This window comes from Capricornis sumatraensis, chromosome 21 (genome assembly GCF_032405125.1).
Source record: "Capricornis sumatraensis isolate serow.1 chromosome 21, serow.2, whole genome shotgun sequence".
In the NCBI taxonomy this organism is placed as follows: Eukaryota; Metazoa; Chordata; class Mammalia; order Artiodactyla; family Bovidae; genus Capricornis; species Capricornis sumatraensis.
In genome coordinates this window covers 6,816,433-6,888,155 of record NC_091089.1, presented here as the reverse complement: position 1 = coordinate 6,888,155, position 71,723 = coordinate 6,816,433, and the positions used below count along the sequence as shown (strand labels likewise).

Below are 71,723 nucleotides of genomic sequence, written 5' to 3'. Positions count from 1 at the left end.
GTAAGGATGGGCCCCAGGTGACTCAGGGCAGCTCTTGTCTTCAGGAGGTTTTGTAGTTCTTCCCAGTCATACCTGGAAGTGACAGCAGAGTTCTGAGTATGAGATCTAAGGACCCAGTCATACACCAATGGTCACCTGGTCACAGCAGGATTACACCTGGTTTTGCATCCATTCTAGAGCTCCGTAGAGTCATTTCTTCAAATCAAAGAACAAGGGACCTAGTGTAGTCTAATATGTGATAAGCTCATGTACAGAGCAAACGTCATGACAGCAATCTCATGACAGCAATGTCCTCTTGTTGGGCAATCTATATAAATTTATATCCTCAAACTCAGGTCACAGACACCTCCTCAATCCAGTCATTCTATTTGTTCTGTTCACATCCTTTATTCAGGGTTTCAGGTGTGAGGGATTGGCATGGAAGGGCTGGGGGAGCGGGCTGTCTGAAGGTCAGAAGTCTGTTCTTTCACAGTGTTCAGAATTTCCAGCTGATGCAGTAAATGAGATTACAGATGTATGTATATTTACATCTCCCTGCAGGAGATCCAAGAGGGAGGGGATATATGTACATATATAGCTGATTCACTTCATATATAGCTAATGCAATGTTGTAAAGTAGCTATACTCCAATTAAAAACTAATAAATGCATTTATATATATCTCTTTATAAAAATAAATAAAAATAAAGCATTCAAACTTTATATAAACTACAATCAGGAAATCACTATGTAGTATGTCTATGAAATATGGTATGTCCTTAATAAAAACCAGTAGAGATTTTAAAATCTAACATACATAGGTGGTGGATAATAGATGCATAGATAGATAGATATGGATGGAGATATAATTATATATATTGATGACAGTTTTAACTGACATATGAAATATTTCAAGCATAGTCACTTGGTCACGTCTTACTATTTTGCCATATTGTCTTTATATCACTGTTTTGTGAAGAATTCTCAGTCCCTTAACCCTTTACATCGAAACCTAAATTTAACCACTTATTTGAAGTTTGTTAGTCTTATGCATGTTTTTAATGCCTTAAAGGCATTTTTCTATGAACGCATACTTCATAAAATACATGCAGGTTGGTTTTAAACGTTTCTAAATGTTATATAAATTGTACCATATTCTCATGCTATGTCTACGAGATTTATTCATGTTCATGCATGTAGCTCTGATTCATTCATTTTAACTGGTGTATTGTGTTATATTTTGTTCATTTTCCTATTGATGGACATACAGGATTTTTCTAATTTTTCCAATGGTGCTATCACAAACAGCGCCATTATAAATATTAAGCATCTCTCCTTGTGCACTAGTCTCCCTTCCACACATACTGAGAAATGGAATTGCTAAATGGTTGTTGTTCAGTCACTCAGTCATGTCCAATTCTCTGCAACCCCATGGACCGTAGCACACCAGACCTCCCTGTCCTTCACCATCTCCCGCAGTCCACCCAAAGTCATGTCCAGTGAATTAGTGACACCACCCAACCATCTCATCCTCTGTCGTCCCCTACCCCTCCTGCCCCCAATCTTTCCCAGCATCAGGGTCTTTTCTAAGACCCTTAGCATTGCTAAATTATAAAGTCTGAAATATTTAAAATTATGAGAAATGCAAAATTACTTTCCAAAGTGGTTGTATCAACCACAAGCAGACCATATGCGCTTCTAGTCTCCACGTTCTCACCAAGACTTGGAATTGTCAGATCTTTTCATCTCTGCCAACGGGAAAGTGTGAGCTGGTGCCTCACTCGGGTTTAATTTGAAGTTCCCCGATGATGCAAATCTTTGTTCATGTGTTCAGTGTTGACCTGCAGTCCCTCTCCTCTGACTTTTCCGTCTATAGTGCTTCCCCGGTGGCTCAGTGGTCAAGAATCTGCCTGCCAATGCAGGAGCCTCAGGAGGCACAGGTTCCATCCCTGAGTTAGGAAGATCTCCTGGAGGAGGGAATGGCAACCTACTCCAGTATCCTTGCCTGGGAAATCCCATGGACAGAGGAGCCTGGTGGGCTACGGTCTGTGGATTTGCAAAGAGTCAGACATTCGTCTAGACCCTTTGTTAATTTCTATCAAGTTTCTGGTCTTCAGCTTATTGCTTTGAAGGAGTTTTAATATATTAAATATAATTAAAATATTTAAGTATATTTGCTTAAATATATTTAAACATTTATATTCAATAAATACTTTAATATATTTATCAGTTATATGCTTTACAAACCTCTCACAATCTTTGATTCGTCTTTTCATGTTTTTATGAATGGAAGTTTTGCTTACAGACAATTTAATCTTCATTTTCTCCTATGGCTTGTATTTTTTATGTTTTTCATTTAAAATCCATCCCTACACCGAGGTTAGATATTCTCTGATGTTTTCATTTCAAATTTGAAAGTTTGCTTATCTCTTTGGTCTACCTAGGATATATTTTTGTGCTGATTGTCTAATTTTAATTCTGATTTTTTGCAAGTGAGTGTCCTATAGTCCCAGTACCATTTATTGAATAGTCCATATTCCCCACCTGATTTATATGGCTACCTTGCCAGTAAGTTGTGTCCACTGTGCATTATTTTGCTTCTGTGTTTTCAATTTTGTGTGTTTATAAATCAAGGTTTTGCCCTTGAGCTAGTTCCCACACTGTTTTAATTACTGTAGCTACAAAATAAATCTTCAAAGCATCTCCTGCTACCTGGTTCTTCAGACTTGTCTTCTCCATTCTTAAACTTGCAGCTTTCCACATGGCTTTTTAATTAGCTTATAAAGTAAAACTTTTTTCTTGCAATTAGATTTCAATGGTATTGAATTTATAGATTAATTTATTGGGAACTGACATTATTAAGAGTCAGTGTATCCATGTATAAAAGTGATAACTCTCTATTTATTTACATTTCTGTTGATGTCTTTTCAGAGAGTTGTAAGATTTTTCCAGAAAGGTCTTACATATCCTTGGTTGGGTGTTTTCCCCAAGTACCATATAGTTTGTTTTTATTCAGGTGAATTTGGGGGGCAACTACAATAAAGCATTATTTAATTAAACTTTCTGATTGTTGGTTTTTAAAGGAATTAAATTTTACACATAGATATTTTTCCAGAAGCCTTAATGAAGTTTCTAATTTTAATAACTCCTCAGTGGGTTAGTGTGGGTTTTTGATGTAGAAAGTCATATCATTTACCAATAACAGTTTGATTACTTCTTTCTAGTCCTTATTCATTTTTTTCCCCTTTTTCCAGTCCTACTGGCATGCTTTGGACCTCCACCCAAAGCATTCACACAAAGTTCACAAATGGACAAAAGTAAAGCATTTAGCAATAGATGTTCAGATTATTAAAATATGAGGACAAATAAGAAGGTGATAACCTAAAAGTCAGGACAGTGGTTATCTTTAGGGAAAAGAGAAGGTGTTTGATGGAAAGGCACCGAGGACTCAGGGACTGTGGCAATATTGGGTGAGGGTCAGTCATGATTTTGAATTATAGTAATTATCAATCTGTGCATTTTTCCTTCAAGCAATTTCTATATGTGTGCTATAATTTACAATTTTTAAAATGTTTTTAATTGTTTAAGAATGAATTGGACAGCATTCTCTGTCTTCATATGCTTTAGAACATTCTGTTGACAGCTAGTGGTACTCTCTGGCCCTTGAATATAATGCAAAAAAGCAGATTTAAATAGTTTGAACTTTGCTGTTTTTTAAAAAATATATGGGGTTTTGATTACTGATTGGATTTTTAATGATTACATTCTATTAATATGTTCCATTTCTTATTGGATGAATTTTTGCTATATTTTTCTGAAAAATTCTTTTCTGTTGAACTAGATTAGTTCCTAATTGTCTCATGTTTGTGAGTTTCTGTCATATTTGTACTTCCGTCCACTTTTCCATTCTATTGTTCTCTGTACCTGCCCCTCTGAGAGTGATTTTTATTTTCCTGTTTGTACTTTGTTGTGTACTTTTAAAAGTTCTTACCAAAAGTGTGTATTTCTTTTACAATCCATAACAATCTAAAAAGTCTATTTCAATTTGGGGAGGAAAAACAGTCAAACGGTTGAGAATTCTTTCATAATGTGAAAAACCACCTCACCAGGCAAAAAAAATCGCTCCCTAATGTACCTGCTTCAGTCTAGCATTTCACAAGTCAGGTTTGTTTAAAACCTGTGTACTTCTGTGCAGGAGAGAGGCTTCCCAGGTGGTGCAGTGGTAAAGAACCCGCCTGCAAGGAGACGTAAAAGACAGGGGTGCGATCCCTGGGTTGGGAAGATCCTCTGGAGGCAGGCACCGTAAACCCTTCCAGGGCTCTTGCCTGGAGAATCCCAAGGACAGAGGAGCCTGGCGGGCTACAGTCCATGGCGTTGCACGGAGTCAGACACCACTGAGCACGCCGCACACATGAGCTCAGTTATCTCGTGTGTTGAGCTGCAGAGAAAGATAAGTGAAAGCATCAAACTCATAGGTCAGCATTTAACTGCCAATTTCTTTGTCACACCTCGCACACCCACGGGCAGCCAGGTTCACAATCTCTTCTCCATCTTCCGCACCGTCTGGTATTAACAGACGATAGGACAGTTCTGCGGTGACCAGAGTAGGGATGCATCAGCTGTGAGGTTCCCAAGTGGTGAAAACAGGACTTATCGCAATGTCCCGTAGGAAATTTCATCCCAATTACATACATCTTCCAGAGAACAGCTGTGGCTGAGGAATTTCACAAAAGCCACATTCCCCCAAAACGAAGCCATTAACTCCTCTCGACATACGTGGCCATAAAACTTGCTGGGAGGGCAGTTCTCCAGCATTCATTTGCTTCTAAAAATAACTTGCTTCATCCCATAAACAAAGCACTGCTTTTCTAATGGATATTAGTGGTTTAATTGTTTGAGTCAAGCGGGGTGAGGATGGTAATTGCATTCACTTCTACAAATGCACCTGGACTGGACATTAGTTGACTGCCTGCTCTGTGAGGGATGACATCATCATGTATCTTGCCCTTGGCAAACTTTAAGGAAGACTGGAGGCTTCATCAGCTCCACGTGTCCTGTCTGCGGGCTTTAGGAGGGCACTCTCCTAGTCAGCATCCTCTTCTAGACGCCACCCTCAAGGTCATTCTGAAGGTGAACCGCAGAGTTGGAACCAGGATACAACACCCTCCACGACCGCGCCAGGGCCCAGATGGTTCCCGTGAACACTGCAGCCGCAGTGCCATCACGATGCTCTCAACTTCCTAAAACGGGCCCTTCTCAGCTGCCTTCTGCCTCCCTCGTCCACACGGCTGATGCCTCCCTCTCCAGTTCTCCTGGTTCTATGGCTGAGGAGGAAGGAGAGAATGACGCGGCAGGCTCAGTGCCATCTGCAGCTGCGTGTTATATATATATATCGGATTTCCGATCCCAAGGTGGGCATCACTGACTTCCTCCCAGGGAACAACTTCGCTAAGATTCTAGTTCAACAAGCGGAGAACAGAGCTAGGAGCCTGGCTTTCATTCCTGGGGAGTTTTCGACTCCCTCATTGAAAGCTGTCCGGGAACTCTCATTTGAGGTCTGAGAATTTCAGCCTTATCTTCGAATTAAATAGACGTGGAAAGGTGAAAACAGAGAAATTACTGTTGAATCATAGACACATTTTATTCCAGGCTGCAGTGGAGTAAATGCTGTAAAGAGACAGGTAATAAGTTGCACCCGCTCTGTACTAAGGATTTGTTGTGTTGAACGGAACAACTTGGGCGAGGGGGCAGTTTGAACAGAAGCAGCTCTCTCTCCTCCATCACAGCTGTGGCCTCTGCTATGTTTCTCAGCACTGGACCCTATCGTCCCCGGGACTTTCTAAGGGCACACATCGTTAGGTCCACTGGGATTCCTCCACTCACCACCGGGTGATCTGTCAGACTTTACACTGCAGGTGAATCCCTGGTGGCCTTGATCTACAACTCAGAGCTCTCTGGAAATACTTTCCCAGAAAATTATTCCAGGTGGCGCTAGTGGTAAAGAACCCTCTTGTCCATGCAGGAGACATGTAAGAGGTGAAGGTTCCATTCCTGGGTCGGGAGGATCCCTTGGAGAAGGGGATAGCAACCCACTCCAGTATTCTAGTCTGGAGAATTCCATGGACAGAGAAGCCTGGTGGGCTACAGTCCATGAGGTCGCAAAGAGTCAGACACGACTGAGCAGCTAACACTTCCACTTTTACTAGGTATTCTGTCCGAGGAGCCATACTCAAGTCCTGGCATGGGGCCAGGTTTCAGTCCCAAACAGAACATTCAGGGAATAAATTCCTCTATGGCCCAACCATCCACAGATTGGCGGGGAGACACGCCGCCCACAGAAGTAATGTTCCCTGTTGCGATTAGGTTTTAACATAAATCACAGTGATGGAGATGCATGCTTACACTTCCTAATGTAACAACGCCCTTGGGGAATACATGTGATGGTGACATAAATCCGTGAGATGACATCACGCTGCTCTCTGCCTCCAGGATGAAACTTTTAACCTTTTCCTAATATCAGTGTGGAAGGTTTTCCATTTTTGTTCTACCCTATGAAAGTTTCGCCAGCTGGCAACTTTTTCCTACAGAAAGCTTTGAGAATCTCTTTAAATAGTAGTTATAGGACTCCCCTGGTGGTCTAGTGGTTAAGAATCCGCCCGCCAATGCAGGGACACAGGTTTGATCCCTGGTCCGGGAAGATCCCGCGTGCCACGGAGCAGCTAAGCCCCACCTACCGCAGCCTCTGGCTCTAGAGCCTGCGCGCCACAAGACGAGAAGTCGACACTGCGCAAGCGCGTAGTAGCCCCACCTTTCCGCAACTAGAGAAAGCTTGCCTACAGCAGCGAACACCCAGCACATCCAAAAATAAATAAAACAAAATATTTTTTTAATTGCTAAAGTAGTTATAAATGTACCGTAATCATCTTCTCCTGCAAGAGAAGGGCATGTCCAGCTGACGATCCGGCATCAGGCCGGCCTGTCTGGGCTGCATGGAGAGCATGTCGTGAACTGAAGCATCAGCTCGGCCACCAAGCTGCTATAGAAACAAACCTCTCTCACCTGACCGTTAGCTCCACTTAAGCAGAATGGAAATCATCGGGGCAAATGAGCAATTTAGCAGTGGAACCGTGGCCAACAGAATCTTATCACATAAAGGATCTCGTTCTGGGGAAATGAGTGGATGGCGTTTGTAATTTGTTACAGATACCACTTAGTATCTCGTTCCATGACAACTGCCCTAAACTTCTGCCCTAACCAGAGGCAAGAGGTCAATGTGCATTGGAAAAGCACGAGAACCAGGGGCTACAGAAGACCACTGGGGTGTAGGCTGTACATAAAAGATCAAATAATTTTTATTGCAGGCTCCATAGTCCAGTGACATCAGAATTTAACAGCACGCTGCAGAGAAGAGGTACTCGACACGTTAAATCAATACAGAATGTTTTCACCCCATCATTTTAACCCTGAGGGTGTTTAGACTATTCACCAATAAAAGCATTTCCCTTAGAATTTAGCAACAATAAATGCCATTAAACCGGCATAATCCTTTGATGAGCTTTCTAGAGCACACAAGCAAACTGTGTGTTTTTTCACTTTCATCAGGAGCAATCCCTTTCCATACATATTTCACTGCACAAATTTAATTTCCTGATTTTTTGAGTCCCTATCAAATTTAACAAATTAACTTTTTTTTTTTTGCCACTAAGCATTTTCTTACAAGCTCATTATTTCTTCCAAGTCTAATGTTCTTATGTCAAGATTTAGCTACTATCAGTTGTATTTTGGGTTTTCTATTTCTACCAAGTCTGAATTTTCCTAATAACGTATGCAATCAAAACATCACTGCAGCTGAAATGGTCAAGTCCAGATATTCTGCCTTATTTATGCATCCATTATATAAATAGTCTTCCCTTTTTTCTCACGGGCATAATCATCCCTGAGTGACTGAAATCCCCTTAGTAGCTCAGATTACTCCTCAGCTTTCTTTGGTTGATGCTTTGAGACCTGCCTCGGCTTCCCTGTAAAAGCCACCCCGGGAGGACCCAGTGGGAATCAGGCTGACTCTGGGCATCTCTAGCAGGGAGGGGACTATGGCCAATAAGTGACATTTCTCTTCTCTACAGGTACTCAGAGGCAGGCATTGGCATGATACGGGGAAGGATGCTTAGCAAGACTTATCAGGAAAGGGAACACATTTCCTTGACAATGAGGATTGTGTTTCTAAAAGAGTTCAAAACGGTGCCTAAGTCCAGTGCCTGTCAGTGACCTCAACACATGGAAATACTGCCCAGGCTGTCTTTTTAAAATAGTGGTTGTCATTGATGTTTAGTCACTAAGTTGTGTCTGACCCTTTTGTGACCCCATGAACTATAGCCGGCCAGGTTCCTCTATCCATGGGATTCACCAGGCAAGAATAGTGGAGTGGGTTGCCATTCCCTTCTCCAGGGGATCCTCCCGACCCAGAGATCGAACCTGAGGCCCCTTCCTCTGCAGGTGGATTCTTTACCACTGAGCCAGCAGGGAAGCTCCTCATACTGTCTCCCAGAAGCGTTCTTATTTTGCTGTTCACATTTTCATCTACAGTCTAGCAGGGATGTGTTTCTGGGTGTGGTGTGGTGGGTCCACTTTTCTTTCCTCCAGACAGCCACCTTGTCATCGCAACATCAGCCATTAAAGCCCACTCTTCTCCTCTGCTCTGAGCCACCTGTACCACCAAACTTGTCTCTGAGTTCTGTCTTCTGCTCCGTTTGTCCATTCTTGCCTTGCACCAAAGGGCAGCCTCATACCTCCTGCCTTTATTTATGCTTCCTCATGGTAGAGCAGGCCCTGCTTCCCTGGCTTCTTCACAGTGACTGAGTTGCTCTCAGTCTTTCCATTGGTATATACTGGTTTCACTGATTTAAGACATCAGTTCAGTTCAGTTCACTCAGTCATGTCCAACTCTTTGCGACCCCACGGACTGCAGGTCCAGGCCTCCCTGTCCATCACCATCTCCCAGAGTTCACTCAAACTCATGTCCATTGAGTCGGTGATGCCATCCAACCATCTCATCCCCTGTCATCCCCTTCTCCTCCTGCTCAATGTTTCTCACCATCAGGGTCTTTTCAAATGAGTCAGCACTTTGCATCAGGTGGCCAAAGTACTGGAGCTTCAGCTTCAGCATCAGTCCTTCCAACATTCAGGACTGATCTCCTTTAGGATGGACTGGTTGGATCCCCTTGCATCCAAGGGACTCTCAAGAGTCTTCTCCAACACCTCAGTTCAAAGGGCACAATTCTTCAGCCCTCAGCTTTCTTCAAGGTCCAACTCTCTATCCATACATGACCACTGGAAAAACCATAGCTTTGACTAGACAGACCTTTATTGGCAAAGTAACATCTCTGCTTTTTAATATGCTGTCTAGGTTGGTCATAACTTTTCTTCCAAGGCATGAAATGGGTGTACAAAATACTTTCCATTTTAAATACCTGTTTCAGGAAAGGCATAACTCTTTTAAACAGCTGTATCCTTGGATTAGGCAGAAACTACTTCATTATATGTATTTATTTACATGACGCTAACTACCTACTTGATGACATCTTCTCAGGTCTTACATGTCCCCGATGGTCCTTCTGCCTCCCAGAGCCTCCAGACATGTGGTATAACATAGAACACGCACATGGCACCAGTTAAGGTGCCAGCTTCAGACAGGGGCGAGTCACGGCTGTGTGTACCTGTGGGTATTTTCCCTCTGAGCCTCAGCTCCTTACTCTATGAGGTCATCAGAGTACCATCTGCCCCACAGGTTTATTAAAAAGATACAGGTAAAGCTACAGATGACCATTATATCTACTACTGCGGGCAGGAATCCCTCAGAAGAAATGGAGTAGCCATCATGGTCAACAAAAGAGTCCGAAATGCAGTACTTGAATGCAATCTCAAAAACGACAGAATGATCTCTGTTAGTCTCCAAGGCAAACCATTCAATATCACAGTTATCCAAGTCTATGCCCCAACCAGTAATGCTGAAGAAACTGAAGTTGAACGGTTTAATGAAGACCTACAAGACCTTTTAGAACTAACATCCAAAAAAGATATCCTTTTCATTATAGGGGACTGGAATGCAAAAGGAGGAAGTCAAGAAACACCTGGAGTAACGGGCAAATTTGGCCTTGGAATGCGGAATGAAGCAGGGCAAAGACTAATAGAATTTTGCCAAGAAAATGCACCGGTCATAGCAAACAGCCTCTTCCAACAACACAATACAAGACTCTACACATGGACATCACCAGATGGTGAACACCAAAATCAGATTGATTATATTCTTTGCAGCCAAAGATGGAGAAGCTCTATACAGTCAACAAAAACAAGACCAGGAGCTGACTGTGGCTCAGATCATGAACTCCTTATTCCCAAATTCAGACTTAAATTGAAGAAAGTAGGGAAAACCGCTAGACCATTCAGGTATGACCTAAATCAAATCCCTTATGATTATACAGCAGAAATGAGAAATAGATTTAAGGGCCTAGATCTGACAGATAGAGTGCCTGATGAACTATGGAATGAGGTTCATGACATTGTACAGGAGACAGGGATCAAGACCATATCCATGGAAAAGAAATGCAAAAAAGCAAAATGGTCTGGGGAGGCCTTACAAAGAGCTGTGGAAAGAAGACAGGCGAAAAGCAAAGGAGAAAAGGAAAGATATAGGCATCTGAATGCAGAGTTCCACAGAATAGCAAGAAGAGATAAGAAAGCCTTCTTCAGCGATCAGTGCAAAGAAATAGAGGAAAACAACAGAATGGGAAAGACTAGAGATCTCTTCAAGAAAATTAGAGATACCAAGGGAACATTTCATGCAAAGATGGGCTCAATAAAGGACAGAAATGGTCTGGACCTTTAGAAGAGGTGGCAAGAATACACAGAAGCACTGTACAAAAAAGATCTTCACGACCCAGATAATTACAATGCTGTGATCACTAATCTAGAGCCAGACATCCTGGAATGTGAAGTCAAGTTGGCCTTAGAAAGCATCACTATGAACAAAGCTAGTGGAGGTGATGGAATTCCAGTTGAGCTGTTTCAAATCCTGAAAGATGATACTGTGAAAGTGCTGCACTCAATATGCCAGCAAATTTGGAAAACTCAGCAGTGGCCACAGGACTGGAAAAGGTCAGTTTTCATTCCAGTCCCAAAGAAAGGCAATGCCAGCAAACTACCGCACAATTGCACTCATCTCACATGCTAGTAAAGTAATTCTCAAAATTCTCCAAGCCAGCTTCAGCAATACATGAACCGTGAACTTCCAGATGTTCAAGCTGTTTTTAGAAAAGGCAGAGGAACCAGAGATCAAATTGCCAACATCCGCTGGATCATGGAAAAAGCAAGAGAGTTCCAGAAAAAACATCTATTTCTGCTTTATTGACTATGCCAAAGCCTTTGACTGTGCGGATCACAAGAAACTGTGGAAAATTCTGAAAGAGATGGGAATACCAGACCACCTGACCTGCCACTTGAGAAATCTGTATGCAGGTCAGGAAGCAACAGTTAGAACTGTACATGGAACAACAGACTGGTTCCAAATAGGAAAAGGAGTACGTCAAGGCTGTATATTGTCACCCTGCTTATTTAACTTCTATGCAGAGTACCTCATGAGAAACGCTGGACTGGAAGAAACACAAGCTGGAATCAAGATTGCTGGGAGAAATATCAATAACCTCAGATATGCAGATGACTCCACCCTTATGGCAGAAAGTGAAGGGGAACTAAAAAGCCTCTTGATCAAAGTGAAAGAGAAGAGGGAAAAAGTTGGCTTAAAGGTCAACATTCAGAAAACGAAGATCATGGCAACCGGTCCCATCACTTCATGGGAAATAGATGGGGAAACAGTGGAAACAGTGTCAGACTTTATTTTTTTGGGCTCCAAAATCACTGCAGATGGTGACTGCAGCCATGAAATTAAAAGACGCTTACTCCTTGGAAGGAAAGTTATGACCAACCTAGATGGTATATTCAAAAGCAGAGACATAACTTTGCCGACTAAGGTCCGTCTAGTCAAGGCTATGGTTTTTCCTGTGGTCATGTATGGATGTGAGAGTTGGACTGTGAAGAAAGCTGAGCGCCGAAGAATTGATGCTTTTGAACTGTGGTGTTGGAGAAGACTCTTGAGAGTCCCTTGGACTGCAAGGAGATGCAACCAGTCCATTCTGAAGGAGATCAACCCTGGGATTTCTTTGGAAGGAATGATGCTAAAGCTGAAACTCCAGTACTCTGGCCACCTCATGGAAGTGTTGACTCATTGGAAAAGACTCTGATGCTGGGAGGGATTGGGGGCAGGAGGAGGAGGGGACGACCGAGGATGAGATGGCTGGACGGCATCACGGACTCGATGGACATGAGTCTGAGTGAACGCCGGGAGTTGGTGATAGACAGGGAGGCCTGGCGTGCTGCGATTCATGGGGTCGCAAAGAGTCGGACACGACTGAGCGACTGAACTGACTGAAAGCTTGTTGCACAGTGCCTGGCACACAGTAAGCTCCGGTTTTATTGTTATTATTAACCGTGGTGAATGTCTCAGTTTCTCCCTAGGCAGCATTAAGTCAGGGAGCAAGTACAGGTGTTTCATCTTGAGTCCGCAGACACTTTCCTGAGGCAGACATTCACAACAAATGTATTTCATACACCCATTTCACTGTGACATACCTCTATGTCAATCAGCAAACACGCACACTCGCCCTAGGGACAGGTACCGGGGTAGTTCACTGTGTCCCCCTCCAGGCTGGAAAGAGAAGTCAGAGGTTACTCAGGCCAGTGGTCAGGGCTGAGGCCAGGCCAGTTCAGGAAGACTCTAAGATCTGACGTTTGGAGAGCAATTCCAAGTTTCTACACATTCTCGGATCAGGCATGCACCCTGCGCGTCCTTTTCCAGAGCAGAGCATCGTGCTATGTGGACCTAAAATGGAGGATGTGTGAGCCCGAGGCCCCGGAGACCTGGTCCTCAAGGTCCACCGGAGGCAGGGCCCCTCTGTAGCTGCCCCATTAGCCCATCGAGGCTCCAGACCAGCCCGCTCTTCTCTTGACCTCCAGGCTGTGGCAGATGCTCTGCTGAGCTGCCTGGACGGCACCTGTGTTCCACCACCACCCCCCGACCCCGCTCCTCTGGGCTTGCTACGCTCCCTCTTTCAGCCCCAGGGGCGACCGCAGCCCAGGACATGCCTAGCAGGAGCTCATAGAAAATCCAGGTGTTATTCCTTGAAGCCCCAGGAGACCGCAGACGACGTCCTATGCCGAAGCTGGATGCTGTATTATTCCACAGACTAAATGCACCCCGTGTGTAGGACCAACCCGTGCCTGCAGTTTTTAAAGGCACATTTCTTTACAAACATGAAAAACACTTGTACACAGTGATCTTCCCATGTAAGCATTTTCTTTCTGCAGCAATTATAATCATTAGACTCATAAAGAGATGTTAATAAGAACAATAGACAACTATCAAGTCACTATAAAATCCATCTTGGCCAAGGTCAGTAGAAGAATTGATGCTTTCAAACTATAGTGCTGGGGAAGACTCTTGAGAGTCCCTTGGACAGCAAGGACATCAAATTAGTCAGTACTAAAGGAAATCAACCCTGAATATTCATTGGAAGGGCTGCTGCTGAAACGCCAATACTTTGGCCACCTGATGTGAAGAGCTGACTCACTGGGAAAGACCCTGATGCTGGGAAAGATTGAGGGCAGGAGGAGAAGGGGACGACAGAGGATGAGATGGACATGAGTTTGAGCAAGCTCAGGGAGATGGTGAAGGACAGGGAAGCAGGCCTGGTGGGCTGCAGTCCACGGGGTCGCAAAGACTGAGTGACTAAACAAGGTCAGTCAGATCTTCGGTCTGATTTTGAATCGGACAAAATCTTACACATGGAGTACACTTGAAATAAAAGTGTGTCCCTTTGACTGCACACCCGTGGGAGGTCCGTTTCTCTGCATTTAACTCATGCTTGCTTCCTTTGCCAACTGCATAGTGAAGAGTTTGCACCTGTTACTTTACTTGAATTGATTGAGCTCCATGAGCCCTGCTTCTTATTCCACTTTGTATTTAAAATATTCCAGCATAATAGATTCTCCTGCTTTACAGACAAAAAGACTTTCTGACAAGGCAGTATGATTAGTAAATGTTTTTTTTTTTTTTTCATGGCTGTTAATGTAACCTCAGTGCATGTAATACTAAGATGGGCCAGTCCCCAGTAGGGCTAAATTATTTACACTGGGCATATCTGTGGACATTCACAATGTACAGAACTAATACAGGTTTGCACGTTAATTCTTGAGAAATCCGCTGTCCCCCACATCCATTTCTACAGCCGTGATGTAGCGTCCGGCGCAGCAGGCACCTGCAGTGGTGGGGAGGGGGCTCCGAGCGGCCCAGGTGGAGTGAAGAGGCTGCACTCGCAGGAGCAGGGGGCACAGGAGCCCTGGCAGAGTGAAAAGGGTTTCCTCCGGGCAGGGCGCCCAGCCACAGTGCAGCAGACAAGCGGGGAGCAGGGGTGTCTGGTGAGGGGAGGGGGCGGAGGGGCAGGGGGGCGTCAGGAGGCTGGGTCCAGGTGTGGCCTTTCCAGGTTCCTCCACTGTGGACTCATCCTCTCCTCCAAGACTGTGAGTCCCTCATTTCTCATCACACTGTCACCCACAAACTCAGCACCAACGGATGAGTCTTGCTGTGATTTTGCCAAAGAGTGAAGCTGGAAACTGTTTTGAAAACTGAAATTGATAACCCTAGAGACTTGTGTGCAGGCTTGCAGTCTGCAGCCTGGAGATGATTCAGCCTGCACCTGCTCAGGTGAATCAAGGCTCCACAGAACACGGGCCCCTCCCCTGCAGGCGGCCCGGAGCTGACTTCACGCTTGGTCGCACAGCTGAGTCAATGCAGCCGACACCATATGCTCCACAAATGCTGAAGCCACCCGTGGGCCTTTCACAGAGAGTCTGCCAGCCCGTCTTAGAGAAAGACTGCACTTGCAAAGCAGCTACAGAATGTCTTCTATGGAGCTAGAAGAGGAATCTGTATACAGTATAAACCTGGTCATCACAATCAAAAAAGATTAAATAGAAGGGTTGAAAAAGAAAACTGAGACACTGTTACAGAAAGTAGAACAAAGGACTGAGAGACAGGTGGAAAAGATAAGAAACTTCAGAGGATCCACCCAGAAAGGATGACAGTAGATTAACAAAAGGAACGGAAAAATAGGATAGAGAAAATGACTGACATTTTTAACACACAGCTGAAGTGCACAAATTCTTAGATTAAAATGACCCATAATGAAGGATAAAGACCTACTTCAAAACACATTATCTTGAGATTTCAAAACACCAAGCATGAATTCCAAGAGTTTCCAGAGAGAAGAGAAAAACTACAGACCATGCACAAAGCAAGATCCACCCAAACGGCATTAGCTACTCACAGACAACCACAGGATAAATGCTCAAGAAAAGATGTCTTCAAAGCTCCAAGCGAAAATATTCTACCTCCTACAATGTGTCCCCAGTTCAACTATCAGATGGTTTTCAGAACTTCATGGACCTCAAATGCCTCTCCCGTGGCACTTCCTTCGAGACCTACAGGAAAGGCTGTGCCACTGAACAGATGTGCAGCTGACCCCAGAACGTGGGTCTGAACTGTGTGGGTCCCCTGACACTTGGGCTTTTTCCAAGTTACTACTACTGCACAGCTCGATCTGAGGTTGGGTGAATCAGCAGATTCTGAGGAAGCCAGGACAGGGAGGGCCACCTTCACACTCTACTCCAATTTTCAACTACACAGAGGGTCCACACAGGCACTGTTCAAGGGTCAACTTTAAATCGAGAATGAAGACAAGACTCCATGGACAGGATGCACACGGGAGACTTCTCAGGGTGAGGGCTGTCCAAGAGGGCTGGACAGAGAAGTTTCCAAAGCTGAACATTATCTCAGACCCATGAAAGGGCAAGCGGGAGCAAGGGTGAGTCTTCCAGCCTCGCTTGGTGGTGAGCACAGGGCTCTGATGAGACGCCACGACTGTCAATGCCTCACCGGCCCCTCCCTCTAACCTTTCCTTCCATCGTTAGCTCAGATGGGAGGGACTCGCTCATCCACCAATCCCTGCCTCCAGCAAGCTGCCCCCGCTGCTGGTATGCCCCTTAGAGTAGTTTCCACAGATGTGCAAACAGCTGAGAACGCATGGAGCCTGGCGTGCACTCGCTGACCAGCCGGCTGTGATGCAGACAAGCGCTGTAACTGTGAGCCCCCACGTTGCTGCCAGCATCAACCCCCCCGGGCTCCCTGTTCCATCCTGGTGCTGTCCAGCTGCAGAAAGGAGAGTGGCCCTCTTTCTCCAGCTCGACCTACTTCCAACGCCACAGACGGAGAGCTGCCGTCTGAAGAGCATGTGCGCCACACTTCTCTCTTCTAAGGAATGACACTTTCTTTGGATGATTACACACGCATCTTTCCCTCTGAAGCAGGTCATTTGTCTATTTTACTTTCCTTTATTGAATACTAATGTGGCTGCTAAATGCCATGAATACAGCACTTTCTAATCCTAATGAATACCATGAAGTTCAGGTTTAAATGTGTTTCCTTATTTGGGGTTCTAACCTATAAAGAAAAAAATCCTATGTATCCAATACACACACACAGTGATCACATGATCTTTATCCAACATACAGACACACACACACACACACATACAGTGGTCACATGGTCTTTACCCAACACACACCCACCCACACACAGTGCCTTTATAAAGGTCAGGTCGCATGATCTTTATTCTACACAGACACACCCTCCCAAGAGAAAACTTACCAGTTTCCAGTCTCATCCATTTTCTAGTATTTTAAACTGCAAGGGCAGGAGAAGACTAAATATTTTCCTTTTTTATTTTATGTGAATTTCCACTGCGATGTCCTACTTTCATGTTTTTAAAATTTAACTTAATCTTCTATACATTAACTTTAAAATGACCCAGGAATCATAACTTATAATGTGAAATAAGAAGATACTGAACAGACCAGTGCTTTATTTTAACTCACAACAAACACCAGGAACAAAACCAGTTAGTCCAACAAAAACAAACAGCAATAATAATTCGCCACCGATTGCTACTGCTTAGTATTCTGTCCCAAACCAATGGTTCACTTTTGCCAAGCGCAGGTAGAGAGCCAGGCTGACGATAAAGTACTCCTCCGTCTCCTTGATCCACGCCAGCTCCATGTGCAGCCTTCCTTCCGAGTCCGAGTAGTCCACGTAGTATGCCTCCCCCAAGAAATCAGGGCCGTCGGCGGGCCCGGGGCAGCACCGCACGCACACCGGGGAGCTGAAACACCAGAAGGGCTGCCCGTACTCCTCCAAAAGAGTTAAGTCCATTATGGAGCAACTCTACAAGATAAACACAAACGGTCACAAGTGGCAAGGATAGAAGTCCCAGTTAGACCTGACGGAGATATGGAGCCTCGTCAGGAAGGACTAAGTGAAAGAGGAGGGAGAAGAAGAAAGAGAACAGAATTACAGGAGGCGGGAGCAGCACGGGCAGTGTGGACTTCCTGAGCCCTTAAGTCTGCCAGGTCGATATTCTGTCTTTCCCGGTCCTCAAGATCTGCCGTGATTTCAACGTTCGCATACACGTTTCTGTAAGACTCATCTGAACCCATTTTAAAAAGCCAGGCCTGTGCTCCTGAAGAAATGGAACAAAATTCTTTTGTGTACGACAGATCTTTCCCGAAGCTTAAATACCTATTTACACGTACAATTAAAAACATCTCATCACAGCAAAGAGCAAGTGGACCAAGAGAGATAGTGATAATGAGGTGGTCTTCATGCTCGGTGACAACGCGGCTCTTGGCCTCGGTGATCACCCCTCCCCCCTGTGAGGAGGCCTCCATGCTCCTAGGCAGGATAAAGCCTAGCTCACTGGGGGCCTCTGCATCCCCAGCAGAACCATCCCGTGGAACTCCAGTTCATCCCACAACATACAGAAGGAGAGGAGTGAGAACCAGGGCGCCCACAGGCACCGGGGGCACTGGAGGAGCCAGGCTGTGCGAGAACCACCCTCCTCCACCGCCCCAGCCAGCCCCAGCCCCCACAGCAAGCCTCCCCGCCAGGCGGCTGGCTTGTGACAGAGGCAAACTCCGATTTAACTGTTCAAGGAAATATCTGTATGCGGAACAGAACTGCAATATACTTTAGATGGGTGTAGGAGGAAGACGTTTTTGAGTAAATGCGACTTGCCTGGTGCAACCTACGGCTCCACTCTTTGTCCATAAAACAAACAGCCAAAAGGGCTTCGAGGGAACGCGGGGGTGCAGTCAACACCGCTCAGAAACGGTGCTGAGTGCCACCCACCCACCTCGCTCAGTGGAAAAGAAAACGCACGCAGAGCTGGATAAGTCAGTCAACTGACGGTCAGCGCTAAGAAGACGTGCACAGCTCTTCTGACTCCAGAACAATCAGTCAAGGACTTTCAAAGCAGCATCACACATACATGTCACCAGACACGTTAATTATACAGAGACCGTGTACTTTAAGGAAAAAAATTACCTTTATACAGCCATCAAAACTATTAGTTTTCCAAGAAAGGCCAACTTTTCCAATAAGAGGTAGGTGTTCTGTGTTGTTTTTAAAACTTATCACACTGAGCTTCATGTATTCATTTTCAAGGTATCCTGAAAAGATTGAAGATATTTTAAATTACTATAGAGCAACCAATGCAGGACCACAGATCAAGATTCCTTGGGTCAGCCACTACAGGAAGCCTCGTGGATCCAAGAGCTGGGCTTGGGGATGGAAGGAGAGACCGACCCCGGCGTCTGGACGAGGCCAGGGCACCACCACCTGCACCTGCATTCCCGAGACAGAGAAACGAGAGTGCCTCACTGGGGAGACGGGTAGACAGAGAAATGAGCATGTCTCCCTGGGAAGACGGGTAGACAGAGAAACGAGCATGTCTCCCTGGGGAGACAGGGAGACCCCGGGGTGAGCCCAGATAGCACCCTGTCATCATGGGGAGGCCACTGAGAGGCAGGGGCTCCACTGATCTGATAAAACAGAACAGCAAGGAAAGTGAGGAAACAGAGCGTGAAGCTTAGGAAAACAGGGGCCAGAAAGTGCACAGCAAGAGCATTAAGTGTGAGAGAGGAGAGAGACATCCAGAGAAAGGAGCGGGGAGGGCAGGTGACTGTGGACGCGGTCAGGAAAGGAGCCCCCGCAGGGCGTCTCCTCACAAGCGCATAAATGAGCAGAAACCCCAGCCCACGTGGACCGAGGGCTGAGATGAGCCCGGGCCACCCGGACCAGCGCTAAGCGGCCTGCGAGCCGCCTGACCGCCGGGGCCGCCACGGTGGGGCTGCACGCGCGCCTGGGGGCCTGCAGGGCCGCTGAGCCTCTTGCACCCACTGTAACGCGTCCTGCTAAGGCTGCATCAGCCATGACAGGGCCACGGGCCCTCACTCACACGTGAGCTTCCTTCAGGGGCCACAGCTGCCCGAGCGTGCCACGCGAGTCGTGGGCCAGCAGGGGGAGGAGAGCCAGGAAGAGCGCAAGCTCTCTGACCCCATGCCGTTCCATCCCCAGGACAAGAGAAAGCCAAAGCTGGGCTGCCGTGGGAGCCAGAGTCCCGCTCTGGGGACTCGGCACAGTGTCCTCACAGAGGCACAGCAGAAAGATCAGCAGCAGGACAAGGGCTCCGAGCGGAGTCCCATCGGGCGGTGCGGCTCCAGCTCCGCGGGGCAGCCCAGGTCCCTCCTCACCAGCTTCTCCAGCGAGGCCTAGGGGGAGCCGAGGCAACACCATCCTGCCCAGCAGATGTGGCCCTGATCAGACCCGTGTCACCGCACAGCCACGCGGGGGACTGCCGGCCGGTCCGCAGGCCATGGCAGAAAGCGGACTCCAAGGTACCACAGCCAGCGACAGCTCAGTGGCATCCGTACGAGTTGGTGAACATGAAATCTCTCCAGGAAGCGAGGACCGCTGCCATCACCAGACATCCTCGGTGTAGACCAGTAACGACACTGTGGCGTCTTCACGGTCAGCGCTCTCCCCACCGACCCTGGCAACTGCTTCCATCTCTGAGACGGAACAAGGGGAAGCTCTCTCTCCACATAAGCAATCTGCACACAGGACGCAGGTGTGAAGGTGAGTGTACATAAAACGGGTCATGCTTCTGAGTATGTCCTGTACACCAAGCATAAGTTAAGCACTTTGTGCACAGCAGCTTAAAAGAACAGCCTAGAACAGGACTACTAATTAGACACCGTGCTTCTCTGAGCTCAGAGCTGAGAAAGCAGAGAGGCAAACAGCGCCCTCTCTGAGGCCACACAGCAGGGAAGCGGCACAAATGTGACCCAGACCGTGTTCTGTGTCTACGACGTTACAACAGAGTAAAATGGATGCAAAATCAGGGAAACAGGATCACCCACTGGTTTAAATACTAGCTGAGAATGTATAATGTGGGTTTAGATTCTCAGGAGGCTTTGTTTTCATTTTACTACCAGCAGAGTAGAAAGTATGACTGCACAGACCAGACGTGCTGGGGAACCAGCTGCAGCCCCCAACCACGGCTGATCCCTGGGCTCCCTGCCTGCCGCCCCAGCCCTCCTGTGACCGGGGGTGAGTGGCCTGGCTCCTGGCTGGGGCGCGTCCCTGCTCGCCTGGGTCAGTGTGAGCAGCGGGCGGGGGCAGAGAAGGGAAAGCTGCCTTGACGGATGGGGCCAGGGGAACAGGCAGCACTCTGGGGTCAGCTCCTGGGGTGACAGGGTGATGCTCTCACGGGAGAAGCCACAGTCTCCAGGGAGACTGAGCCAACACATCCTCATTAAACTCCTGTGATGCTTAAGCCATTCGGAGTAAACTCTGTTGTTGGATCCCGTCTGACCTTAACCTGCCAACATATACAGGCCACCCCCAAAACGCAGAGAAATACAACACAAGGCTCACTACCCTTGGCTTCCGGGACATGCGCTTACAAGCACGAAATCTGAGAGTCGTAAGGACTTCATTTCAAACCCTGCCCGGGCATTTCCTAGCAGCGTGACCATGGTCAAGCTCCAAGCCAATCACAATGAGAGAGGAACAGAAAGTGCTTTATAAAGCTGTGTGATTAATGGAACTAACAGTAAATAGTAACATTAGGTCATCATAAATCCCACGCTAAACACTTTTATGTATTATCTCAACAATAATAATCCATCTAAAGAGTTAAGTCTACCGCCAGCCAGAAAGATGCACCATGCTCATGGACGGCAAGACTTGAGACGGTTAGGATGTCCATTTACCCAAATTCGACATACAGGCTTAATAATCTCAGTCATAACCCCAGCAGGTATTTTCCTAAACTTTCTATTTTATACTGGGGCACAACTGATTAACAAACACTGTTCTGACAGTCTCGGGTTAACAGCAAAGGAATCCAACCACACATACACCATCCAGCAGGTATTTAATAACTAATTTATCAACAAAGAGTAACATTTGACAAGCTGATTCTAAAATTCACATGGCAATGCTAAGGGCCTAAAATAGCCACGCAATCTTGAAAAAAAGAAAAATAATTGACGTCAAGAATTACTAAAGAGCTAAAGCAATCAAGACAGCGTGGTATTACTATAAAGATCAATAGATGAACAATGTAGAACAGATGGGTCCAGAAATAGACCAATACTTTTACAAGCAACTGATTTTTTTACAAAAACATCAAAATAATTCAATGAGAAAAGAAAGCCTTTTCTCAAATGGTGTAGGAACAACTTTCTATTCATTTGGGAAAATGAAATGAACCTCAACCCTTGCCTCATACTTCATACAAAAATTAATTAAGGATGTTTCACAGACTTAAACCATAATCCAGCTGGAAGAAAGAATATCTCCATAATTTGGTGCAGAAGATTTTTTTTTTTAACAGAAAACAGAAAACAATACCATAAAACAAAAAAATAATAAATGAGATTTCATCAAAGTGAGAAACTTCTGATCACTAAAATGGTATAACCATCAAGAAAATGGGGAGCTTCCCTGGAAGCTTAGTCAGTAAAGAATTCACCTGTGATGCAGGAGACCCGGGTTCGATCCCTGGGTCAGGAAGATCCCCTGGAGAAGGGAATGGCAATCCACTCCAGTATTCTTGCCTGAAGAACCCCATGGACAGAGGAGCCTGGAGGGCTACAGTCCATAGCGTTATAAAGAGTCAGACACGACTGAGCGGCTACACCACCCCCACTGAGAAAATGAATAAGCAAGCCACAGACTGGGAAAAAGACATCTGCAAAACATGTATCTGGTAAAGGACTATTACCCAGAATATATAAAATGCTCTTACAACTGAGGAATAAAGAGACAAACTACACAGACACAAGGTCACTCCAAAACAAGACATACAAACGGATACGAGCACATGAAAAAGTGCTCCCCACTGGCGGCCACTAGGGAGAAACCACCACTGCCACACACCGGACCGGCTAGAATTTAAAAGACAATAACTTCAGTGGTTGCCCAGGATATGGAGCAACCACAACACTCAGACACAGATGATGAGAGTGTAAAATGGCACATAAAAACTGAAGTCTGGTAACTTCTAACACATAAAAATCTCTTATACATAAAATAAAAAAGATTGTCAACTTTCAATCCATAAACCTGCCCTAAGCTTCAACTTTTCAGCCCTAGGTATTTAGCCAAGAGAAAGAAAAATGTATGCCCACAAAAAAGACTTTCATAAAAATTCTATGGTAGCTTTATTCCTAACAGTTCAAACCAGAAAACAACCCAAATTCCTTCTCTAGCAACAGGAAAACAGGTGAGCAAATTCTGGTGTATTTTTTCAATGGAATACAATTCATCAATGAATAGGAATGACGATCACCCCCGCATCTCAAAGACACCATGCTGAAAGAGTCTGAACGCACGCGGACATACCGTATGAGCCCTACTGTATGACGTCCTAGAACAAGCAAGACCCACCTATCGTTAAAGAAGGAAACATGTATATGGGAGCTCTTGAACTAGTCCTGTAATTTCTTCTAAGTTGGAAAGCAGAGGGGAAAGTTACAGAAAATGAAGCACTCAAGGGTTAGCTGTTATCTTGACCAGTGTTCCTCCAGAGGCCCCTCTGCGTGCGCACCAGCCCCACTTTTCCCATCCAACCATAACTCCGGGCAGGGCCCACTTGAGTCCGCAGAGCTTCCTCGTCCCCCAGCGCCTTAGGGAGCTTACCCGTCACCCCTGCGGCTGACAGCACCCTTCTAACTGCGTTCATCTCTTCCTTTTCCTAAACCCCTGGGTGTTAGCCACTCAGTTGTGTCCAGCTCTTTGGACTGGGTTGCCGTCTCCTTTTCCAGGGGATCTTCCCAACCAAGGGACTGAACCCGGGTCTCCAGCATTGAACCTGGCTCTCCAGCACCGCAGGCAGATTCTTTACTGCCTGAGCCTCCAAGAGAGCCCTATACTCTTGAACATTTAAAGATACTGGACCTCTGATCTCTTTCCTGAAATAACCTGGTCTCTGAGGATAAAGGTCATGTCTTCTGTGGCATATTAATGACACTACTGTTAACAGTTCTCATTTCTCAGCTATGATTAGAGTTCATTTTTTGCATCACAAATAGGACATAGAAAAAGTGGGAAGTAAAGACAGTGGGGAGGAGAGACCAGTGATTTTTTTCCTAAAGCAAAGAACACAGGAGGGGGCCAGGGGGTTCAGTTAGATTAGAACTGCCTGAGGCAAGGACAGCAGAGCACAAGTTAACTAAACAGATAAACTGAACAAGACAGAACCCTCGATTACCATCTGGAGACCAGCTCAGGAGCACAAATAAATGGAACAGAAGCAACTCTCAGATGTCTGCGCAAGTTTTGGATAAAGACAGAGGGAGACCCTATAAACCTAGAAATACATGCCACAGAGTATTAAGAATTTACAGCTGCAGAGACCTGATGCTGCAAAGTAGTGATCAGGAACAAGACTCTAACGATCAAACAGAAACGGCACACATTCTTAAGGTGAGAAAATCTCCTGTCGGCTGTCTAAAGTAAATCTCCCCTGGAATACACATGGCTTTGCTATTTTTCTCAGATAATTATCTTGAGATAATCTTCAGACACATCTGTTATTCCAAACCCCTGATATACATAAACTGTAAATAGTTAAATGCAGTTACAGACCAGGTCCCTGAACACGAAGAAAAAAGTCTGACAGACCCAGTGGACATGTATCAGTGATTTTCTCTACGGAACTTCTGGGCATTCACGAAGTCAGAATCTCAAACAGAAGTAAAGAGGCCAGAAATGCAAAAGAGGAGGAAAAGAGCTCCTGTGAAGGCTTCCCAGGTGGCTCAGTGGTAAAGAATCCACTTGCCAGTGCAGGAGAGGTGGGTTCTGTCCCTGGGGTCAGAAAGATCCCCTGGAGGAGGAAATGGCAACCCACTCCAGTATTCTTGCCTGGGAAATTCCACGGACAGAGGAGCCTGGCGGGCTACAGTCCATGGGGTTGCAAAGAGTAGGACACGACTGAGCAACGACACAATAATGAACAGTTTCAGAACCTCAAGGCTCCTCCCCACAGGTCCTGGGTCCCCAGGCTGGGGCAGGTGGGGGGCAGGGGGGCCAGCTTCAGGGGCCACAACCTGTGCGTCTGCAGAGGACCCTCCTGGTTTAATGTCACCACTCTGAACTGAATAATTTTCTCACAAGCAGCCTCGAAGTTCCATTTTATGCTGGGCCCCACAAACCACATCGCCTGTCCCGCTTCAGGGAAAAGACCACTGGCTCCCAAGGAGCCATGATGTGAAATGCATGGAGGTCTGTGTTCTCCTGCTGTGTGGACAGCATTCTATAGTGCCAATTTGTTCATAACGGGCCACCGAATGTGCAAACCAGGGAAAAGGTAAGCACCACCACTGACGAAGATGCTATACAAATTATCTGCTCTAATTTTCAAGATAATCACCACCTAGAAATGACCAAACAATTTCTAATGCCTTCCTGTTACCATAAATGTTGAGAGAGGATAATTTGACCTAGAAACACAGAAAGTAATCAGTATCAAGGAACAGAGGAAACAAAAATCTATCTATTTTTGGAATCACAACCAATAAAAATGGGGTAACATACTATATAAGAAACATATCTCAAACCAACCATAAAAAATTTAATGTAGAATTTCTTAAAAAGAGGTTATCTGGGCTAAACAGTTTCTGCTCCTCAAGAGATGAACAACCCTACTTTTTTGTAGAGTGAAAAGTTTCTCAGGCCCATAACGTCCTTCAGATCGCTCAGTGTTTTCTATTGCACCTTACAGAGTATGGTACTATTTATTATTTAATCAGCATTTTAATGAAAAGCACATCACAAAATCTCCAAAGGATATAAAACAAATCTAGTAATGGAAACATAACCTCGGCATATTCACTCACAATGACACAAAAATGAGTGGAGCAAGGAAAAAGACCTACGTGACCAACATTGCTCCTAAGGACAGGGAAGAAAACTTAAACAGAAGGTCCGGAGCCCTGAATGACACCGCATCAATCCCTTCCAAATTAATGTACACATTCGATACAAATCTGACCAAAATCCAATTAAGACACTTAAAATCTGGCCAAGCGATTATTTTAAATATATCTGAAAGCATAAATGGATGGAAATAACTGACATTTTCAATTAAAGTTTATTGGTAAGAAACGTTACCCTGGGAGAAGGACACATTTTTGTAACAAAATCCACAAGTAAAGCCTGGAGGAACTTCCTGCCTGGTAGAGTCACAGGGAGAGGGGCCCGACCCATAGCAGAGAAGGAGCCCTTGTGGGAAGGCAGGGAACTGCAGGCTGCCTGTGGCCGTGTTCCCAGCCCGGGGATGAGCCCAGGTCTCCCGCATTGCGGGCGGATCCTTTACCAGCTGAGCCACGAGGGAAGCCTGGGTTTACAAAAGGCAGGGAGATCATCAAAAGGGGACAGAGGCGAATGTCCGCCTGGCCTTGCCAAGTGGGTACTCTTTATGTGTGAAAATCTTGGAGGAAACAACAAGAAAAAAAGGACTGATTATATACAATGAACAGTTTTTTAGTGGGACCTTCTCTGGTGGTCCAGTGGCTAAGACTCCACATTCCCAAAGCAGGGAGCCAGGATTTGATCCCTGGTGAGGGATCTAGACCCTACATGCTGCAACTCAAGATTCCTCATGCCGCATTTAAGACCTGCCAAAATAAATAAATATTTAAAAACAACAACACCACCACCACCACTTGGGGCTGGGGGGGAGGGGGGGGTGGGAATCCAAAACAACATGTACAAAATTCAGAAGTCAAAAGAAGACAAAATGTCGAAAATATTTGCAACCAATATAACTCATGTAGGTCTAGCAAACATTTAAAACAGTGGAACCCATCAAACACAAACTGGAAATTCAGTTAGGAAAGAAATATGAAAACCAGCTAGCACTGGCATAGCCCCGTCTCCTGGACACGCCTCACTTCCTTTCTCACCTGACCACTGCAGCTCGAGCGGCTTAGGTGCCCTAAGCAGCCCACCGACAGCTGCTCCAGTAACCGCCAACTCAGCTACAGTCCACAGGCCTTTTAAAACAGTCAATACACATGGCTTTGCTAATTTTCTCAGATAATTATCTTCAGATAATCTTCAGACATGTCTGTTATTCCAAACCCTTGATATACATTCAACGTTCGCAAATTTAAAACAATCAGATGTCATTTTCACCTCTCAAATTACCAAACATTTTTCAAAATAATGCTCGTGATAATAGTGGTATAATCATGGAAAAGGAGACCTAAATGCCCAACAGAAGGAGAAGAGGTCAATAAAGCATGATAAAACCAAACACAGGTTGTCATACAACTTCCCAAAGTCTAATTTTTCAAAGGCTATTTAGTGACAGGGGGAAAAGGCAGGCGCTGCTCCCACAGTGTGGTCTGCAAATATAAACACAGCTCTAGATTTCAAAATGAACCAAAAGAGAACCAAGAGTTGTCCTTGGGTGATTTTTGTTTTTTACAAATGTCGACATATTCAGAATCCTCAAATCCCATAAAAGGAAAAAGCCATTCATTTTTAAATGCATTTCGTAACCACTCAAATAAATGGCACTAGCAGCATACTCTGTTATTTAAGAACTCTTTTCCTCTGCCTCTTCACCATCACTCTCCCTCTCAACACCGATAAAAAGTCTCAACATGCTGTACTGTGCAAAATCTTTTTCCTCCAGCTTCTGAAAATTGATAATAATTAGCTTGATACTAAGATCAAAAAATACACATTCTTTCATACTTTGCACTGCTGAACATGCTCTTTTTCAGGCTCCATTTACACTTCAAAGACACAACTGGACCTCTTCCTGTCTGCTCTTCCACTGGGTGAACTGCACTCGCATCCTGAGACAGCCTACCCTTAGAAAGCTGAAGTCTGGAGACAGGTTTCAGGAGGATTCCTACCTCACCATTCCTCTCTGACTGAACAGTCTGTACCGACAACATGATCCATGCTGAATACTTTTCCTCCTGGGAGTCTGGAATGTGGGTGAGGCTGGCAGAGGGTGCCACGTGGCCAGCCCTAGTAACAGCCCTAGGTGCTGAGGGTCCAACATGCTTCTCAGGCAGACAGCACTCGGCAGGTGGAGTCACGATTCGTGTGTAACTGCACGGCCCTGGGAGGGGTTCCTGGGTTTCCCTGGGCACGTTATGACTTCTGTACTTTTGCAGATGTGGGTAGATGGTTGGCACTGGGTCCCCAAGACCCAGAGGATCTACTGGGAAGACTCATAGGACTCAGGGCATAGCTGTCTTAATGGCTAAGATTTATTACTGCGAGAGGATACAGAGCAAAGTCAGAGAAAAAGAAAAACCGCAAGGGTCTGGAGGAAGGAGGTGTGAGCTGCCAAGGTCTTGCCACTGCCTTCTGCAGACTGCCTCTGCAGCCAGGCCGGGCTGCTCAGCGCCCTGCAATTCTAGGGCCATGAGGATAAAACATTTATCCTTGATGGGGGCACTGTGCTGTCATCCCCTCCCGCAATGACAGAGCTGGAATTGACTAAATATACCACCTGGAACCACAAGTGCATTTCTCAAAAACCTAGAGGACGTCTGGGTTTGTACTCTGGCAGAGGGATGACTCTGATGGCAACGGCGCCCTCTGCTGGTCCGCATCGCGGAACGACAGGCAGAGGAAACATCCAAGAGTGTCGTGTGAAGCCTTATGGGGAAAATGTCCCTTACGGGGAAAACAACAGATGAAAGGCGAATTGAATTGCTCCCATCACAGGCTCCCATTCTCTTTTACTCAGCCTCCTTCGTGTCCTAACAATCATCTCACCTTCTCAGGGTATGCCAGCGTTCTGGCAGAGAAGGGCCCCCACCTGACACCCTTGCGAGCCCACCGCCTTGAAAAGACAGAGTCACACAGGAGAAAGCACACCCTAGAAGCACAACGCTGCAGAGTACAGCATACAGGAGACAGCAGCCAAGTGCTTGAGACCCTGGGCTCCGCAGTCAGCCCGGGGCGCAGCCGGAGGGAGCCCTCCCAGCACAAGCTTCAGCCGCCCCAGCAGTAACCCGGGAGGGGCCACAGTGCCCAGCCCACAGGCTTGCCATGAAGACTAACACAGGCACGAAGCGTGCGGCAGGCACCTGTGACGAGGGCCCGCCCGGGTTCTCTGCCACCCTTGTCCTGTCCTCATCACAATCGAGGGCACAGCTCGGGCATGAGGGACGCACACAGAGCGCAGTCAACAGGACGTGGTGTTCCCTGACAAGGAGGCGCGGGCAGTCCTCTCCTCTGAAGTCCCAGCAGCACCCCCGACACGGACCTCGGCCCAGCCCCTGGAGGAGAGAGACCGTGTCAGGCCGGGAAGGCGGGCCGGGAAGGCGGGACGCGAAGGGCACCCGAGGACCCGGGGCTGGAGCCCTGCAGCACGAGACCAAGCGCTCTGCCAGCCGCCGCCCCGGGCATGCACATGGCGCCCTGGGAACAGGTGCGCACGTTAGCAGCCCCTCCACGGTGCGTATCAAGAAAAGGGATGAGATTTCATTCTCTCTTTTAAATTACAGAATCAAGGCAAGTGGGTGGACGGACAGAGAAACTACTCTGGGCTCAAGGAAAAGCAGACAAAAAGGCAGGTGGGCTGTTTCCGGGCAGAGCAAATTCAAGCCCAGAATAGGTCATTCTTTAGATCACCTTTCAATTCCTTCCAACCTCGAGAGCCCAAGATTCTGGGCATAAAGGGAGCCGGGGGGAAAAAATAAAGGAAAGAAAACCTGAAAGTTGAACAATCTAAGCAGTCAACTCAAAAAGCTAGGAAAAGATCAAAATAAAGCCCCAAATAGATGATTTCTAGGAAATTATGTAAATCTTAAACTGATTCAGTTAAAAGTAGAAAACTTTCTTATGACTGAAAATGAAACAAATTTAAAACATAAAAAACTGAAAACTATAGTTTGAGTTTAAATGGAAAATACTAAAAACCAAATAACTGAAACTAGTATTTTTAAAATAAGCACATATATGAGAAGAGGAGCTTGTCTTAGGGACTCTAGGATGTTAACCTTCCCACAGAAGATGTATTAATGAAATTTACTATGTTAATAGTGTAAAGGAGAAGAAATCATACCATCAATAGTTGCCCAAATGTATTTCATAACATTTAATAATTATTCCTGATTTTTGTAAAAAATCCAACAAATCCAGGAATAGAAAGACACTCAACTTAAGAACTGTACTTAGTGACAACATATTTTATTAACTTAATTCCCCATTAAGTTGGAAACACTCTCACAAAGGGGAATTTGCCAGTATCTTTCAATATTATATTTGCAATTCTATTTCTAAGAAAGTCTCCCAAAGACAAGCTGACAAGACATGATATGTGAACAAGGCTATTCACTTTACATTCACTAAACCACTAACAGCAAAGGCTGGAAACCACAAGAAAAGACATTAACAAGTCAAAGTCGCTCAGTCATGTCCGATTCTTTGCATGGGCTTATACAGTCCATGGGATTCTCCAGGCCAGAATCTGGAGTGGGTAGCCCTTCCCTTCTCCAGGGGATCTTTCCAACCCAGGGATAGGACCCAGGTCTCCCGCATTGCAGGCAGATTCTTTACCCACTGAGCTACAAGGGAAGCCCAAGAATACTGGAGTGGGTAGCCTAACCCTTTTCCAGCGGATCTTCCTGACCCAGGAATTGAACCAGGTCTCCTGCATTGCAGGCGGATTCTTTACCAACTGAGCTATTGGGGAAGGAGGAAAAGAGAAAGACCTGTATCTTATTTTAAAAACTAATCTTCAGAATAAATTATTAATTGGAAAAAATGAAGGAACTTCAAAGGGAGTCTAGTATGTCATATTTTAAAAATTGGGAGAAATATGAATATATTAATATATATCATTATGTATTCAAAATGAAACATTGAAAGAACAAACTTCGGACTAATATGAAGGATTACCTTTGGAGGGAGGGAAAGAACAGAAGTGAAGAGACAGGGCAGAAGTAAACGTCTCTGAGCTACATTGCTTTACAACTTCAACTTTGGACCATATAAATGTGGTATGTAATTTCTTAATGTAAAAACAGAAGCAAAGCAATCCTGAAAAATAAAAAGTCAACTGAAACAAATCACCCTAATCATTTATCAAGGTGATAGCAAACCACACAGAGCAGAATTATTTTAGGTGACTTAACTTTTTCTAAGGTGATATACATATCTTAAGCACATAAAAAGCCACAAGGAAAATCTTAAAGTAACATGTGATGTGTGCTTAGTCACTCAGTCATGTCCAACTCTTGCGACGTCATAGACTGTAACCTGCCAGGCTCCTCTTGTCTGTGGAATTACTCCAGGCAAGAACACTGGAGTGGGCACCATTTCCTTCCCCAGGAATCAAACCCCCACCCAGGAATCAAACCCAGGTCTCTGGCATTGCAGGCAGATTCTTTACTGGCTGAGCTAAAAGGAAAGCCCTAACATGCAATAGGTTATTACTAATATCAGTATTCAGGGGGGGTTGAAATTTTATATATTTTGATGTTGTTTGGAACAGAGACTTTCAGCATAGGAAAAGAAATATAAGTATATAAAAATGATAGGTGAATTAAAAACCCCAAGATCTTTGATTTAAATGAATGCATAATTTATTTCTACATATTATAAAGTCAACAAACCTCATAGCTCTGCCCAGTGAAAACCATAGAAGAGATGAAAACCCAAGAGCAACAGGCGTCCTTAGGATATAGATTATGATCTCTAAATGCCACAGTCTATAGTGAGAAATAAAAGGAAACAGAGGTCCTGGGGAAATGGCCAAGTCCAGGTCTGGGTGGGAAACAGACAACATGAGCTTGGAGCATCTCATCCTGTTGGAACACAAGCAAGTTACCAAAGGGGAAGAATCGTGTCAGATGAACAGAAGCAGACGCCCCATGACAGGACAGTCTGAACATCACAGTAATAATAAAAAGAATGGCTTCCAATGGACTAAAATAACCTCTGTTTTTTCAATCCATGAATTAACAATAATACCTCACTTGAGAAGGAAATGGCAACCCACTCCAGTATTCTTACCTGGAACATTCCATGGACAGAGGAGCATGGTGGGCTCCAGTCCATGGGGTCACAAAGAGTCAGACAGGACTGAGCAACTGAGCGCAGAAAACTTATAAGTCATCTTCAAAGACTATTACAGCATAAATTAATACGCTGTATGTAAATCAAGAAAGAATCAAGCATGTATCATGCCTTTCCTGTATTATTTATATTTCATGGTAACTTAATAATTGACAAAAAAAAAACCCATTCTTTATCAAATGCTAATAATAGATGAAGAAGGAATGATATAATTAAGGAATCACCGTTTTATAATCTCTAATAAAACGATGGACCAGGCTTCCCTGGTGGCTTGGTCAGTAAAGAATCTGCCTGCAATGCAGGAGACTTACATGCAGGGCAGAAGACCAGGTTCAGTCCCTGGGTGGGGAAGATCCCCTGGAAAAGGAAATGGCAACCCACTCCAGTATTCTTGCCTGGAAAATCCCATGGACAAAGGAGCCTGGTGGGCTACAGTCCACAGGGTCGCAAGAATGGGACATGACTTAGTGACTAAACCACCAGTAAAACAATGGATTTAAGTACTCATCATCTGGTAAACATTCATGGAGAAATTTACAACGGAAGAAGCGGGCTTGGTCTTCTGTTGATGAACCCACCCACCAATGAACCCACTCATCAATCTTTATATTTACACAGATAACTTGAAAGACACAAAATACCAAAGCTCACACAAGAAGAAAACAGATAACCTAAACAAGCCCTACAGCTATAAAGGAAACTGACAATGTAGCTAAAAACCTTCCCACAAAGCAAGCTCCAGGCCTTGATGACTTCAAAGGTGAATTCCACCAACCACTTAAGAAAAAACTACTGCCAATTCTATCCAAAACCCTCCAAAAAATTCAAGAGTTGGGAATATTTCCCAACTCATTCTATGAGATCAGCAGTGACCTGAGACCAAAACCACACAAAGATATTTAAAAAAGAGTTGGAAGATACAGCAAAAGTAACAGAGGAGACGGTTACTAACAATCTTAAGAAATGTGCAAAATTTGTATGAAGAAAATTCTGATACATTCCAAAAAGACAGAAAAGTATGTTTGAACAAACTGAAAGACATTCCATACTTGGGGGAGAGGGGACAAATAAACAACAAAGATGTCAACTCACCCTAGGTTAACATATACATTCTTCATAATTGTAATAAAAGTGCCAACACGCAGAGAAAAACCTAGAAATCGTCTTAGGACAAATGCAAAGATGACTCAGAGAAGAAGGAAGGTGTATGAACAGGCAGAGAAGCCGACCTGAAGTCAATCCCACTGACCAAACTGGGGACAATTTTAGCTTTACAAAGAATAACGTCTGTAACTGATTATAAATTATTGAGTACTTAATAACCCAAGAGTCCAAAGTGACACTAAACAAGAAAGACAGGAGTGCCCTCAAAGCTGTTTCTACCATGGCCGGTGATAAATATATCAATTTCGTAATCTGCAAATTGGTGGTTAAAAGAGAAAGGATTAAAGCATTTACCCTGCCATTACAGGAAGTCACCCAGCTGATGAGGGAAAACGTTCTCTACAAGAGCTCAGCTAATAACTGCAGACAGAATGACGCAATTTTAAAATCACTGTTTTCTAAACTCCAAAAAGATGATGTAGGCAGGGAGTATTGCTAACATGCTGCTAAGTTGCTTCAGTCGCGTCCAACTCTTGGTGACCCCATGGACTGCAGTCCACCAGGCTTCTCTGTCCATGGGATTTTCCAGCCAAGAATCCTGGGAGGGGTTGCCGTTCCCTCCTTCAGGGGATCTTCCTGACTCAGGGATCAAACCCAAGCCTCTCATCTCCTGCACTGGGGGGTGGATTCTTAGCCACTAGCGCCACCTGGGACGCTAGTGGGACTCCAGGCAGGGAGTATTAATGGATGTCAAATCCATCAGGTGGAAGAATCTGGGGGAACAGGACATTCAGAAATGAAATATATAATTTTCCCCTATAAAATATTCTTACAACCAGTGTGAAACTTGAGTCTATGCAAGTCTGTACACCGAAGTTCAAGTTTACAGCATACAAGGACCGACACCAGGTGGGAACAGTCAGAACCAGGGCAGGCGCCTGCATCACCCCCACCCCCGGGTGGCGGCCTCTGCCTCCCGCTCACCGCTGTCTGGGCTCCTCTGCCTTCACCCTGGGCACACCCCACACTGGGCCTGTGGGGGCAACCGCCACATTCACCATACTCCTTTGAGAAGGAAGAAGTCGGGGTGAGAGAAGGGGCACGTGGTGGGGCAAAGCACCAGGTACCAGTGGAAAGGGTAAGCGGAGAATATTCCAGAAGGTAGAGAAGGGGGATGTGATAATGGAGCCAGAGCCAGCAACTGCGAGCGGGGCTGGCCCAGAAGCCCCACAGCCTGTGATAAGGGGTCTGCGGGGGGAGAGGGCACGCAGGGCCAGGACAGACACGGGTACTGGTCACTCGGCAGGCCTTCCTTAACTCGGGTATAAGAAGCGGTCCCCGTGCCTCTCCAGACTTTGAATTTCACACTGAAACAAACACTCAAACTCAGGGAGCTTCACCTTTGCTGGCGGAGAGATTGAGAAAGGAGCCGCAGAGGCAGGACACGCCCCCACTGTGCATGTCCACGTGGAGCCTGTAGCCGTGCAGTCCACGCTCGGGGCTGTCATCCGAGACGGGTGTGTGCGGAGGCAGCTCGTAGGGGCTGAGGAGCAAAACACACACACGTGCGAATCTGTTAGCCTCAGAGGCAAGACGCTCTGACGGGACTCCCCAGAAAATGAACACCCCTTCAAGACAGCAGCTGCCCCCAGCCCTCTGTGGATTCCTGATAGGGTTCAATACCACTGGCTCAGAAGAAGGGCATGTTCCTTTTCCCTACTTCTATACAAACAGGCAAAAACATGTGTTCCCTGGGCACCCCCGGACCACCACGACAGAACATGGCTGGGACCCGCCCTGGACAGCAGCTCTGCTTCAGGTGGTCTCAGCATTCAGAGGGTGAATGCGCGGCAGGAAGACGCACCGGACAACAGACCAGCAGCTCAGGGACCGCCAGGAGGAGACCCAGAGCTACGATGAAGGAGGCTTCATCCAGGAAGAAACACGTCAGCAGCTAACGCACCCAACGGAGAAGCACGCAGGAGCTTTCCAGGTCGGTATGTGGGTGCCTTGGCCCCGGGGGGTGAGAGAAGTGGAGAAATGGAAAGCACCTGAGGTCCATTAACAGGCGTGCTGTCCCAACCAAGCACAGCACACGCCTGGAGCTCAGACCCCAGGGGCCACGTCGGCCTGCTGTCACGATACGAGCAAGCAGAGCAGCGCCAAGAGCGTGCAGCGTCTCAGTGTGCTCGAACCTCGTCACTGCGAGGCACTGCCCTGATCTACAGGCTGCGTCCCGCAAGGCGCGCCAGCCTGAGCCCTAACGAGCGCAGCGGAGGCTACTCGCAGGTAACCCCGTGACTGTCGGCAACAGCTGCGTCATTATGCCGTCGGCTTGTGGCTACTGATTAAAAACACGGTATCTTTGAAGCTATTCTTGGAACGTTAGGACGTTTTCACCTCAGACTCCCTTACGCTGACTGTACAAAACTGCACACACCGCACAGCGATACGTACACAGCAGGCGACCCCAGCATGCTCCTCTCCACGAGGTGGTGGAGATGCAGGTTTGCCATAACGAATGCCAGCTCCTCCTCCCTCTGCAAAGGCAATTAAAAGAAGACATGCGTCGGCAGAGATATTTTCACTGTTCACAGGATCGCTGTTTCTGATCGCAGCACATGCATCACAGAGAGATGTGGTTTCTTACCATCTAAGACCCCGCGGCGCTAACTCACCATCACTGCCTGATAAGACTTAAGACGTCACAGTGACGGCAGGACCACAAGGCACCCAAGACACACAGTGCGTGGAACCAGAAGCATTAACACCCTAGCACTCGTGAAACATCAGAGTGCCCTGTGACATATGCTGACTGTGAGAATATACAGTTCATTCCAGGTTGTTTCAAAGGCTTTTCAGAGATGAAGAGGACGCCGGTGAGACCCACCATGGGGTCAGCCAGAGTCCTGGCGTCTGTGCGGCCAGCCCAGGTGGACAACTCACGAGCCCGAACAAGCCGCGTGCGTCCTGGTCCACAGTCGCCGTGTGCGGAGGGAGGGTGGGAGGAAGAGCAGAGGCCACGGCAGGACGAGGCAAGTGGTCTGGAGTCTGGCGTGGGGCCCGGACGCTGCCTCGCCATCGTGAACACGTGTGAACTGTTCCACAAGCAGCTTGTTCACAGGCCGCAGCCACAGAGGCGAGCCGGCCAGGCCCCGTGGGGAGCAGGACACTGTCGCCCCTCGCTGCCACTACCGCCCAGGGGATGAGAAGGAGCTGGTAGACTGGAAACCACCCCAGGGAGAGGATACGCCTGGGGGGCTGCTCCCCCGTCATGAGCAGAGACACCGGTGAGCACCCGGGGTGAAATGGGCAGGAAGAAGCTTCCGCAGAGGAAGGGTGCGAAGGAGCGGCAGGCGGCAGTGTGGACTAGCTTGAGGGGAAAGGACGTCCTGGGAAATCACAGGGTGACGGGAACCCAGCACACGGGCAGGAAGGGCTCATGCCGTGGGTGCGGGCAGCAGCGGGACCCCGGGTGGAAATGTGGAGTCGTGAGGGGGCAGCAGGAACCGCACCCTCCGCCCCACGTGCGACGGCAGCGACGTGGGTATTGACGGGGGGCTGCAGGGTGGGTGTGTGCTGGGCTCACCTTCCAGAGCCCCACCACCAGGCCGGGGGGCAGGCAGAAGACCCGCATCAGCCTGTCGCCGCCCACTGCGCTGGACTCGGTCAGCTGGCTCAGCTGGTACTTGGTGATCAGAGAATGCCATCGGGGTCTTTGAACGTCATGCCAAAGAAAGCAGAGAGGAACATGAGCATTGGCTGGCCCGTGCTGCCGACGCTCTTCAGTGCATCTAGAAAGACTTCTAGGAACCTCTAATCATGCACAGGAAGCTCCTAGGGAGAGACAACCTGCATAAATAAAAGGCAAACCAGGTAAGCCCAGCATTCTCCCCAGCCCCTGCCCTCGCTGCAGTGAGCAGCAGCATCACCCAGGGGTGAGGGGAAGGGCCGTCCTCACAAGCCTGGACACCATCGCCACCAGGAGCAGAGCCTCAAAGTACGGCCCTCAGTAACGCAGATGAAATCCCTTGCTGCTGCTGCTGCTGCTAAGTCGCTTCAGTCGTGTCCAACTCTGTGCAACCCCATAGACGGGAGCCCACCAGGCTCCCCTGTCCCTGGGATTCTCCAGGCAAGAACACTGGAGTGGGTTGCCATTTCCTTCTCCCTTAAATGGCAAAAAAGGAGCAGTCCACTGGGCTACCTGAAAGCAGAGTCACCTCTTCAAGTTATTATCAAGAACAACTCAGAAATACTGGAAATTGTTAATGTCAGAAAATAGATTTAAACCAAAATCACAAGGGTTTTCATGAACGAGATGCAGCGTGAACTGTTAGGATTGAGAGTCTGAGAGTAAGTAACTCCCACGTGCAGAACACAGCTCTGACACACAGATCAACAGAAGGAAACCACGCTATCCGCTCCACCGCAGCGGACGGAGGTGTCTGTCCTTCCCGGAGGCAATCCGGGAAACTGGGAGGGAGAGGAGCGCTCACTGGCTGGTTGACACAGCTCAGCTGCCATCAGAGGGAACTCTCTAAGGAGCGGGGGGCCCTCCAGCACCTAAGGCACACGCCAGCTGGTGACAGGTGTTCAGATGTTCGTTAGGCAGAAGCATGTAAAAGTCAGGGTGTTCCACTGTGCACTCTTTGAAAGCAGAGGGGCTGTAAGCATGGAAACCAGACCCACCCATGGCTACCTGACCACCTGAGCCCCTCACCCGGCTTCTTGCACTAAGAACCACACAGGTTAGGTGAGCGTGGGTGTGAGGCAGCGATCTAAAAACACACCCCAAGGGCGAATACCCTGGCAGCAGCTGAACCCCAGGCTGGGGACCGAGTGTAGAGTTAGGAGAACCAGAGCTGAACGCTTAGCTCCAACCCTGCACACGTCTCAGCGTGACTTCACCTGTGTCTGGGGAGACAGCCCCCGCCTTGGAGGGAGGGCGGGCGGGGGACGACAGGAGAGCTCCTCCCTGGAGCACTAGGCACCGCGAGGAGCTCCGGGGAGGCAGCCACTGCGATGACGTCGCCAAAGTGGATGCAAGTGGGCGGGGCTGGGAAAACACCCCGAAAGGAGCCTGACGCCCCAGCCCTCAGACCACAGCTCCAGACCGGTTTGATGAACACCACAGAGGCCATCCCAGTCCCCACTGGCCTTGGCCTTACAATTCACCCTGACGCAGAAACTAAGGCTGCCGGTGACCCGACATTTCTCCGGAATCCGGGAGGCAGAGCATCCCCGGTGACACAGCCAGCACAACACTAAGGAAGGCTTTCATTGGTTAAAAACAAAGTCCTCATGGAGGACACAAAATAAAAATCACCGTGTCTCTCCTTTGCCGTCACGCAGATGCATACGAGGGTTTGTATATCTTCACCATAGATGCATCTGCTCACAAACCTGGAATAAAAGTGTCGACCAACACAGATTCCTGAGAAGCACTTTCAGAGTTTGTTCACCACCGCTGATCAAATAAATGCTGGCTGAAGTTCAGTGAGTTTTAATGGAAATAAATTACATTAAATGAATTTTCACAGTGAGTTCTAGCTTTCTGTCACTGTGCATCCTGACTTGGATGACAATTTCAGGAACATAGTATCTTTGAGTGAGTTTACAATTCAACACCATCCATTTATGAACATTCATGAGCATTTTACTTTGATGCAAACTGTTCTGTCCTCATCCCTATAAACATAATCTCATGATGTGCCAGTAAGGTACTGTTCAGTCACGCTGGCACAGAGGCTGCAGACTCACTCTCTGAAAACAATTTCATGGTGCATAAAACCTAAACACTGGAGAAGGGAAATCTGGGGTCCACCATGATACCAGGTAGAATTTCAAGAGTCACGCAGATAAAGATACCATTCCAAAAAAGTAGCTGTTCCCAAAATATCTTTGGTTAATATAGCCAGGGGAAGCGATGCCAATGTTTTCCTTCACAGTAGTAAGCATATTTTCGGAATACAATAAAACCTGGACCCACTAGCACTAGGAATATGACACCCCTATTCACAGCATGACAGCCGGACCAGTGATCACGGGAAGAGCCCTCAGACAGCCAGCGCCAGAGGCCGACAGAGACAAGCGGCTCGGCTACAAACTGCAGTCGTCTCTGTAGTCAAGGCCACCGGGAAAGAAGGCAGTTCTACTGAGCAGAAGGCAGACGCTGCAGTGAGACCTCAACACCTTCCTCGGCAGGGGCTGGGAGAGCCCGTGGTGGGCCTGCAGCTCGAAGGGCGGTGAGAACAGTGCACTGCGAGGTCAGAGGGGCTGGGGGTGGGAGAGGAAGCGGCGCCAGACAAGGCAGCCGCCACCTCTGCACTTACACACGCACAGCCAGGAGCTCAGGAGGCCACACGTGACAAAATCCAGCTTAGAAAAGTCAGCACAACCGAGTTCTTAGGAAAACCAAAACCCGAAGAATGAGTGTGAACCCAGGGCACAGCCATCTCACTACGGAATAATAATAAGGACTCAATAAGCACCAGCAATAAGACACATAAGACCCGACGTATGTGCAGCAGTAAGACCCGATGTGCGCACTGGACGGTGAAAACCTGTGGTTTCACAGCAGCCATGCGCACTAAACACTACATCACAACCACCCTCACCCCATTTCACAGATGAGAATGTGGAGGCGCGGTCTGCAAGCCGCGTCCCTGGGTGGGAAGATCCCCTGGAGAAAGAAAAGGCAACCCACTCCAGGATTCTTGCCCAGAACACCCCACAGACAGAGGAGCCTGGCGAACCTACAGTCCATGGGACGCAGAGTCGGACTCGACTGAGCAACTAAACAACAACGAGCTTATCGACGCGATAAGCCCCTTCTTTTCCTATTCGACAGCAATCCAGAATGAAAGAGAAGGCTTGGACATGCAATCAAATCAAAATATACCACTGTTATTTTTGAATGATGAAAGGCAGGCCAAGTGTCATTCCACATGACACAGCCTCATGCAGCGGCACGCACCTGGTCCTACTGGGGGCTCTGGACTTGCCCATGAACACCGGCGTCACCCCACACAGGTCCAAGGTGGACAGCGTGGCCAGAGGCGGCCAGTCCTTGCCGTACCACGCGACGGTGACCGAGGAGTCATTGACGGAGAGGTCGGCGTGCTCCATGGTGTACTCTCGCCCATCAGCTCCTCTCAGGATGATCACCCAGCCGAGGCCAGACACTCTGAAGATGGAAGAGCGAGCGAGAAGGTCTGTCTCGTGGCAAAAAGTAAAAACGCAGGCTGCCACCTGTCATCTCTAAAGCACCTGGAACCCTAAAAGCCCAAGCTCCTAGCACACACCTAAGGCGCGTTTCCAGGCCATGGCAGCTCTCTCTTGGGACCTGTCCCCTCACCTCACAAACCCCCGTGGAACTGCTGCTCTGTGCCAGGAACCAGCAACACACAGATGAAGACGGCCAAGGCTCTGCCGCTCAGCAGGGCCTTGAATCTCCCGCTTCATCAGAGCCGACTACCAGGCCTCATAAAACCTTTGGACCATATATATGGGGTGGGAAAATACCATTCATTTTATAGATACACAAAACCAGAAAACATCCAACAGTCCCTCCCCATGTAAACCACACATAGAACCTGTATACACAGTACTCGGGGCTCAGGCCATCCTTCTTTGCTAACGCGAGGCCTACCTAAGGGCCTCCTTGGTCTTCACCGGGAGGCCTGTGTTGGGGTGCAGAGGTTTGAGAACCTGCGCTAGAGCCGCCTTTACAGAGGCTATCTGTTTTGTAAGATACTCCTTCTTCCAATATCCAGCTTCTTTATCCCCCGCTGACAGTAAGTTCATGGACAAGTCCATCTTCTCTGCCGGGTCAACTCTCCAATGAGATCTTTTAGGTGAAAAGGCAGCTGAGTAGAGTCTGATCCAAATAAAACTGGGGGAGGAGAGGAAACAAACGTATTAACGAAGAGACACTGCCATGCACCTGCCACGAGTGTCAAAGGAACACGCAGCAACTGGTCACGTGATTTAACAGCTAGTCAAGTAACTGTTGTCCAGTTATTTCCATGACCAAGTCAAGCTAAACGGTTCACAGCTGTTCAAGTGTCAACACGAAGGTCAGAGTTTTAGACTCACCAGCCCTAGAGACACACACTAACGGGAAATGCATGCTTCCCAGGGCCGAGGCAAACGAGCCATCTCATGTTATCCTGGTGTTATCCCAAGCAAGAGCTGCCTTCTCACACCAATAATTGAAAAGGTCTAACATAGGAGAAAGCAAGAAGGGTACGCAATGTGGCTTCCTAGCTTTTACACATGCGTGTCTTTGAAAAGATCAGAATGCAGTTTTATGCATACATACATATGTACACACACACACAGAGAAACGCTGATGGTGACTGACATGTATTCTAATGTTTTAACAATGAACATGGACTGCTTGCACAACAAGGAAAAACTGAAGACGGCTAGTAACACCTAACAACAGCTAACATTTCGGAGCACTAGCCCTGAGCACGCTTCAGCACTTCTCAGGCACGCACTCACTTCACCCTGCCAGCAAACCCAGGAGGTGGCGGCTATGACTGTCCCCTCTGCACGGACCATGTGACTGAGGCCCAGCTGCAAGGTGCCAGGCCCAGGTCTGCTGATAGAACCGCCACTGAGTCCTCACAGCCTCAACCCCTGCCTGTCCTTGACTCTCAGCAGCATGGACACATGGGCTCCAACAATCATATCCACACCCAGAGCGCCCACCAGCTGGGGCGCTGGAATTCCAACGCCACTCTGACCCAGAGGAGGCAAAGGGCAGGGGGTCACAGGAGTAGAGCAGCGAAAGGGGCTGAGCTGGGGGCTCCCCTCGCCAAAACTCTCCATCAGGAAGGAAAGGCATTCCAGAGGGAAACTAAGGCAGGAGTTAACATAGGGTTTCCTAGTGTGAAGGGCAAAATTTACATAATTAATTATTGACTAATTCCTGTCTCCGCGTTTCTATTGAATGCAAAAAAGGATGATCTGCAGGAGGCCTGGGAGGCAAGACTTCTGGAGGGGAAGGTCTGGAGGGGTCAGCCTTTTCAGACAGCACAGTTGGAGGGATCCTCCAACACTCTCCATGCAGGACTTCCCAGCAAACGAGCCAGGAGTCAGACCCCTGCCCACTACCAACATCGCTTTCTAGTATGAGTTTTTCTAGTCATTTCTCCCCTCACAAAATCATTTCACTCCAAGGCTTATTCATGTTTCAGCTCAAAATTTTACAGGCTTTTGTACATGGACTAACAGATGCAAAATAATGATCAGTTGAGAACATCCAGGTAATCTGAGCTCTTTCACCAAAATCCCTTGAGAAGATGCTTGCTTCTGAAAACTCCCTTTGCATAAATGCTTGTCCATGCTTTCTTCTGATTTACTCAGTCATTCCACTTCAGTGTTTTTCTACTTCAGCAAGATCTCCACTGAACCCCAAACTTCCCACCTCCGCACCACAGGAACTGCGGCTCGCTCTATTTTCCACAAGCTCCAGCGCTCACAAACTACAGAACACGGCCCGGAGACGGGTGTGAGGGGCAGGGCAGTGATGTCACACCCTTGGCTGGCCACAGGTACCACCCTACACTTTCACACACATTATCTCACTTAATTCACCATCGGTAGAGCCTCAAGAGAATAAAAAACATCCTACACAATTAAAATATTCAATATTACATATATTGTTCCACTTCATTATCTATAAAACACAAAGGTCAAGCTTAAGAGGCTTTTAGACAGTCCCTAAACCCAAAAACACTCATTTCTTGATCACAAAATGCCCAACCTGGTTAAAAAGCTAGAGCGGACTGAAGGGCAAGAGCTATCTGACTATGAGCCATGCACAGGAAGAATTCCATCAGGTTGGTCAGAAAATGGGGCCAATTTAACGTTCTGATAAACAGTGTTTCCCAGAGGACTGGAGAGAGCCAGGTTCAGCCCGATCCAGGCTTCCCTGTGACCCCCCACCACTACCGCAGAGCCAAGGGCTCATGCCGAGGGCTGCCCCATGCAGGAGGGGGGGACCCCACCCTCGTGACGCATCTCCCCGTAAGTCAACAGTGTAACTCGCCACGGGACGGCTCCTGTCCTCTCTTCAAACAAGGCTCATAAAGTACCAACTTCTCAGGAACATTCATGGTTTACCTGTTCAGCTGTTAACACGAAGTTGTTTTATGAAGTCTGGCTGTGAAATCAAGACTGTAACTCTTACGAATACAATTCAACTTATCCCACTAAGACTCTCCTCCATAAAAGAGAACAAACACGAGGGTAACTTCAGAAGAAGCTCAGATGTTTACAGCACAACCACTTCCAAGAAAGTGGGGTGGACAGATAACCGACAATAGAAGTGCAAGAATCTAACCACAGCTGAGGCTCCCAGTCTGCTGAGAGCCCAGGGCCTGCACCCCGTGGGCCTTGGACTGAGGGGACAAAGCCTAAGAAACTTACGGCTTAGCAGTTTATCTGAATAGTCTCAGTTCTGTCCTTGAATTAAGTAAGAACTCCCAAGAAGCTACAGTTCTGGTCATTTAGTCAACCCCCTCCTTGAAAAACGCCTCACTGCTCTTTGCTTCAGTGAATGTCTTCATCTCTGAGGGTCACTAGGGGAGAGACACACAAAACTTGCTTTCCATTCATTCTCGAACTATCTCAGGAGCTGACACTATGCATATATACTGACACAGACACGTATTTTCTCATACAGGAAATATCTTTTTAAAGTTAATAGATAAGAAAACCACCCTGACCAACCAGAGAATGGCATATGTCCCCTTCTTATTATGAGAACGTGGCTGGAGAGATTTTTAACATAGATTCTAGAACACAGAATTTAAATCTGCAGAAATGTATACCAGGGGTCCGATACTTTTTTCACCTTCCCCGCTGGCTCTGATGCAGCTGTTGCAGATCCCGCACTGAGAAGCGCTGTGCAGCTGTGTCTACATACCACAGCCCTGCCCCCTCCCTCTCCGCCCCCTCACCGAGTAAACCACCCCTGAAATCCGCATTCCCCTCCATCATGCTCTCTGCGCTGGTTGACACAGGGCTTCTGCGTGGGACCAACACCCATCTGACCCTTCTGATGTTGAAAACAGAGGGGTGTCACAGCTAAGACCCCACAACGCTCGCCAGAAGCTGGGGGGAGCCCACGTCTCACCCTCGAGACAACATTCTGAGCCGCCAACAGAGATCATAGCGACAGCACAGAAGAAGGGGTTTCACCCCTCTTCCCACGGACCCCCCACCAGCCCGGGGGCTCTGCGGGCCTCCTCTCCGGGGCAGAGGCTCCCTGGGCACACTCTGTCCTCCCCGCCCTCCCCTCACACCCCTGCACCAAGCACGTCCCACGGCAGCCAGGTTTTCTTCCTGCGGGGTCTGCTCCACAAGGCCCAGCGGGGCAGGTCAGGGCAGGTTCCATGCCAGCGCCGCGGGCTGCGGGGGAAGCCTGCCCACCTCTGGGGGACAGCGAGTCCTCCCAGAAAACAGACCTGAGGGCACTTTCTCCAACAGCTTCATCGAGAACAAGCGTGACCTTTTCCAGTTCATGCAAAGACTATCCCTTTCCTAAAACGCGGAAGGGCAAACCATTGAAAACTTCACCTGGGAGACATATGTCTGAAACCACTCTCGAAATTCTTCTACATTCTCAAAAATGGCTCAGAAGCTCTCTCTAGTTTTCACAACTTCCATCAAAATGCCACTGGACCCAACAGCAACGTGCAGTCTCCTTACTTGTCGTTGGCCAGGTGATAGAAGCGCCTGCTCACGCACCCGGCGCACAGCAGGGCCGCCGCATCCAGGTAGGACAGGATCTTCAGCAGGACCTCTGAGGGCAAACTGAGGGGCAGAGGGGAGGAGAGGAGTCAGAGCAGCTTCCAGAAAACACCTGGCCGTTCACCTCCCAACACAAGCAGCCCTTTCTGTGCAAGAGTCCCGGGGCTCCCATCTCAGCTCTGCCGGCGTCTCTCCCTCTGCCCTCCTTGGGAAGGAGGGACGCGGGCAGAGAAGTGAACGAGGCAATGTCAGAAAGCAAACGGTGAGCACCTACGAGCATAAAGCCCCACAGGGAGAACAAGGCCCGCCCCTCCCCTGGGCCTGTGGGCTCCCTCCCTCGCCCCCACCCCCAGCACCCCGCTCCGGCAGCAGGTGCAGGCCCCCAGCCCACTGCGCTGCCCCTCTCTGGAGGCTCTCCTCCAGGCCCTTTCGTCTCTGTGTTCAGTTCTCAGCTTAAATGTCAGCTCCTCAAGAGAAGTCTTGCCTGACCATCCCGCCCTACTAATCTGGATTAAAGAGTCCATTTGCTTTCTGGACAGCACGTACCCCAATTTATAACCCACTCCTTGTTTCAATCTGGGTCCTCCACAGGACTGGAAGCCTCATGAGAACACATGTGAGTGGCTCACCAACTGCCTCCTTCCCCAAGCAGAGCGTTTGGTTCAGAGAAGGCCCTCTGGTATCCATGGACAGATCAGCTAAAGCGATATTTGTTCTAGTTCTCCTATCAGATTATTGTATGACAGAGTCTATTCCCAGAGAAGAGTGAGAAGACAACTCTTGAGAGTGCCTTGGATGGCAAGATGAAACCAGTTAATCCTAAAGGAAATCAATCCTGAATTGGAAGGACTGATGCTGAAGCTCCAATACTTTGGCTGCCTAATGCAAAGAGCCTACTCATTGGAAAAGACCCTGATGCTGGGAAAGATTGAAGGCAGAAGGAGAAGGGGATGGCAGAGGATGAGATGGTTGGATGGCATCACCGACTCAGTGGACATGAGTCTGAGCAAATTCCAGGAGATAGTGAAGGACATGGAGACTGGCGAGCTGCAGTTCATGGGATCGCAAAGAATCAGACACGACTGAGCGAATGAACAACAAAATCCCCAGAGTGTATGGTTTAAAGTTTAAATCCACGTCCTTAGTTAAATCTTTCTTTTTTGGCTTTTCTTCTTTTTAAAAACATAGTGCAAGTATGGACACTGTTACCTGAGCAAGTTACGACGTGGTATTAAACGTTCAAAACTTGAACTCAGGTTTTCTGTGCGAATCTGCGTTCTGCAGCACGTGGACTAGGTGAGCCCGCTCCCCGCCCTGCAAGACGCCCCCGGTGGTGCCGACTTTCCAGGACTGCACACAACATTGAGCGCACAGCTGCTGCTCCAGAGACGTTAGTACGGTACTAAGCCACAGGCATTTCAGCATCAATTTCAAATAGCAAGTATTTTTATCAGTTTCTACAAATCTTGTTGTTGAGGGTCACAGAACGGAACCTGACATGACAGAAAAGGGTTCCCCAAATCCTGAAAGCCAAGTAAGTCAGAGACCTCCTGAGCTCTCCAAAGGACACACTTTAATCTTCTCTCTCTTTTTCCAAGGGTCTTTATCAAGTAGAAAGTGAATAATTGTGAAGAACATTTTTCAAAAAGGAAAATTAAATGCACTTGTCACTTTTACACGTTCGGCTTCATGAAACTCGTCTGATGATCACAGTGACAGGCTGTGATGACTCACAACCAGCTCTCCACGCTGTACCTTCTCCCCACACACGTCTATTCTTAGAGAGCTCAAAATAGCAACCTGGTGTATCCGGCACTAAACTTTCTCTAATAACGCCGCCCCTGCAGCCCTGAGCTGCGGCAGAGCACCTCGCCCCTTACCTGTCCAGAGACGCAGAGCAGCCTGCGCTGGGCCTTCTGCAGACCTTGTCCTGCTGGGCACGGTGACTCAGGGCAGCGGGGCCTGAGGGCAACATGGCGCCTGGCCTCGTTCTGAAAGCACACGGGGAAAATACTAATTACAAAGGCAAACTGTCCATTCCCCTCTGCGAAACAGAAAGGATTCATGCACTCCAAAGACGACTCGCTGTGAAACTTCGTCCACAGAAGGCGGGGGTGGCAGTCAGACATTCAGTGTCCTGAGCAAACCTGGAGGCTGGGCTGACTCTGCTGTGTCTTATAAACCATCAGCATATCAAAAGGTGCTACAGAAAGAACTAGGTGGAAACAGTGAAGCAATTATCCTTGAATCAAAAATAAATACATTTAAAAAAATAAAAAAGAGTACTGAATGGAAGCAAAAAGGGAAGATAAAATGTGCCAACTGTCCAGTTTAAATAACACAAAAGAAAAACGGTACAGTTAACATCAGTTCAGTTCAGTCGCTCAGTCGTGTCCGACTTTTTGCGAACCCATGAATTGCAGCATGTCTCAGTAGGGTTTAAAAAAAAAAAACTTAAATTCCTGAACTGGATCTGGCACCGTCCTCAGGCTTGCCCATCTTGGAGGGCTAACGAGCGGTCCCAGTTCTGGCTCCGGCAGTCACAGCCACAGGACCACCAAACACCCACCTGCTAAAATCAATGTTCACTACAGTCACCCCTCAAGACCAGCCACTCTCAACAGCAGCTGGCCAGGGACCTGAGACGCCCAGCCAGTCAGCAAGCGCACACCTCCCGGTGGACACGCTGCTTCTGCTGGGGCGATCTGGAACCTGCTTCCTTACCTGCCTCCACACACCTGACCCCCACCCCCCACCACACACAGACACAGCGATCACTGACCCTCCCAGCCAGCACACATTTCAGAATCAAGCAGAACCTAGAGCATGCAGCATCCACGTGCTTGGCTCACCAACGCTATGGCTCTGAGGATACACTCTGTTCACCACCGGTTTAATCACCCCATCCCATTTTTCCTACCAGATATGCATGATGACTGGGGGGCAAAGGAAAGGGACCCCAAGAACTTGGAAGACAGGGCAATAGTCTCTCTGGGAGTGCAAGAATGAAGTCCACATGGACAGATCAAAGAATGGCCCTTAACCGTGAGCACAGCCTGCTCTCAGGAGGCTTGGGGACGGCGCTGCCCACAGACTTGGCATCACCTGGTGCCTGCCGTGGAGACAAACAAGATCAGTGGACTTAAAGCTTGTTGGCTATGGATATCTTTACTTAAACAAAAATGTCAGTAGAAGCATAAAAATTAGTGCCCAGGTGGGATTCTCTGACTAAAGGGGGAGAGGGCATTGCAGAGCTTTCCAAACGAGCATCTCATCCTGCCCTCTTCCACTCTGCGTCTCTGCACTTGGCCAGGAAGTCAGGGAAGATGAAGAGCACCCGAGTGCCTTTGGCTGCGTGAAGCCGGGATGGAGGATCTAGACTGCACTCTGCGTCTCCTGGGTTGAGATGGCACCATCTCATCGAGATCTTCCAGCCATGCCCTCTAAACTCCAATCTGCACTTCATGCACACATGAAGCTCCCCCCATTTCTTTCCTTAGCACGCGTCACCAGACACCACACATTTCGCTCGCCCACTGGGGTGGAAGGGCTGTGCTGGCAGGGCTTCTTCATGAGGTCTACTCACTGCCTATCACCCACAACACCCCCAGCATGAAGAAGGCACTCAATAAATATTTTCTAAATTAATAACACATCGATCGAAAACGCAGACTCTCTCAGCATACACTACAAAATCTTATGTTTGTATTTCTCTCTTCAGAGGAAAAAACCAAACACATACACACAAAGAAAAGCAGTCTGCAAGGAAAGATAACAAGGTATTAACTGGTAATACATCTGATTCACAAGATTAGGGGATTATAGTTTTTGGCGGTGCTTGTTTTTAAACAGAACTTGGAAGACTAGAGAACACAGTGTACTCTCTAATATTTCCTGTGTACTGAAAATGTAATGAGTTGTAAGGGAGGTTTGTTGTTCTCATCTCAAAACTGAGAACCCCACACACAGGAAGGTCTGGGAGCACAGCTATCACAGCAAAAAATATCCTTTCAGCTGGAGCCTTGGTTCTCAAAGGCCCCCAAGCATTCTGGGCTCCAGGTCCTCTGAGCACACCCTGCAGAAAGCTTAAAACTTCTTTAACATTTTTCCCCAAAATTGTTACATTAGTGTTCCAGGTCAAGAGGGACTCCCCTGCCCACTAGCTCACATCTGTTTGAAAAGTACAGCCTATTTGTTCCTGTTTTGCTTTCCCATGATTAAACTAGATCCCCCAGCCCTGCACGGCCAGAGCAGAAGACTGAGGCTCTAATGAGGTAAGTAACAGTGACGCCTGTGTCACCATGTATCTTATCGTTTTGGACTTTGGCACCATTGAGAGCATATCTGCATTTCTCCACAAAATAAACTAACTGCACATTCTTCAGAGCTACACAGTTCACCACCAGAAGTCCCATGCATGTCATGAAGCTCTGTATGGCTACAAAGTTAAGCAGTGCGTATTAAGCTTTATAACTATTAAGATGACATTTAGTTTAAAACTTGTTTTTTTTTCAAGTGACAAACTTTACCTGATTGCTTTGAATTAAGTTCAGTATTTTAAAAACCTACTTTCTGGGCCTGATTCTTAATATCTGATAAATCAAAGAAATTAGACCAAGCAGAAACTAAGCCAACTTGACAGCTTTCTGTGATATTCTTACAGTTTAAGATATTTATACAAATTCATATTTTGTGTTAAAAAGATTTAAACATATTAAACACTTTGTGTGACTCTTTGTTAAAATCTAATTTTTTCTGCCTCAAGACATTAAAAATAACCACCTACTTAGACTATAACCATTCTTAAGATCTGACTTTCCTTGACCAAAAAGAATTTATATACCACCAAATCACAGACCGCCATGTACACTTCCATGCCAGGCATAATTACAGGCATTCTAATTACATCATTTCAACAAGAAGTTCACTCAACTTACAAAGTAATAGAAGATTCATTATGTAACAATCATCCTGCTTCCCACTAACAGAACCTTATATATAAAGACTAATTTTAGTAACAGTGGCAAATTGATTTAAAGTTCAATCTTCCTACTTTAAATTCGTCTTTCTCTCCTACATAATAGAAATTTTGCAGGCATTATCACCATTTTGTCACGAGGCTTGTGATATGTGGAGCGTTTACAGCTATTCTCAAGAACCAACTATCACTGTAATACCTAGGGAGGGGGGCCCTGCTTCTGAAACTAGTGTAAACGGGGTAATGGATCCTGGCAGGATGGACACGGGACACAGTCCTGGAGATTCAGGGGGAAAAAAATATTCCTTAAGTAGTTGAGCTGGTAAGTAGTAGTCATGTAGTGTTAGTCACTGCTTAGTAACAGAATCCTTTTCTATGCTTAAACACAGACATCTGGTTTATTAGAAGGCATAATATGGCAGACTTTCTATATCCATAAATCGATATCTACAAGCAAAAAGAGAGTCTTCAAGAATCCAAACGGTCCTTAGCACTATTCCTCCACCTTGCAAGCTAACTGGGAAGACCGGTGCAGAGCTAGGAACAGCTCAGGATGAAAGAAAGGGATGTAATAAGACATGAAGACAGCACTAGGGATACTTCCTCCGACATTCACTCTGTGAAGTGAGCCACTATCCTTGGAGTTAAGCTGAAGTTCCTTTTGGAAAGCAGTTGCCGCCTCCTGCGCCCTGCCCCTCCCCGACCTCACTCCTCCTATCTCCTTCTGTGACTGCATAAGAGGACCACCCTTCAGCCGCCGGGCACCGCGAGAGAACTGGAGGGAAGACGAGCCCCCTGTCACCAGAACAACACCACCACACATACACACACCCTCCTCCGCTTGGACAAGAAGACTGCAGAAGAGAATCGGGGAACGAGCACCGAGGGGTGTCTGTCTATTAACAGAAGGCATCCCCTCAGGGTCTGCTCAGAAACGCAAACCTGGCCGTGATGGCGGAGGTGCAGCTCCCAGACCAACCTGCCTAAAAGCGTTACCTGGTTAGGGGGCTGAGTCCTCCATTCGTGAACTGGGTGCAGGAGAGAAAATTGATTATGTTTTGATAAGTAGAATCGACTTTTCTAAAGTCATAAAAAAGACAAAAACCCGGCCCCAGAATTAGGTAGGAAATAACTTCGGGAACATGCTTTGGAGGGGAGCCTTGCCGGCTACGCGGCGCGGGAGCGCGGAGATTCCCACCTGCCCGCGTAGGTGGGCGCGTCCACGCGGCGGCTCTCCGCGAGGGCTGCTCCAGGTCTAGGGGCTCGCACGCCCCCGTACCCCCAGGGCCCACTAACTGAGTGAACCGAGGAGACAGAATATTCCAGGGAAGCTCCTCGACTTGTACCGTGACTTGGAGTTACCCCCACGCTTCCAAGTTTTAGACACTTCCTCTCTCCGTCCTTCCAGACCTTTCCCGCGCTAACAGGTCGGAATCAATGAAAAGAAAGAGAAAGGGAGGCGGGGGAGCGAGGGGCTAGTCCTGTCGGGGCTCCCGGGCGCCCGCCCCAACGCCACCCCACCCCCGGAGAGTCACCTGAGCCCTGCGCGCCCCGCGGCAGCGCCGGGGCTCCCGAAAGCTGAGCCAAAGCAGCCAAGAGGCGGGGGCCGCGCCAAGAGGCACTGCCATTGCAGCTGCAAGAGCCGGCCGCGTCCGATCGCCATGGATACCCAGCGCCGACGCTCCTCCTCCTGGCCGTCGCACCGCCCCGGGACACGTCCCCTCGCTGGCGCGTGCGCAGAGGAGCTGTGGGGGGGCGGGGCCGAGAGCAACTCCGCCTATCAGCCGGCTCCAGGGGACCTGGCGCCGACGCCGACGCCGACGCCGAGGACGCCTGGCGGCGGCGAGAGCGCAACGCGGACTCTGTGCTTCCACGCAGGCTCTGAGAGTGCTTCGCCCTCCCCACCTGCTGGCTCTGGGGTAGTCTTCGCTACTTCCTGCCCGACTTGTTTAAGAACACCAAACGAAAAGGCTACATCGTCTGCCCAGAGGCAACAGCAGGGCCACAGTCAGACCGAGAATTCCCCAGTTGGCACGGCCCCTTCTAGTGGGACACCGGGATAGGCGGTTTGTAACCGCGAACTTGATTTTTACAAGTTCCTGAAGTACGCAGCGCCAGGGGCTCCCATCCCGCCGGCCACCAACAAAGCCCCGCCTTCCTGTCCCGCCGAGGCGCGTGGCGTCCGCACTGGGGCGTGAGGGAGGCCCCGAGGCGTCCGCGCGCGCCCCGGCTGCCTTGCACTGTGGGAGATGTAGTCCTTGAGCGTCCCGCGCCGCGGCAGTTCCGGGAGGAGTGCCGCCCTCGAACTACCACTCCCAGGGCTCCTAGCGGTCTTCCAGGTCCCTTTGCGAGGGGCCTGCAGGGGATCAGGTGAATGTCAGCAGAGAAAGGAATCCAAGTACTTTCAGTCCAGTGAAAGGAGAGCCGAAGGGAAGGGAAACTGGGCGTCAGCTCCTTTCGGGAGACGTTCTGTCTTGATTGACGCAGTTGGAGCTAACGTTTTTGCCGAACACGCCCGTGCAGCGTCACCGGTGTGGACGCGAGCGCTCGAGCCCGCGCCCGGCCGGGTGTGTGGCAGGTGGCGAAGGTCTGCTCTTCACAGCTGGCGTCTTCCCTGAGCGGGGCGACCTTCTGGGAGCATGATCTGCACTCTCCTGAGAGCTGTGCGGTGCACGGAGAGGCTGCATGGGTGCTCCGGGAAGCCATGGTTTCTGCCACACTCCGTGCCTCACAGGGCTTGGTCGCAGACTGAGCCCAGATGGAGATGGGGGCTGCAACAGAACACGGCGGGGCGACCTAGGTATATTTGGGGAGTCAACCAGAGATCCATCTGGACGCAAGGACGGAGCCCCCAGGGCGCAAAGGAGGACGGCAGCAAGCAAGTGTCTGTGCACAGGAGTCAGGGCGGGGAAACTGTCCTCTCAACGTCACAGAAAGGTAAAGGGGATTCCGTGTAGCGATCAGTCTCTCAGCAAACGTGACGGGAGCTGCCAACGCCCTTTATATAAGTTCAGAACCGATAATAAACGGTTCACGCAAATTAAAAGGTAGAACCGTTGAAGGCAGTTCAGAAGCAGAGAAGATAGGCCTGCAATTTTCTTCCCAGATTTGAGAATTCACATTTCACGGTTGATTTTGATGCAACTTTGCTGAATTATGCCTGTAAGACTTTTCTCAACTTTTACTAATTTGGTGTGGAGAGAGCTTATAAAACCGTTGTTTGATGTTTTGTAACAGACAAGTAGATTTCCCAGGTGTTACTTCATCTCATTTGAATCTCACCGTTTACTTTTTCAGACAGGCTCAGTAGTATGTATAAGGCTAATTTCCCCAGTTTTGCACAACTAAAAATTGAATGTGAGTATTTCTAACTTCAGTTTCCTAATAGCCACGCCAGTACCTCTTAGGACAACCACACCTATCTTTAGTCTCTAAGAATAGCGCTGTCTCTGACATTTGGCCCTTAGATGCAGTGCTGTTTTTTATTTATTATTTTGATCAGTGGGAGGCAGTTTTAGAGGCTTCCATTCGACTTTTCTGATTATGGTATGGTGGGCAATGCACCTCAAAGGACCTAGTTTAGGGACTATTGTTGCTGATGACTGAGTATAGCCATTCCAGTTACACTTTGAAAATCAGGGAAATGACCATCTGGTAAGTCCACCCAGCTGTGACCCTCTTACATGCCAGGCTCTTTATTACATAGCCACCACAGGTACTCAACAGAGGGACCATAGAGACTGCTTAGGTTATTGATGTCAGCTTAGACTCTGTCCGGTGTACGTTGAAGTGTCCCCTTTTCCAGCATAGGGTCACCAAGTTAATGGCTGAGGAGCTCTAGTGAAGGACCAAGGGAATCTTATGCTTGCGCAAGTGCCTCCTGATGGAGTTGGCCTTCCTTCGGTAAATGAATGCCAGGAGTGAAGAGCGGTCAGGTCCAGAAACCGAGCTGTTCATTGTCATGACTGTTGCCACCTGGCTTCAGTGCTGGGCCATCCCCAGGGCTGTCAGAGCACCTGTGGGCAGTGTTTTCCAGGCCCCCCTCGGGACAGCCAGCCCTGGTGTCCGACACCCACTTGAGTACACCCACAGTTCGCTGTGGCAGTGCTGTCATTTTTACTTCACTTAATGTGGACCACGCTCGCTCCATCTTTCCCAGCACGAGCCGAGCTGTGCACCAGCTCCCAGGCTGCTTGTCAGACTTCAGTGTTTGATCGGAGAGTGCTGGTCAGTCAGCTCCCGTTCGTCCCAGTCTGTATTTTGCGCCCCTTCCCGTCTCCCTTAGGATATGGCTGGCTCTGCTGGTGGGGCCTCCGGCCGCTTCAGGGCTGGGGTAGGCCATTTCCTCCTTCCTTCCAGTTACATTTGTACCCTGGTCAGAGCACGTGTCTTGCAAGGTGGAAGTCCCCACCAGGTCTTCGAGCAGGAGGAAGAGCTAGCCTTTAACTGGGAGGCGTGAGCTGCCACTTCATGTGGGAGGGTTCAGAGGAAGTGGATCAAAGGATTTCCTAATCTTAGTAAGGAGGCATTAAGATCAAGTACCTAAAGTACCAACTCCTCAGCCCTGCTCCCAGAGTTGGCTGTGGTTCTTTCCAAATAACTTTTCAAGTGATTCCAATGCGCAGATTTGACAGCAGCTGCTCCAGAATACGCGCCGACCCCTCCCGTGCCCCAAACCCACATCTCACCTGCTGGAAATCCTGAAGCCAAGGGCATCCAGCTCATGTCCGGCACACGTGTAACCAGGGGTGTTTTCTCTTTACAGTGAAAGAAGCTGGAAGAGATTTTACCTACTTAATAGTGGTGCTTATTGGAATCACCATTACAGGTTGAAATCACAGCAAGTATAAACCTCCTGAATGTCTTTTTCTCTCTCCATTTGTCTCGTTCTTGTTTTGCTAGATCTCCTTTTTCTGTGATTTTCAGGTGGCTTGTTTTACACGATCTTCAGAGAACTTTTTTCTTCATCTAGTCCGAATAAGATATATGGGAAAGCCCTAGAAAAGTGCAGATCGCATCCTGAGGTTAGTCTTCAAGGCTGAGTTATTCCAACTCCGATAATAGGGAGGAAAAAACGTTGGGGTGACCGGGGGAGTGGTGGGCAGAAGTCACATAGTGGTTCTGAGACTGGTGAAATTTATGTAATAAATTGGAATGGTTGGGTTGTGATTATGTTATTAGCTCCTTGTTCGCTACTTGAAATGCTTTGATTTATGGGCAGCACCCAGAGGTCCATACAGGGACATTTCAATTCTAATTGTAAAAGCTTAAGACTATACCAGCATGTTAAACTCATGCACTAAGTGTCCAGTCTTTTTAAAAACCTGATCCATGACCTCATGATCATAGTGGGAATTGTTGGAGCTTACTGAGAGCATAGTGTGCACCACACACACTGCCCAAGGTCTGAGCGCTCATTCGCACGAGAACCACTCATGCCAGGCACGGTCTCTATCCTGCATGCAGAAGAACACTGACATTTAAAGAGAGTAAATTAACAAAGCTAAGATGACCAAGCCAGTAAGAGGGAGAAAGTGATTGTGTTAGTCTCTCAGTCATGTCTGACTCCTTGCGACCCCATGGACTATACCCTGCCAGGCTCCTCTGTCCATGGGATTCTCCAGGCAAGAATCCTAGAGGGGGTTGCCATGCTCTCCTCCGGGAGATCTTCCCGACTCAGGGATCAAGCCCCGGGTCTCCCACATTTGTAGGCAGATTCTTTACCTTCTGAGCCACGAGGGAAGCCTGATAAGAGGGAGAGCCAGAACCTAGTCCAAGTTTGTCTGATTCCAGATCTTATGTCTTAAGCACAGCCTGCCTGAACCAGGAGTAGGCAGGCGCAGAAAAGCTACGTTGATTGTTTTTTTTAAAGGATCCCATCAAGAAGGAAGTTTTCCATAGGGCTTTCCAGTCACAGAGAGAAAGCCAGTGTAGCCTGTGAAGGCCCAGATTTCTTACTCCCTGAGTGCAAAGCTTCAGCATTGAAAAATCTAATTCATTGAAGGCTTAATTCTTGTACTTTGAAAGAATATGGCATATAGCATCATAAATCGCATGGCTGTTTCTCATTTAGACCAAGGAATAATAGCAAAGAGACAGTCCCTGGGGGGGGCGGGAAGGTTTCGAACCCGCAGACGCTGTCAGCGTAAGTCCTGTCAGCATCCATGCCCTGCCCTGCGTTTCCCTGGGCACCGCCTCCGTGTGCTCCATCAGTGTCTAGTCTCGTCAGGACGGAAGCCTCAGGAGCTAACGGTCTCTGACGTCTTTCCTTCTTACTGAACTTGGGCGATCTGAGAGCCGTGGAGGAGATGCCACTCTGAGTGAAACTCAGCAGGGAATAAGGAAGTTCCCACTGTAGTTACTGGAGAAGGAAATGGCTACCCACTCCAGTGTTCTTGCCTGGAGAATCCCAGGGACAGCGGAACCTGGTGGACTGCCGTCTATGGGGTCGCACAGAGTTGGACACAACTGAAGCGACTTAGCAGCAGCAGCAGCAGCAGCACTGTAGTTACTGGGAAACCTAATTCTACCTGACAAGATATGCTTTACACACTACAATGACAAATATGACCAGTTGCATAGTTAAATGTTGGAAGAGACGAAGAGTTGCTGCGTTGTTCACAAACTAGCCATTCAGTGATTTTCAGCATTTGGAACAAAACAGAACTTCCCTGAATAAATGCGGAGTGGGATGTTTTCAAGCTCATAACTAAATTTGCTGCCTGAACGAGCTCTACAAAGAATAATTAAACTTTAACAGCTTGATTTTCTCAGCATTTATTAGGGGCCTGTTCTTTGCCAGGCACTGTGACTGACTGAAAAACAGAAAATTCTAATGTTCTGATACTGACATGTTTACTCTCTTATAGTGAATTATTTGAAGAATTGTCCCATTTGTTTCAAATACATAGTTCTTTAATATGTCTCATCTTACCTATTACTTCTTTTTCTTTATGTCTGAAAATTTTGATACTGAAGACACTCAACAAACAAACTAAATATTTCTAGAGTTGAAGCAATATTTGTTTTACTTTCATATCAAATTTGTATTTTATGAAAATATTCCAAAGTATTTGCATTTTCAGTTTAGTAAAAATTTCATTTCTGCTTCATTGTGAGTTTTCCCATTAGGAATAATGGTTTCCTACCCCTCGATCTGGTGTGCTTTAAATAGGGTCATTTGTTTTTATATGTGTGTTTTGGAGAAGGAAATGACAACCCACTCTAGTATTCTTGCCTGGAGAATCCCACGGACAGAGGAGCCTGGTAGGCTACAGTCCATGGGGTCGCGAAGAGTCGGACACAACTGAGCAACTTCCCTTTCCCTTTAGTGACTAAAGTATCATTTTGCTCTCATAAGTTTTAGTATCAGACACCATTGGGTAAATGTTGCTAAAAATGTTCAGTGGACATTAATTAGAGTGAACTCTGGGAGATAATGAAGGGCAGGGGAACCTGGCGTGTTACAGTTTGTGGGGTCACTTGGTTTGTCAGAAAATATTTTTCCAGGAAGCTTTAAAAAACCATAACCTTGACAGAGCAGGCCTGGTCTGTGTCCTTTAGGTCATCAGTGTTTTCGGTGAGCCCGTCAAAGGCTATGGGGAGGCGACACGGCGAGGCCGAAGGCAGCACGTTAGGTATGGGATCAGCCGGGATCCGGGGGGCTGGTGGGAGAGGCTTAAGTGAGAGGAAGTCAGGCTTGTGTTCTTTCACTTTCTTGACAGCTTTATTGAATACACAAAAGATGGGCTGAAACACATGCGAGTGAAGTTCTACATCCAGGGCTCGGAGCCTGGGAAGCAGGGAACCGTGCATCTTGAAGTGAAGGAGGTGAGCCGTGTGGGGCAGGGGTCCCAAACCCGGACTCATGGAAGTGCCGAGGGGAAAGCAAGGCCTTGATGCTCTTTCGTTTATGTTTTTCTTTTCTTCCAGAACCCAGAAAGTGGTGAATATGAATTTCGATATATATTTGTAGAACTTGAACCTTATTCTAGAACTATTGTCATTGAAGATAATCGATCCTGAGACAATCAGAAGAACAAGCAAGCTTGTGTTTCCTAATGAGTGTCGCAGGCTCTGATCATCACAGCCCTTGGCCAGCCTCTGTTTTGAATAAAACAGGAGGGAGTGAAGCTCATAAAAGTGAAGGCTACTGGGTAGTTGTTACATTTAGACAAACTGAATTAGAGATTTTCTCTTAGAGTGAAAAATCATGAAATAGAGCATACTTTATGTTAAATCTTTGCATTAATGGTCACAGGCAGAGTTTCTGCTCTACTGAACATCTTATATGATAAATTTTTCATTATTAAAAGTTTTACACCATGTAAATAAAGTTCAGTATTTAATGCTTTTTTATGTTGTATATAATCTGTGAAATAAAATTGAAACTAATAAGATGTTCATTTGAGAAAGGAGTACATCAAGGCTGTATATTATCACCTTGCTTATTTAACTTATATGCAGAGTACATCTTGTGAAGTCCTGGACTGGATGAAGCACAACCTGGAATCAAGATTGCTGGGAGAAATATCAGTAACCTCAGATATGCAGATGACACCACCCTTATGGCAGAAAGCAAAGAGAAACTAAAGAGCCTGTTGATGGAAGTGAAAGAGGAGAACGAAAAAGCTGGCTTAAAATTCAACATTCAAAAAATTAAGATCATGGCATCCGATCCCATCACTTCATGGCAAATAGATGGGGAAACAATGGAAACAGTGAGAGACTTTCTTTTCCTGGGCTCCAAAATCACTGCAAATGGTGGCTGCAGCCATGAAATTAAAAGATGCTTGCTCCTTGAAAGAAGCTATGACAAACTTAGACAGCATATTAAAAGGCAGAGACATTACTTTACCCACAAAGGTCCATCTAGTGAAAGCTATGGTTTTTCCAGTAGTCATGTATGGATGTGAGAGTTGGACCATAAAGAAAGTGAGCACTGAAGAATTGATGCTTTTAAACTGTGGTGTTGAAGACTCTTGAGAGTCCCTTGGACTGCAAGGAAATCCAGCCAGTCCATCCTAAAGGAAATCAGTGCCAAATAATCATTGGAAGGACTGATGCTGAAGCAGAAGCTCCAGTATTTTAGCCGCCTGATGAGAAGAACTGACTTATTGGAAAAGACCTGATGCTGGAAAAGATTGAAGGCGGGAGGAGAAGGGGGTGACAGAGGATGAGATGGTTGGATAGCATCACTGACTCGATGGACATGAGTTTGAGCAAGCTCTGAGAGTTGCTGATAGACAGGGAAGCCTGGCATGCCAAAATCCATGGGGTTGCAAAGAGACGCGACTGAACTGAATAAAAAGATGCCCAAAGCAGCTTCTTTCCATCTATTTTGGAATCAGACTCGAGATGAACATTTAAAAATATTTGAGAACTAACCGTTTTAAGATGTTTTATCTGTGTTTTGCTACCAGACATTCTCAGGTATTCCTTTCCTGGCAAAGCAGTCATGGAAGCTACCACTTAGTTGGGTAGGATTGGTCCTCCCCTCAGTGGCATTTTCAAAAGTCTTCTATGAGAATTAGGGTCACAAGGCATCGTTTTTGCCCTGAAGTTATTGACCATGCATTTACAGCACACCAAGAGGTAGATGTCAGTCTTCTGCAGCCCCGGCCACACACCTGCACCGCTAAAAGTACCTCCTGCCAGATGTGGTCTCATCAAGTCCTCACATTCACATGGGGCCAGCCGGCTAGATGGGGGACATGGGGCTCTACTATTCTGTACTATTACTGGGAACCAGAAACAGATGTTCTCATTTATGCATTCAACCTTACAATGCCTTTTAAGGTATCATTTTCATTTTTGTACCTTCAGTTCTTAACATATTTGGAAGATAGTAGGTTTTCAAAAGTTAAAAGATGCTTACTCCTTGGAAGTAAAGTTATGACCAACCTAGATAGTATATTAAACAGAGACATTACTTTGCCAACAAAGGTCCGTCTAGTCAGTTCAGTTCAGTTCAGTCGCTCAGTTGTGTCCGACTCTTTGCAACCCCATGAATCGCAGCATGCCAGACTTCCCTGTCCATCACCAACTCCTGGAGTTCACTCAGACTCGCATCCATCGAGTCAGTGATGCCTTCCAGCCATCTCATCCTCGGTCGTCCCCTTCTCCTGCCCCCAATCCCTCCTATGGTTTTTCCAGTGATCATGTATGGATGTGAGAGTTGGACTGTGAAGAAAGCTGAGCACCAAAGAATTGATGCTTTTGAACTGTGGTGTTGGAGAAGACTCTTGAGAGTCCCTTGGACTGCAAGGAGATCCAACCGATCCATTCTTCAGGAGATCAGCCCTGGGATTTCTTTGGAAGGAATGATGCTGAAGCTGAAACTCCAGTACTTTGGCCACCTCATGCAAAGAGTTGGCTCATTGGAAAAGACTCTGATGCTGGGAGGGCTTGGGGGCAGGAGGAGAAGGGGACGACAGAAGATGAGATGGCTGGATGGCATCACTGACTTGATGGACGTGAGTCTGAGTGAGCTCTGGGAGTTGGTGATGGACAGGGAGGCCTGGCGTGCTGCAATTCATGGGGTCACAAAGAGTCGGACATGACTGAGCAACTGAACTGATTAAATCCAAGCCTTAGAAGCATCTAGACATACTTCTAAAACAGCCAACTTAGTTCTCAGAAGCTGACTTTAAAAGCTGCTGAAGTCTTAGCATGCCGGCTCTAAGAAATAGAAGACTGAAAATTAAGGACGCAGTGTTGTCACAGTTGAAAACGTTCATGGATCAGTAAAACAAAATCACAACCAAAAAATATGCATCTAATGCCTCTGGAAGGTTGAAATTTCTCTAGGAGCAGGCTTGGAAAAAGGAAAACATGAATACTGCTCTTCAGAATATGCACACACACACACTTACATACATCAGCAAAAGATGGTTTTGCAGCAAAAGAACAACCAGCTTGTAAAAAGACTTCATATGTAATAAAAAAAAACCCAGGTCTCCCACATTGCTGGCAGATTCTTTACCAGCTGAGCCACAAGGGGAGCCCAAAAATACTGGAGTGGGTAGCCTATCCCTTCTCCAGAGGATCTTTCCAACCCAGGAATCAAACTGGGATCTCCTGCATTGAGGTGGATTCTTTACCAAGTTATCAAGGAAGTCCTATGTAACAAAATACAAAGAAAAAATTTTGATCATACAGATAGTGGAAGCACAGTAAATGCTTTGACACATGTCTGTTGATTTGACCCTAGAGTTTTGTGCACTTTTGGAAAAAATTTTTTCATGGTAAAATATTTTTTTGACTGCAGTGAAAATGGTGTGACTATTTTGATGGCTCAGACAGTAAAGAATCCACCTGCAGTGCATGAGACCTGGCTTCAATCCCTGGGTGGGGAAGATCCCCTGGAGGAGGGCATGGCTATCCACTCAAGTATTCTTGCCTGGAGAATCCCCATGAACAGAGGAGCCTGGCGGGCTACAGTCCATGGGGTGGCAGAGTCAGACACAACTGAGTGACTTAACACATTTACTCAAAAACTCCCAACATAAACAGCTCAGAATAACCATTCACATTAACCAGATCACTCTGGGTATGTCTTTTCACTATGAGGCATCTGATGCTGGGGCAGACAGTGATGTACACAGAGCTTCTAAGAAAGGTGCCCCCTACTACCCCTGACACCCCAAGGACCTGCTGAGGCATCTGGTCCTCTTCCACGAAATCCCGTTTCCAGATTCGCCACCCAACCTAGGAAAGGATTAGTCAGTGCTTGTTTACAGTCATCAATACTAAGATCTCTGGTAAGTTGTAAAATGCCTCTCCTCTTCTTCCAGTCCTTTCCCCTTTTTATGGAATTCATGGGGAACTTTTGTTAAAAACAGTTAACGGCAATACAAAGACCTCATTAGATGTTTTGCATGTATCCATTCCATGGATTGATGATCTAAGGAATTTTCAAAATAATATTAAAAGGAAGCATGCCAAAGTGAAAAATTAGTTGAAATGGTCAAATTCATCAGCTAGAGATCCTGGCTTTATTTCTGGCAACTATTATCCATCGGGGCGTGTATTTCACACATTAATTTGGTATGTGTGGCAGCATAACAGGCTTCCCTGGTGGCTCAGTGGTAAAGAATCTGCCTGCAATGCAGGAGAGCTGGTTTCAGTCCTGGGTCGGGAAGATGCCCTGGAGAAGGAAACGGCAACCCCTTCCAGTATTCTTGTCTGGAGAATCCCATGATCAAGTCATGGGAGAAGACAAAAGCAGTGGAGGAAGAGAAGAACCAAGTGACTTGGCAGCAACGAGCCTCAGTGATGAGAACTCGTTATTCACATTCACCGACTGTTCCTGCCACGTCCAGACATAGATGTTCATCTACTTAAGCAAAGTTGTCAGCATTGTCTCAGCGAGGAGGAAACACTACAAAACAAACTTGTGCTCTGTAGGGCCGGCAGCTTCCTGCTTACAGAGGAGACTGAAGGCCTGTGTTTGATTTCTCAAGGAACCCAAGAGGCACAGACAATGAAGACCAGCTGTTCGTTTTTTCCAAGAAGCCGCTGTGTGTGATGGGCTGCCCACGGAAGCTCCCAGTTTTGCTTAGGAGCAATCCAGATAAAAACCATCAAGCTTTTAGGCTAAATGTCATGGTCATTAATATCTTGTATCTAACCTACAGTTATGTAAAGTGGACGTAATACATCAAAATACTTCATTTTTCAAGTAGCTTCAAATAACGATTGTAACAGGTTTATTCTTTTTCATGTCAGTTATAAAAATGTTCATTTCTGTCTTTTATCAAGCATGATGGCATCATTGTTAGTATTATTATTAATACTGATTTATTTTATTTGGCTCAGATGGTAAAGAATCTGCCTGCAATATAGGAGACCCAGGTTCCATCCCTGGGTTGGGAAGATCCCCTGGAGAAGGAAATAGCAACTCACTCCAGTATTCTTGTCTGGAGAATCCAGGGACAGAGGAGCCTGGTGGGCTACAGTCCATGGGGTCGCAGAGTCGGACATGACAAACAGTATCATTTTATTTCGAATTTATGCAACCAGGACATGGCAGAACATATGCTAAGCTTCTCATGAGTGATGCCATCTGGCAGCCACCTTGCTTGCAGGGCTCACTGTACCCTCTGACTGTGGAGGGGAGTGCAGCCTGTGGCTTGACTGCTTCCGGTCCTTGAAATGGTCTTGATTTAGTTACTGTGGCTGCAGTCCTGAGCTGCCAGCACCCCTCCTGTCTGCAGAGGCCGCCTGCAGAGTTCTAGAGACAGGAGTAGAGATTGGGGATCCCAGGGCGGGGGCACACTCCAGTACCCAGGCGCCTTTGCCCAGAAGCTCAGTCCCCAGGGGAACAGTGGGATGCAGTCTCTCCCACTTAAACCCATCATAGCTCAGCTTCCCCAGGCTCTTACTCTCAGTGTGTTCCCTTCTTTCCATCACTCTCTGATTCTCCACCCCGCTCCTCTCTCCAGTCCCCTCCTCACTCCTCCAGCTCCTCACCTTCTCCCTATTAGCTCCTTAACAGACTGTAATGAAGACTTACAAACGTCTGTGTTCCTTCTTCCTGATTTAAATCAGGCCAGGTGGATATTGGGCTTCCCTGGTGGCTCAGATGGTAAAGAATTTGCCTGCAATGCAGGAGACCCAGGTTCAATCCCTGGGTCAGGAAAATCCCCTGCAGAAGGAAATAGCAACTCACTCCAGTATTCTTGACTGGAGAAGCCCATGGACAGAGGAGCCTGGAGGACTCTAGTCTATGGGGTCACAAAGAGTCAGACACCACTGAGCAATTAACACACACACACACATAGATGGCTCTCTGGGTCTCTGGATCAGAAGATGGGAGGATGAGTCTTATCAGTTGAGTTCCCAACTAGGGAGCACCATTTAATCCATCACAGGGCCCAAGAATCTCTCATTCTTAATGGACTCATAGTCAAGTAACATGCATAAACTGGGAACCATGGGCCAGGGGAAAGCCCACCGTTGATTCTCACTGCTTAGCAAGCTTGTCACTGAGTTTCCTGTATGTGCTGGTGTCTCTCTAACCAGGCCATCTTCTTCCTCGGGACAGAGCCTTAGCAGGGGCTCAGTACACACACACCCGTGAATGCCGATGGCCTTCAGAGATGCTGCCTCGGGTTGCACTCACACAGCTATTTCCCAAGAACTCAAATGTCTTGTCCTGGCCCCTCCCCAGCCACATGTCCCAGGGCTCCGCTCCTACCTGCTAACAGGACATCTGTGGTCATTTAATAGACACCGGCTCACAGATGGAGGCTCAGTTTGGGAAGGATGATTAACCTGCAGCAGAGGTCAATTATCTGACTGTTCCTGGTGAGAGCAAAGAAGGTCGTCTGGCATGCAACTTCTGTCGGGCTCCCTGCGTGCCCAGAGAGAAGCAGCAGAGCCTTGTCCTCCAGCCTCCAGCCGACCCTTCCCTGTGCTCCAGGCGCTGGAGGAGCCCTTCAGAGCCAAGTGTACACAAGGACCAGGGAGCAGGCTGTAACTGACAAGCTGGCCCCCAAACCCTGAGTTCAGTAGAGCTGACTCTTTTTTTCCCTGAAAACCCTAAAACCACAGATGATATTCTTCCATGATTTCGGTGCCTTATAACCCAGCTGACCAGACGTTAGAGAGCCATGTTTAGGAATAAGCGAAGGGATTTAACAGTAGATTGGCCACAGTCACCCAGCTGTCAGGTTCAAACAGTGAATTGCTTGAGTTCGATAGTTCAGGTCGTTGTCCACCTTAATGCCTTTTACAGAAGTCACCATGAAGTCCTCGTGACAGGATTGCCAGAGGGACACCCTGCAGTGATTTTTCGACTTACCTGCAGGGGACTTTAGAAATACCCTTTGGCACTCTATGGAAATTGTGACATTATGTAGCAGTATTCAAAGAAATGAACAATACGTGACAATTTGTAGGGGAACAGCCTTCAGATCTGAGCACATTCGCAGAATGAGAAGGAATATAGGACTGTTGAGAAGGAAATGGCAATCCACTCCAGTACTATTGGCTGGAAAATCCCAAGGACAGAGGAGCTTGGTAGGCTGCAGTCCATGGGGTCGCAAAGAGTCGGACACAACTGAGTGACTTCACTTTTCCTAATGTGCTTAAAGGGTTGACGTTAATTAGATTCTGTATCTTGGTCAGAATACTTTACAGAGGGAAAAAGAAAGAAACCCTTAGCTCTGAAGCATTTTTAATATGCTGTTCAAATACCTTGTTCAAAATTACATTGAGAACTATTTGGAGAAGTGTTTGAGTTGGGTCTGTTTTAAAACCTTGTCATCAAGTTCAACTACATTTTCAACTTAGGTTCTGGGTTTATCCCTGAAAAGGAGAAATGGTTTCTTTGTGCTGTGAAATCTTCCCTCACCCACTACACCCTGCACAGAACATTTTCTTTTACCATTATAAAGATCTCCTCCCACTGGTCTTGTTCATTATTAGGATTTTACTTGTAGGAGTCCGGTTTGGTCCTGGCCTGGGATTGTCTTCACAGCTGAGAGGGTGTCAGTAGCCACTCAAGGAATCGGGGAGATGGGTCCCCGATCCCATGCTCCCACTCAGCCACTGGCCCAGGAGCGCTGAGGTGTCCAGCTGGCAGGAGAAGAAAAGATGCTCCTCCAGGCGGCTTTGGGCTGCAAAAACATCGTAGAAATCAACTATCAGACAAGCCACATTTCTACTCTTTAGGGAGAGGAGTCTGGGAAATCTTGACAGTGCTGTGAAAATCAAGAGAGTGTTAACCTATGAGTGGGAAATCTGCAAATGTCTTACGGTCAAGTATCTAGGGGCACAGCTGTTGAGCTACAGAGACCCGTAAATGGAATCCTTGTTCTGCCCCTGACATGGCTGAGTCACACAGACAATTTCACTTGACCTCTCTGAGAGTCGATGCATCTCCATGGAGACCAGGGAGCGCAAGGGTCAGAGGTGAACACGCCCGCCCAGCTGAGTGTGAGGCTGGAGTATAGGAGGCCGTAAGCAAGGACTGCCGTCACTGCTGTGTCCGCTTGCCTTTGTTCAAAAACAGAGATCCTCACTGAGACTAGAAGTTCTGAAATTAAAGCCACAGTCACCCAGCTGTCAGGTTCTATACAGTTCTATTTTTCTATACAGTGGAAATATGTGGCCACAAGAATTCAGTTTTATTTTCCAGGAACAGTCTAACATATGTAACCCAAGTATGCAGGGTTGAAATGCAAAAGAATGGGACTTCCCTAGTGGTCCAATGGTTAAGACGTTGCCCTTCCAATGCAGGGGTCACGGGACTAAGATCCCGTGAGATGTGGCCAAAAAAGAAAACAAAAAGAAAATGTATCTATAAACAAGAACTAATGGTCAAAAATTAACTAGAAAGGGAAGAATGTCAAGTTAATAAAACTAAAATTTGTTTTGTAATGCAAAAGAACAACACAGAAATGAGAAACTGGGAAAAATCAACACACGGTGTATTTTTAAACAAAAGTATTTTAAACAAAACTACTGCAATAGTGTATTTTTAAAGAAAAATATGCCCTTCATCCCTCTTCTACTTTACCAAATGCCACTAAAAAAATCTATCTTTTTTTCTTAAATGACCTTCCCTCGAGTTAGTGATAGCTACCTGTCCTGGTTTTTAAATATTGGAGAGCAGCAAAATTATAACTATTTTAATCGAAGATGTGAGCAATATAATGACTTACAATAATACATTATATAGCACCTCCAAGCTACCTCATAATTTACCCAAAGGGAATATATCTTGAAAGGATCTAATATTCCAAACTAATTATCCTCCAGTTAAAAATAAATAAATTTTTCAAGAAGGAAAAGATATCCTATAATTTCCTTCCCCAATTAGCATGTGATCAGGCATGTTGCTTCCCTTTCATTGCCATAAATTCTCAAATTGTTGCAGCATAGGTCACCCTAAGAATTTTAGCATAAGAATAAAGATGTATCTGACACAGTGGGGGAGCGGGGAGGGGGACTAGGGATAGTGAAAATTAGTCCACACCAGATGGGCCAGACTTCAGCATCTGGCATACTGGGATGCGGGACAGGCAGCTGAGCCCACTGGACTTCTCCACAGCTCAGGACTGGAGACCAGAACCATACGTATGCCGTGCTCATGCATCTTCCAAGTGTCCGAGGAGCCACGAGATGGAAGCAAACATCACCAATTGCTCAGGGCAGAACTGTGGGCAAAGAGCAAGGGTCGCCTCCCCCACCCTCTCCTGATCTTCCCTCTGTGGGTGTCTGTTTCCTGACCTCCTCTACATGCAAGGACCCCATGTTGGATTAGGGCTCACCCTTATGACCTCATTTTAACTTACCTCTTTCCCTAGTGGCCCTTAATCTGCCTGCCAACCCAGGAGATGTGGGTTTGATCCTTGGGTTGGGATGATCTCCTGGAGAAGGAAATGGCAACCCACTCCAGCATTCTTGCCTGGGAAATTCCATGGACAGAGGAGCCTGGCGGGCTACAGTCCATGGGGTCATGAAAGAGTTGGACACGATTTAGCAAGTAAACAACAACCTCTTTCAAGAGCCTGTCTTCAAATACAGTCATGTTCTGAGGTCCTGAGGGCTAGGATTTCAACATACGAATTGTATGTGTGTGTTCAGTTGCTCAGTTGTGTTCGACTCTTTGTGACCCGATGAGCCCGCCAGGCTCCTCAGTCCAAGGAATTTTCCAGGCAAGAACACTGGAGTGGGTTGCTGTTTCCTACTCCAGGGGATTTTCCTGCCCCAGGGATCGAACCTGAGTCTCTTGCGTCTCTTGCACTGGTAGGTAGATTCTTTGCCACTGTGCCATCTGGGAAGCCCCAGTATGAATTTGAGGGGGACATAATTCAGCACATTAAAGTAGGAGAATATCCTTATTTGTAGGAAATAGGCACTAAAGGATGTGGAAGTAATGTGACAACATGTAGGAGGCTTATTCTTAGATGGTGTAGAAAAAAAAAAAAAAGAGTTCTTTGTACTGCACATATTTGCCACTTTTCTGTAAGTTGGAGGCTCCCAAAAAGCTGTTAAAGAAAAACAGTCTAAGAGGAGAATTTTAAATGTTGTTAATAAGTAGGTGAGCCTGCCACCACGAATGAAATCATGCTGCAGCTCTTTGAAACCTCAGCTCTGAATTTATCCAAGTCCTTTCCTCCTATTCTTTACCAACATGAATGCTTTACTAAGCAAAGCATTCTTCGGATAACCCATTACCAACTGTTGGAGTGAATTCTTAATACCCTGCAAGAAAATGATCCTGGAAAGTATAAAATATTTACAGCCTGCTGTCTGCTCTGCCTCACTTGAGGAAAATTCTCATCTGTACACAAATGTTCTTCAGTTTTGGGGAGCAGATGGTGGAGAGTAATAAGAAGTCTGAAAAATTAGAAGCAGGAGCAGAGCTCGGTACCCAGCCGGGGAAGCTGAGCCCCGTGGGGAACAAATATCTGGATGTTCTTGAGACAAAGAACTTGAATGCGCATTGCAGAATTCCTCCATCAGATCCTGCCCCTTTCTCTTCTCAATTTCGTATAGGTCTCCCTCTGTCCACTAGGATCATGTTGCAGCACACTAGCACGCCCTCAGGCCACTGCACAGGATGTCACAGCGAGGCGTCATTAATTCCCTCCCCTCTGCAGGGCAGGTGACCTTGATAAAGAGACTACACGTTATTTCCTTCTCAGGAGTGGACCCTCTGACACACCCCCTTTCTTCACTCCCCTCTGCTTTCCCGGGAATTGCCAGCAGCCCCTACATGAATGCCCACTCCCTCTTACTGACTTTAGGTCTGTCTGACCCAATCACGATATTGTATCATCACTGAAATAGGCAGTCCACCATCACATAACCAGCTTTGTTTAGCCTCGTTCACCTAGGAATTGCTACCAAACAAGGACACACCTATATTTTGTAAACACACGTGGACCCAAAAGGATAGCCACTTGTGCACTCCTGCACCAAGTCCCTACTTTTAAAGACCCCCGAAAATCAAACATGCCCTGTTGCGTTCACCGTGCTGTTTGGTGCATTTGATGTTAACTTTTCTTTCCCGAGTGTCATTACAAGTTCTCAGACCTTCAAAACTGTATCTTACTCAAATTGAGCGTGCCATTTTCTTTGTGATGCTCAAACTGTTGCAGGGAGATGAGCAGAAAGCCTTTTGTGCTAGCTGTTGTGTCCTGATGTCATTGAGATCCCATGTTTGGAGAGGATTACCTTGCTAGGAGCAGTGGTGAAGTGGCTATGATATTCAGTTCAGTTCAGTTCAGTTCAGTTCAGTTCAGTTCAGTTCAATCACTCAGTAGTGACTCTTTGCGACCCCATGAATCGCAGCACGCCAGGCCTCCCTGTTCATCACCAACTCCCGGAGTTCACTCAGACTCACATCCATCGAGTCCATGATGCCATCCAGCCATCTCATCCTCGGTCGTCCCCTTCTCCTCCTGCCCCCAATCCCTCCCAGCATCAAAGTTTTTTCCAATGAGTCAACTCTTCTCATGAGGTGGCCAAAGTACTGGAGTTTCAGCTTTAGCATCATTCCTTCCAAAGAAATCCCAGGGTTGATCTCCTTCAGAATGGACTGGTTGGATCTCCTTACAGTTCAACAGCTATGGTATTAGAGCCTACCATATGGATACCGAGTGTACGCATGGGAGTTGGAGGTGGGCGGGGGAATGTGCAGAAACGATGTTCCTGCTGCCCTCCCTAGGCCACGTTTTATGATGAAACTGGAGAAAATATTTCTTTTCAAGGTCATACTTTTAAATTAATTTAACTTTATCACTTACCATTGAATTGGGCTGAACATTGAATATTTTAATTGTTTCTAGTTTATTTCTTCTAAAACCTACCTCTTTTAATTTTTAAACCTCTCTCCAAAACTATAATCATGCCTCCTTCTTCCTAATAAGCTGCTTGCATCTCACTAACCCCCATTCTGTAGTCAGTTCATTGACTCTTCCATTCAAAAGCCCATCATACTTGTGTTTGTGTAATTGGGACCTGAAACCCAGGCACAGGAGCATAGGCCATAGGGCACAAGTCGCAGGCCAGTGGGGGTGGGGGGTGTTCAGGAGAGCTGACCTTCCTAACTTCCCTCAGTCCCTCCACCAGGGGTCTAGTCACCGTGGCCACCACCACAGAACAGAGCTCCAGGGTTGTTTGTCTAAAGTTGCCATGCTGAGAACCTCTTGGGCCATCTTGACTCAGGACAATGCACAACATATTTTCTGCCTTGGAGAAATCCAGCAAAGTAAGATTCTTTCCTTTGGTTTCCAGAAAGCTGGTAGAAAGTTTCACCACTCCTGTGTTTTAATAAAGGGAAACATCTTTAAATGAAATTCTTAAATCCTTGGACAGAACCCCTGGCTAATAACTCCAGGTAACAGCCCAAGCATCCTATCTGCCCAACCACTTGTTCAACAGCCTCCTTGCACGTTTACGGTTTGCCTCCTTATCGTCTGCTGCTGCTGCTAAGTCGCTTCAGTCGTGTCCGACTCTGTGCAGCCCCATAGACGGCAGCCCACCAGGCTCCTCCATCCCTGGGATTCTCCAGGCAAGAACACTGGAGTAGGTTGCCATGTCCTTCTCCAATGCATGAAAGTGAAAATCAAAGTGAAGTCGCTCAGTCGTCTCCGACTCTTAGTAACCCCATGGATTGTAGCCCACCAGGCTCCTCCGTCCATGGGATTTTCCAGGCAAGAGTACTGGAGTTGGGGTGCCATTGCCTTCTCCTAGGGAGTCCCTAATAGGTGTTTACTTAGTAAAACTTAAGTGGTTGCAATCCTGATTCATAACAACTCAGCTTCTAGCAAGTCAAACATTTAGGGCTGGGTTCCCTAAATTCATGGGAAATAGATGGGGAAACAGTGGAAACAGTGTCAGACTTTATTTTTTGGGCTCCAGAATCACTGCAGATGGTGACTGCAGCCATGAAATTAAAAGACCCTTACTCCTTGGAAGAAAAGTGATGACCAACCTAGATAGCATATTCAAAAGCAGAGACATTACTTTGCCGACTAAGGTCCGTCTAGTCAAGGCTATGGTTTTTCCTGTGGTCATGTATGGATGTGAGAGTTGGACTGTGAAGAAGGCTGAGCACCAAAGAATTGATGCTTTTGACCTGTGGTGTTGGAGAAGACTCTTGAGAGTCCCTTGGACTGCAAGGAGATCCAACAAGTCCATTCTGAAGGAGATCAGCCCTGGGATTTCTTTGGAAGGAATGATGCTAAAGCTGAAACTCCAGTACTTTGGCCATCTCGTGAGAAGAGTTGACTCATTGGAAAAGACTCTGATGCTGGGAGGGATTGGGGGCAGGAGGAGAAGGGGACGACCCAGGATGAGATGGCTGGATGGCATCACGGACTCGATGGACGTGAGTCTGAGTGAACTCCGGGAGTTGGTGATGAACAGAGAGGCCTGGCGTGCTGCGATTCATGGGGTCGCAAAGAGTCAGACACGACTGAGCGACTGAACTGAACTGAACTCCCTAAATTCCATGTCATATGTTATTTTCCACTGTTAGATCCACTCCTGAGTTTGTGTCTGTATCAAACTCCTTCTTGTAAATAGAGATTTACCCTAAAGGGATACTCTTGGATTCAAATAGTCATTATTCATTGAGCCTAAGGAGTTTAACATTTTCAGTGTGATTGCAATTGAATCTGTAACATTACTCAAGCATTTTCCTGTAGTTTCCAACACGTAAACAACTTGCTTATTGTCCTTCTGAGTATGCCATTACTCTGCTCAGAAATATGTTGTGGTTCCAAATTGCTTCTCAAAGACCCATCTCCCCCCTCTATCTCATACTTTCGGAATTCTCTACAGTCCACAACATCCTGTCTCAAGAGTCAGCTACAGTCAAGTCACTATATTCACGACCATCTTTTGCTGTCTTTTCCACCCCATCTACCATAACTTCAACAAGATTGATTATTTATTTAGAGATAATAAGTGAAATGTCAGGGAAAAGCATATGTCCCAAGGTCAAACACAACAAAGGATGAGGTTGAATTTACTACCATCTACTTCCTGTCCATTTTGCCTGTGTGCATACATAGTCATGTGCGATTCTTTGTGACCCAATGAACTGTAGCCCACCAGGCTCCTCTGTACATGGGACTTTCCAGGTAAGAATACTGGAGCAGCTGACCATTTCCTCCTTCAGGGGATCTTCCCAACCCAGGAATCGAACCTGTGTCTTCTGCATCGCAGGTAGATTCTTTACAGAGTGCCAGCAGGGAAGCTCTCCATATCCATTACTATTGACAAATTTCACAAAATATTGGAAAATAGA

The 71,723-nt window shown here is 47.1% G+C and overlaps 2 protein-coding genes across 2 annotated transcripts; one reads left to right on the top strand and one right to left on the bottom strand.

Moving 5' to 3' along the window:
* Positions 1-17,094: 17,094 nt before the first annotated feature.
* Positions 17,095-46,447, bottom strand: FBXO15 (F-box protein 15). The gene is made up of 9 exons (XM_068993970.1): positions 46,353-46,447; positions 44,431-44,535; positions 40,358-40,600; positions 39,683-39,892; positions 36,296-36,422; positions 35,164-35,246; positions 34,107-34,249; positions 18,523-18,647; positions 17,095-17,364 (listed from the first exon to the last, which is right to left on the bottom strand). The coding sequence occupies exons 1-9, from the start codon at positions 46,445-46,447 to the stop codon at positions 17,095-17,097; spliced, it is 1,401 nt and encodes a 466-aa protein (XP_068850071.1).
* A 5,369-nt stretch (positions 46,448-51,816) lies between these two features.
* On the top strand, positions 51,817-58,695 carry TIMM21 (translocase of inner mitochondrial membrane 21). The gene is made up of 6 exons (XM_068993779.1): positions 51,817-52,387; positions 54,216-54,278; positions 54,377-54,474; positions 57,014-57,087; positions 57,175-57,280; positions 57,383-58,695. The coding sequence occupies exons 1-6, from the start codon at positions 52,090-52,092 to the stop codon at positions 57,473-57,475; spliced, it is 732 nt and encodes a 243-aa protein (XP_068849880.1). The 5' UTR covers positions 51,817-52,089; the 3' UTR covers positions 57,476-58,695.
* Positions 58,696-71,723: the final 13,028 nt, after the last annotated feature.

Excerpts from the sequence above, each read along its gene's own strand:
- FBXO15 (XM_068993970.1), bottom strand. The coding sequence starts at position 46,447 with ATGTTGCCCTCAGGCCCCGCTGCCCTGAGTCACCGTGCCCAGCAGGAC. Across the intron at positions 39,893-40,357 it reads AAGACCAAGGAGGCCCTTAG|AGTGTCTGGCCTCGGCTGGG; the intron begins GTAGGCCTCGCG and ends TTCCATCTTCAG. Across the intron at positions 34,250-35,163 it reads ATGCTGGGGTCGCCTGCTGT|CCCCTACGAGCTGCCTCCGC; the intron begins GTACGTATCGCT and ends TTTGCTCCTCAG.
- TIMM21 (XM_068993779.1), top strand. The coding sequence starts at position 52,090 with ATGATCTGCACTCTCCTGAGAGCTGTGCGGTGCACGGAGAGGCTGCAT. Across the intron at positions 57,088-57,174 it reads GGCCGAAGGCAGCACGTTAG|CTTTATTGAATACACAAAAG; the intron begins GTATGGGATCAG and ends CTTTCTTGACAG. Across the intron at positions 57,281-57,382 it reads TGCATCTTGAAGTGAAGGAG|AACCCAGAAAGTGGTGAATA; the intron begins GTGAGCCGTGTG and ends CTTTTCTTCCAG.